At 40.2% G+C, this 60,948-nt stretch overlaps 4 protein-coding genes across 7 annotated transcripts in view; 3 read left to right on the forward strand and 1 right to left on the reverse strand.

The window, feature by feature from the left end:
- Positions 1-4,445, forward strand: part of LOC137603102 (putative monooxygenase p33MONOX) — an 11,636-nt gene extending 7,191 nt beyond the window's left edge. The window contains exons 6-8 of the mRNA XM_068326331.1: positions 2,524-2,675; positions 2,862-3,034; positions 3,348-4,445. Coding sequence (XP_068182432.1) covers positions 2,524-2,675; positions 2,862-3,034; positions 3,348-3,553 — 531 coding nt within the window. The 3' untranslated portion in view covers positions 3,554-4,445. The remainder of the gene's footprint in view (positions 1-2,523; positions 2,676-2,861; positions 3,035-3,347) is intronic.
- A 10,944-nt stretch (positions 4,446-15,389) lies between these two features.
- On the forward strand, positions 15,390-32,854 carry gfpt2 (glutamine-fructose-6-phosphate transaminase 2). 2 transcript variants are annotated; one of them, XM_068326150.1, is made up of 19 exons: positions 15,390-15,527; positions 16,563-16,670; positions 17,269-17,376; positions 17,904-18,029; positions 18,429-18,487; positions 19,985-20,119; positions 21,198-21,259; positions 22,962-23,041; positions 24,768-24,888; positions 25,070-25,233; positions 26,171-26,266; positions 26,614-26,711; positions 27,909-28,029; positions 28,206-28,363; positions 29,040-29,154; positions 29,346-29,473; positions 29,656-29,823; positions 29,965-30,126; positions 30,989-32,854. In XM_068326150.1, the coding sequence occupies exons 1-19, from the start codon at positions 15,521-15,523 to the stop codon at positions 31,031-31,033; spliced, it is 2,061 nt and encodes a 686-aa protein (XP_068182251.1). In that variant the 5' UTR covers positions 15,390-15,520; the 3' UTR covers positions 31,034-32,854. The 2 variants fall into 2 exon arrangements, with proteins under 2 accessions (XP_068182251.1, XP_068182252.1); XM_068326151.1 differs by having other exon boundaries at positions 24,771-24,888.
- A 2,132-nt stretch (positions 32,855-34,986) lies between these two features.
- Positions 34,987-55,404, forward strand: mapk9 (mitogen-activated protein kinase 9). Of its 2 annotated transcripts, none has more exons than XM_068325134.1 (12): positions 34,987-35,192; positions 46,778-46,924; positions 47,622-47,751; positions 48,504-48,562; positions 48,799-48,937; positions 49,699-49,864; positions 51,226-51,297; positions 51,579-51,761; positions 51,946-52,070; positions 52,163-52,226; positions 53,294-53,365; positions 53,516-55,404. In XM_068325134.1, the coding sequence occupies exons 2-12, from the start codon at positions 46,809-46,811 to the stop codon at positions 53,650-53,652; spliced, it is 1,263 nt and encodes a 420-aa protein (XP_068181235.1). In that variant the 5' UTR covers positions 34,987-35,192; positions 46,778-46,808; the 3' UTR covers positions 53,653-55,404. The 2 variants fall into 2 exon arrangements, with proteins under 2 accessions (XP_068181235.1, XP_068181234.1); XM_068325133.1 differs by having other exon boundaries at positions 34,987-35,182.
- A 117-nt stretch (positions 55,405-55,521) lies between these two features.
- On the reverse strand, positions 55,522-57,909 carry si:ch211-247j9.1 (rho GTPase-activating protein 24). Of its 2 annotated transcripts, XM_068325136.1 has the most exons (3): positions 56,887-57,909; positions 56,529-56,724; positions 55,522-55,759 (listed from the first exon to the last, which is right to left on the reverse strand). In XM_068325136.1, the coding sequence occupies exons 1-3, from the start codon at positions 57,482-57,484 to the stop codon at positions 55,522-55,524; spliced, it is 1,032 nt and encodes a 343-aa protein (XP_068181237.1). In that variant the 5' UTR covers positions 57,485-57,909. The 2 variants fall into 2 exon arrangements, with proteins under 2 accessions (XP_068181237.1, XP_068181236.1); XM_068325135.1 differs by having other exon boundaries at positions 56,529-57,905.
- Positions 57,910-60,948: the final 3,039 nt, after the last annotated feature.

The following is a 60,948-nucleotide window of genomic DNA, read 5'->3' on the forward strand; positions in this document are numbered from 1 at the left end:
TTATAAATATAAATATGTATGTTTTGTAATAGGTAGATCATTTTGACTTATATAAGTAGCTCGTGTGCTGAAAAAGTATGAACACCTCTGGACTATACCACGTCGTTGTGTTCATTGGAGTTTAAACATAAGAGTAAGGTTAGTGTTGCTAAGCAACACCTATTCTCTGAACCTGACCAATGGCCGGGCTCCAGTGTGTGTGCGTGTGTATGTGTGTGCGTGTGTGTGTACATACGGGCTTGTTGCGTCGACTGTTTTCGAGAAATAACATTCCCTTGTTATAACCATCGATGATGGACAAAAATAGTGTCTCCATCGGACTGGACAGTCAAAGGAACCCAATTATAAAAAGGTATGATTAAGAATTATGGTATTTAACGATCATCTATTTGTAGATTCCAGGTGGAATGAAGGCTGTTAGCAAAACAACGCTGTAGCATAGTTAGCATAGCTAGTGAAGCAGGAATCGGAGTAAACAAACCGTATGTTCCCTTTGCTTAGGTTGCGTCCTGGCCTATCAACTAGCGACGTGCTTAAACCACTGTGGAAATCAAAAGCAGTTCTGAACAAAGAAGTGGCCGGATATTTAAGTTGGATAAGTGGTGTTTAGCTTGAAACTTGTACGATTGTTTACAACCAGTGTGGCAGCGTTAGCTTAGCGCTAGCATACTTAAGATAACTGTGACAAGTTTCGTTTAACGGCAGTGTAGCTTAACCTGAATAAAATACACGGACTGACATGTATCAGAGTCAGAATGACCTAATAAATTTTTTTATCTTAAAATCTGTTCTTTATTTTGTATCGTGTTGTCTAATGTTTAGTTCACCGGGCCTCAGAAGATTTGTCTCAGTTAGATGAACAATAATGCTACAGGCTAGTAGCTAAAATAACCCAAACTAGACAGTATGAGTTCACTTTAATGTTCGTTTCATTTTTAAAAGTTAGTGAGCTAGATCCTGAAGAGGATGTGGACTCAATTATGACTAAATTATAGGGGCAACGTTTTCACTGACACACACACACATAGGGCTGTAACAATGATTTAATCTAACAGTAAAGTAAATAATTTTACACAGGCGTGAACGCTATATGGACATGTCCTTAGGTTTGTCCTATAAAGCAGAATCTGTTTTGCTAGGGTATGTAGAAAAATAAGACTTATCAGTGTCTTTATAAACCTGTTTATATGGATAATGAAGCAGAAAATATTTTTTCTAGTTTACCTCACATAGTAAATCTTTAGATTATAGACAGTACTTTGTCAACATCTAAAAGAAGCCAAAGTCCTGGTTTATCAAAGAAAGCTGATAACCAACTTAGACATAGCCTGAGATTTCATTCAGAACAAATCCATGGTTAATATGATTTGCAAAGGGTGGTGCTTCAGCGTAGGGAGACACAAAGGTAAAGCATCATTGTTTAGTCCCTGTCCATGCCAAATCCACTCACCTCACTTCACTGTAGTGTATAAAATGCTATGTACAAATGTAATTGGGGAAGGGGGGATTAGTTTGCTTGTTTGGCAGTAGAGAGAGAAACAATACAAACTCAATGTTTGTTCAGAAGCAGTGAGGCAGTTGGACAGGACAGGGGTGTGTTTTTTTTGCCCAATGTGTTCAGTGTGTTTTAGGTTTACATGCTCTCGTTTTTGCACATTATACACATCATGTTTATCTTAAAGTATACTGGTATCAGCCTGCTGTCGCGCAGGTTCTCTTTCTCTTGACTACAAACTGAGCACCAAATGTCAACTAACTACTAATATAACTTAATAAGTGAACACAGTGACACACTTAAACAGAAAAACATCCAGCAAGTATCCAGTGTGTGTGTGTGTGTAAATAAATCTTGGCTCAATGTTGCATCAGATATAACACAAGCCAGAACAAGGGAATTGCAGCGCATGGTTGTAACCGTATTTGTTGGTAACTGAGATATTCATTTCTATATCTTCGCAACTAGAACCAAGAAAGTGACATGACTACTTCAAAGTTTGGCTTTTATGTGTGATAAGCTGTGATTGGTGAAACTCGTACTCTAATAGGACAAAAGTTCCCTTGGGCTGTGATGATTAAGCTAAGTTGTGATTAACTTTGCAAAGTCCTGGAGGGACTGCTCATTGTCAAAGCACCAGGACTTATCAGAGCCTCTGTGTGGTTGTCCTTTGTTGTGTTTCTTTAATCTTTTTTTTTTCTTTCAAGTTCAAGCTCAGCAGTTCTTTGATGTGTTGTTATTGTTGTTATTTTTGACCTACAGCTCCATGAAAACGCTGTTGAACTTGCTGCCTGTTTGCTATGAATAATCCTGTGATTGACAAGAGTCACAAACGTGCTGTTGTACGTACTAACGTGGGCTCAAGCTAAAAGACTCACATATCCACATACTTAAACAGACTTCTTTAATCTAAAAGCAGAGGACTTGATAATTTAATCACGCTAGAGGACAGAGAGTCAATTAGGTTGAGGATATTGTTTTGTTGTCGGCTCCTTTCATTACATCTGCTTTATTTCACCCGGGCACAGAAGCTGAGGATGCCAAGTGGGGACTTCAAGGAGGACAGGCTTACAACATCAGCACAATCCACCCCAAGTGGAACCCCATCCGTTACCCCCTCCGTCACTCCCAGTGTCACCCCCTGTGTTACACCCCAGTCATCACCAGCTCTTGGTCGCAGGTGGGCATCATAATGCTGAATGTTAAGCTTGTTCTTGTAATTGGTTTTTAAGACATATCCAAAATATTACTTTCAACTGGGTGCAACTAGAACAAGTAAGCATTGCATTCCTTGTGTGGCCCAGATTACTTGGTCTATCCTTCTATGTTTATGTTCATGATTTGTTCTTGTCTGGGGGGTGTACAGGGCCTGGTACCCGCTGAGTCCTTCACCTTTTCTTGCTGTACCAGAGCTCAACAATCCCAACTCCAGCACAGGTATGGGAGGAAATGAGGGAGGAGGGGAGAAATGGAACTTTTTTGGAACTCGATCTGTTGTACAGAAGTCCCCCACTGACCCAGGCTCTGACACCAGCACAGGTACTGCATCTGCATCTTAACTCTGCTGCATTATCAACAGGACACAGTAGATTATAAAGATTTTCAAATGCGTAAAATGAACTTTGTTCCATAATAATTGTGATACTTTCGAACACTAGTTGACACTACAGTCGAGTGGAGTTACCTTAAACAAGGCAGGTAAAAAAAAAAAAAGAACGATTGTGATACCACATGAGGATTGAAAGTCATCCATCCATAGGAGCAAGAGACTAAACATATGAAACTTCCTTTGACCATCTGTCTGTTTAGATTTGAATTTATGACATTTACCATTTCCTCCTGTCACCTGCAGGCTTCTCACTGCAGTCCTACTTTGGTATACAGAAGTCTTCCACCATGGATGGCAGCAACACCCAAGTCAACTTTAAAACCGAGGACCCCGCCAACTTCAACGTCCCCAGGATTGAATCCCTTGGCACTGAGGCTAAGAGGGCACCCCCAAAGCCACACAAACTGAAACCACGGGATATGAACATTTTAACACCTTCCAGCTTCTGAAGCACAATATTTAGGTTTTTTTATTTATTGCTCTGGTCCGTCAAATTTCTCAATTGTTTTCTGGCCTTCTTGTGTGCTCTTCATCTCCATGGAAATCACTGAAGTTGGAAATATTGACCACCACCTTGGTATGAGCTCACTCTGACCCGACCTAGTGGATATACATAGACATCTGCCAGTTTCTGTTAATGTTCATCATTCTCTGCATATATATTCAGTCATTGTTGCAAATAAAAAAATATATTAAATAATTTAAGTTGCTATTCCTGAATAGTGCACTGTTAGGTTAATAATATTCTGCCATGTAAGGGGTACATTTGGTACGAGACGGAACTTGTTAGAATATAGTGCCAGTCCCTTCCTTTCTTTATTTTCTTCAGGGTTGGTTTATTCTCGATAGAGTTTATCCAGCCATTCCAATTCCTCATGTTCCTTTGTCACATTTCTATTACAAATTTCTTTTTATTCCTAACAATCTCACAGATCTATAGTTGTGTCCTGTTTTTACTGATGGCATGCTATGTACTATGGCTGATATTATGACTGAACTTATTATATTTGCTTTCTTCCCATCCAAGCTCAGCTTTTTATTATCTTGTGTTCAAGATCACCGTTTTTGACCAGGAGTGCTGCTTGTTTTGTAAGTAATATTTCTATTCAGGTTTTACAAGTTTGTTCATTTAAATAGTTTGTTGACTTAAGATCTTAGGGTTGATCACAATTTTTAGTATGTAAAAAAAAAAAATCAAGGTATTGGTGTACATCATTTAAAATTTTTCATGGAACATGATTTCTGCTGTTTCTTTGGAAAAGTTGATGAATTATACTAATCAAGTACTTGCACAAGGGAGCTCATTTCCCTCATATCTGTAAATAAATATACTAACAAGCAGTATTCTTTTATGGGTCACTTCTTCATGTAAGCATCTAAAAACGTAAGGCTGTAGACTCTGAACAAAGTTTTTATTAACTTAAACTCTGCATTTACCTGGGAAATAAGACCAGAAGTGCTGAGGAAATATCTGCATGTCCCCCAGATGATCTTAGCTTCTATGCAACTCATTCTGAACATCAGCAAAATCAAGGACCTAATGTTGGATTACGGAAAGACTCTTAGAAGACCCTCCCACAAACTACCCACACACACACTTACACCCCTCAGTGGAACCACAGTGGAGAGAGTCAGCAGCTTCACGTTCCTTGAGGACCTGACTTGGACTCACCACCAAGCCTCCATCAGAGCAAAATCCAAATAATATTTCTTCCTCTGCCACATTCAGATGCTCAGGGATCCACGTCAACTTCTACAGGTGAACCATAAAATATATTGACTGGTTGTGTCACCTTATGCATTATTTAGAGATAAATTCAGTTTTGAATTTTCTTTAGAATGTCACAGACATTTCATTATGTATTTGCATTCAGTTTTGATGATTAGACTTAACTCCGTGGTGCACTGGTGTCGTGCCTGGAGTTCCCCCCGCCTCACGCCCTTAGTCAACTGAGGTAGACTCCAGGTCCTTTACAGTGAATGAAGCGCTAAGAAGATGATTAGGCTTAACTGCTTTTGAAGACATGAAATCCTAAATCGAAAGCATTTTTTTCATTCTTTATGTTGTCTTTGTACATTTTGTGCCATGCATCACAATAACGTATTTTTATATATAGTTTTAATTGCATCAAAAAATTTCTTATATTACCAAACTGAATTTTCCATGTCATCAAGTTAAATGTGACGTTAAGGTAATTTTATGTTATTTATCCCTCAGTTGCAGTCTTTGGCCAGAAGGGAGAGCAATAGAGTCAATATGAAGTTGAGTTATGCTCAAAAGCTTGAATTTTTACAGTTTTCAGTTTGTGTTATGTAACTTGAATCCTTATCAAAGATTAGAATAAAATACAGGTTTGACTGTATTGAAAACAACTGATGTGTGAAATGTGTATGCTGTAAATTTTCCAAAATTAAAACTGAAAGGTCATCGAACAAACGTTAATTCTTCTCCACAGACATGAAGGATAAAGTTTGATTTACTGTTGAAGTAAATAGTCTATCATACTATTTACTTACCGTTAGTCTGTCCTGTCTCGTCCTGACGTCAAAGTGATTGTAGTCATTGTAGCATCAATTACATTGTTAATAAGAACACATGATAACAATATTGTTAAATACACAGGTAACTCTATGTATAAGCAAACATCCAGGTCATTAAAACTTGAAGCAACAGGTAGACACAGTACAGGGCAGAGTCCCTCCCACATAGACTCGGCCTTGAACTGGATTGATTTACAGCTCTAAGCATTTATTGTCCGGCGCTCAATTAACTGTGTGTGAGAGTCAGCAGCAGTGTGTGTGCGCGTGCTGGATTTACTGCAGGGCTTGCCTGTTTATTTTACCGCTTCCAGAACTATTCCAGGATGCACATACAGATGATTCATATTGGACACTGAGCTTTTGTTTTCATGCTGTTGACAGAAATCCATGAATGTTTCCAAAGATTTGGGTTTCAAACAAAAGAAGATTTCAGCTTGAGGCTAAAAGCATCGCTTTCTGTCTGATCAACATCGAACTTTGACATTGATTTCTCAGAAATGAGCTGGAGTTCCTCAAGAGAGCACTTTATTTAATTACAGGCCACTGAGTGTCCGCATCTGGTTTTCAGGTAGTGCCACAGGAGCAAAGTTAAAAACAAATGAAAAAATTCAAGTGCAGACAAGAGCTTTCAGTCAAACGCTGGAGGTGGAGGTGAAAGGGAGAAAATAAAGTTTGTGAATGAAATGAAGAAATTTGGTGAAAAGAATTTCATAAAAGTGTAAACACAGATGGACAATATTACCTAACCATATTTCTGTTTGATCAAAAACAAATAAATAAATACAGAAGTCATGGCATAGAAACAACAAGGCACTCAAACAAAAACTCATCCGTGGTTGTAAAGCAAAGCCAAAAAAATGGGTGGAGGTGCCTGAAGGAAAGAAATGGAGAAATAGAAAAGGGTGGAGTGCCCCAGCAGCCGTGACATAATACAGATGTCCTTCCTCCCTCTCTCTCTCTGTCTCTTTAGCCCCCGCCTTTAAGGGTCCCCACCCCCACATCTGCTCTGATCCTTTGCAAATCATTTAGCTCATTCACCGAGGTGTGGCAGCAAGTTTCATCCTGCCAAAGTGACCACGCACCATAACAAACACCAGAAACTCATCTATAATGAGGCACAGCAACCTCGTTTGTCCGTTGCGAAAGATTCGTCTGGCCAAAATTCTTCCCTAACAACCACAAAGTAGTAACTTTCCATCCTTCTTTTATATTTTTTTTCCTCACATCCCTATGACTTATCTCAGACTTCCCAGTCTGGTTTGCGCTATCATGGTCTCGACACTGAAATACAACACAATGCTAGCGCCAGTTTAAAGTGCTGCATTTTTATAAAGATCAGCCTGTTCCACCAAGGATTGTGCGTTTTAGTGATACCGTCTAATTGTGCTCCATAGTAAGGTCATCCTTGAGGAACATGGTGTGACCTTTCATCTACTCATACTGGTGGGAGAGCACTCAATGTCAGAATGACCCCAGCAATATAATGACAAATACTCTCAGCACTTAATGAGGGCAAAAATCTGAGTGCAAAATCAACACAGTGGGGGTGATGAATTCTTTTAAAAGTGCTAGTGATGCAAACTATGCATTTCTTTTGTGTTTGCTACCTCATCTGTGTACGATGTATTACTCTGAAGAAAACTAATTTGTTTGGTTGCTCTCAAGGAAGCTGCTTTGCTCAGATAATAATCTGCCAGAGAGAAAAGACTTAAATGCTGGAGTTGAACTTCATTCATAGCTCTATATGCAACATTTTCTGGTTTCTCCATGACCAATGTGGAGATACTCTGGTTATTTCCACAATTACACAAACAACCGGAGATAAAACTTGAAAAGGGATTTTAAGGGGGTCCTTTTGGATATTTGCTGCTGGGTGGGACTCCCAGTGTCATAAGCAACGTCATCCGACTCCAGAACCACATCTGGGTCTGATTCATTGTGAGCTGGCCTAGAGGTGAACCCACTGATCTGAGAGGAACCTGAGCGGAGTTGATGGCTGTCTTCAGGTACTGTATCCTGTGAAAGCGTGCATCAACGCGCTCACTGCCAGCGCAGGGTATAGGGTTACAGTACTGCAGCTATTATCGCAGATGTAGGTCACACACACACAAATTGAATCAGTGTGTTATGTTATGCAATAACAACGTCATGTACATCATAAATTGTGAAGACATGGTCTTCATTATGAGTAAGTCCATGTTCTTGAGCAGATAGGGAGATAATCCCTGTAAAAGAATCAAAATAGGAGTAAATATCTCGTCACTTCACTGACAGCCGTCCCTCTTCTTACCTGTTTTCAATTTCATGCTTGAAGACTAAGAAAATAGAGGTGATAAAGAAGGAGCAGAAGTGTTCTGCTAACAGTTGGCTATGCCTCCATCATCTCTTGGCCACACATTCCTTGAGCCTCAAAGCTTGAGGAATAATGATAGAGATTTATGATGTAACATCCCCTCCACTTTAACCAGGACAGTGAGCAGCACAGATTCTGGTAAAACCTGTGTGAAAGTTTAAAAAAATAGACTTCACTAACTTCACGGCCCTCACTGACATGTGAACGTGGGGTGGCCCTGACTGATTCATATCGCATGTTGTTCAAGTGAACACCTTCGGCAATTTTTTTGATGCCACATACAGTACACTGACTCTTAACATGTTTTTATTGTAACATTCTTGTTGCTGTTCAATATTCTAGTCGGACCATTTTCTCATCCTGACTTCCAATTTAAAGAGCAAATGGTCTAAAATTTCCTATTCTTGTCTAGTAGAATAGCAGCTTCTGCATAGCGTAATGGGCCATTTGTCGACTAACAGAGGAAAGACCTTTTGCCCCTTTTGTGCCTGGGTGAGCTCCTCAAGGGCCAGCCCACTGGTGATGTCATCCACTGGAATCCTGTTTGACTCCACATATCCCCAGCTGTGCGCATCAGTCAAGGTTTGGATCTCTGTAATCCGAGCTCCCACAAAGACCTCGATTCTGCAAGATACTGAGTAAAGCCTACATCCAACTGTGTTGTCAGCAAGCTTTTGGGGGAAGGTGACAGGCTGTTGTCACATCAGGGTACTCCCACCCTGCCATGTTGTGAAACCATTTACAGCCATACTAAATGGTAAATAAAGCACTCGTCTCTGAGGTGCAGAACAATTGCAGGGTCTGGGGTGAAGGGCTCTCTCTTTTCAGGAAACTGCTGTAGCTTTTTAAAACTGTGGTTTCACATAAGAAACTTTCAGAAACCACGACTTTCTTTGCAAACATGTTCCCATTATTCCCCTCGATGTTTATGCTGCTTGCTTTACGCTGCTGTCAGCCCATAGAACAAATCCTTCCCTGATGCTCCAAGCTCCCAGTCCATGCAGACTTGAGTCACCCAATAGAGTCACCAGTTCTGAGGGTAACTGGGATAGCTAGCTACCTGCAACAAACAGCTAAAGTCATAGATCGCTATGAGTGAGCACCAAATCCAGATGTGGATTTTGTCAGGGATGATCTGCATGTGCTATACTGTTTACATTATGCTTTTTACACACACACGCACACACACACACACACACACACACACACACACACACACACACACACACACACACACACACACATATATTTTTTTTGGTGGCTTGAGTTTTCAGCCTCCAGCCATCAATCAGTTTGTCACTGTACAGTACTGTTCCTCTGGCGTTCTCCTGCCATCCCCCGCCTAGAAGGGAAGAGAGAAGTAGAGTATAGTGTTGGACTCTCCTTTTCAGGCTGCCAGGGCCTAATGCGAAGCAGATGTGAAAGGGGAGATCCCATTACAACAAGGTCTGTACAGTCAGCTGGAGGTGCTCAGCTCACTAGAGCCACATCTGGTTAATGCACTCATACATTCAGTAAGAAGCTTCATACACCCAGAGAGCTGCCAATGTCTCACACTTCTGGAGAAAACAAAACTGATTTTATGTTGTAATACCAAATGTGAGGTGGGTGACTTACGTCTTTTATATTACGCTATAATGTAGGTAATCGTTACTCAGGTACGGTACAAGTATGTGTTGTGTCACATCATTAAGGCTAAAATGTTTCTTGATCGAATATAGCCAAATATGATGATGGCTTCATCTCACATTATCCACAACTTGGCAACAGATTAGTTCTTGCCATCATATTCAAGGTTTGTCTATCCCTCCTTGTTTGTAATATTCTGCATACAACTTTATTCTTTTCTATTAGGTAAACATGGGAATGGAGTACCCACACAAATAGTACCAGTTTTGTCAATGCCTAAAATCATAACCTGGCTTTCCATTAAAATACTGTATCTGTTACATTAAACTGAATGAATGAAAGGACTAATTCCCAGTGTCAAGGAACCATTTAATGTTCTAACCTAACACAGTACATAGAGGAAAGGAAAGAATCTCGGAAACTCAAAAGGAAGATGAATCAAAATATTGAAACTCCCTGACATTCCTTAATTAGCTGCGACAACATCCTCCTTCTTACCCATCATTTTATATCACTGTAGAAGTTAAGGAACCTTTGATCTTTGGGGTGGATCCGGTTATTCTCTAAGAATGACTTAATACTAATTAATCCCTTAAGCCTGAACAGGAATGTGCTTCTTTGGCTTGTGTCACTCTTTCTATCTCACAAGTGTCTTCAGCTCACCTACACACTGGTGAATATGTGTACAAGTTCCTCACAAGTAAAATTTGAATACTTATTATTGTACCCCTCTGGATTCTTTAGTTTTTATGACCCTAATCTGCATTTTCAATTAGAGAATCAACATAAAATAAAAGTGACTTGGATAAACATGAGCTAACTCATAAAGATTTTATTAAATAAAGCTAAAAGGTTATCCAATACCTAAATCACCTGTGTGTAAAGGTATTCACCCCTCAACTTAGTAGCTAGCCTTGCCAAAGCAGGCAGCATGAATCAAATACTAGAGATCAGTCTCTGATGCTGTGGAGGAATTTGGCTCCGGTCTTCTTTTGAAAAATGCTTGATTGTAGCCACGCTGGAGATATTGTTTGGGTGTGTCTCATCCAGCTACAGCCAGTTATTAATGCACTTTGATATTTTTTTTCTGTTTAGTTTCTAAGGTGGAAAATATGTTTTCAGTTTGATCAGTTAGGTACCGGTCAGGTTTGCTTTACTCAGGCTGCCCTTGTTTATCTTATTTTATCCAATGCAGATCAATATGAGATGTATGCAAAAATAAATCAAACCCTTAATGGGTCCAAAACATTTTCTCAGCAATACACACAGTGTTGGACAAGAAAATTAAATCAACATCAAGAAAATGTTCTTAATAGAGTGTACATTATCAAATACAGTTAAATACCGGGGGGGGGGGGGGGGCAGCCCATTCAGAAACACATAGTGGTATTACAATAATTAATTGCTTTGTTTAGTTTTTGTGAATATTTCCTCCTTGTAGGCTAGGGAAAATAAAGCAAATTATTATTTTCCATTAACTTTAAAGTAAAACAGTCCATCCCTGTTGTACCTCATCATGTTAACATATGTCCTGTTGTGTTTCAGACAAAACAAAGCCCTGTCGAGGCTTTAATATCCTCTTCATGCAGAGCTGCGGACAGTAAGTGTTCAAAGAGAACAAGTTTTCATAGTTTCACTTCCAGCATCCTTCTGTTCACTCATGGCCTGTTGGCAGGTTTCCAACTGAGATACAATGAGAGAGAAGATAGATTATTGAAGCATGGTTTATACAACCATTTAATGTCAGTCAATTTCCGTGTTCTACCACTGTGCATCATGTGTGTGCAAATAAATCCATAAAAACCTGCTAGTCATTTAGCTCTATTATTGATTATTGCTCTACCTGTTTTCAAGTAATAAATCTGTGCTTTGCAAAGACCTTCATACAGCAATGACCTGAAGCAGTAGCAGTAATCTATATGATAAGATGTAAAAGTAGCACTGAATGTATGGTGTATGTGTTTCAGCTTTGCGTCGATGCAATCGATGTGTTGAAACAATTTTAAGACTGATTTAGACTTTAGAAATACAAGTAAAACTTTAATTCCATCGGGTTATTCCAATGTTCTATAATATGTGAAAAATGTTACAAAGAAGGAACCTGTGTCCGATAGATTGGAAACAAAGGAGAGAAGACTCATCACTCCCCTCAGTTTATGAGCTTAAAAGACTCATATTGAGAATAAAATCACTGAATAATCACAATTTAGTCAAGAAACAGGAATACATCATTATAATTTATGTTTATTTTATTCAAAGTTGATAACCTGGTCCAATTCCAAGTAATCATTAATGTGATCCAGTAAGTGGGTGTGACTCTTCAAATGGATCAAGCAGCTCCTCCTGATGAAGACTGTTGTAGATATTAGGTGCACATTTTGAGTTCTACAAATGAGTAGCAGATTAATTAGGACTTATGGTGTCCTGGAAGAGATAAACTAAACCAATGTATATCAGTTAGTCCATCATGTCACTGCACATAAAAGCAACAGTCCCATTATGATTTGACCCTCACAATGAATATAAGTGACTTTGAAAATCTACCCCTCAAGTTTAGAATCACATTGCTATTATCAACATTATTTTGAGAACTTTTTATTCAAGGTAGTTTTTAATGGCATATGTCTAACCCTTAATAGCTATTGTAAGCTGTCACATTTCTGATGTGAAACTGAAAAAAGAATTGTCCTAAGAAAACTAACTTTTTTTGAAGATGTAGGAAAAGATTCCTGACTTCACCTCTTTATTCAGAGCCCTTCCAAAATTAAATGTGATCTTTCCTGTCATATGCCCAAACCGCCTACCAAGTGTCAGAAAAAATGTCAATTAGTTTTTATTTTATCCTCCTCTAAAAGCACACAGACAGAAAAACCAGTGAAAACATGACCTCCTTGGAGGAAAGTCAACAAGAATGTCTGTGTAGGATTTCCTGTTGAGGTCCTGAGTGTGGGTAGGTTTCTTCACATGGATCAGTATGGGGTTAGAGATCAGTCCGGTGTGAATATATGTACCAACTGGGCTGTAGTGATCTCAGTGTGTCAATTTCCTGCTCACAGTTAATCAGGCAGATAAAAACATTGACACATTATGACCACAAACAGATTTGATTTAAACTTAAAATTGAGGTGCTTTAAATTAATGGTCACAGTCTTCTCATCTAAACAGAATGTCTTCAAAATTATATATATATATATATATATATATATATATATATATATATATATATATATATATATATATATATATATATATATATATATATGACATTTCTTCAGTAATGTTATTTGATTATTGTGAACATGTGCTATTTATTCCAGTAAGAAAATACATTTTTCGACATTTGCTCTTATTACACAAAAGCTAATGATGAAATGCTGAATTACATTATTTGGAACAACACTCACAACAATAACAGCATGAGAGGGTCAAGCAGGTTAACGGGAAACAGATGATACGACGATGATTGAGGGGCATCCTCAAAAGGATTCGTCTTTCGTAACCACGGGTGAGGGGAGGTTCAACTTTGTGAAAAACTGCATGTGTAAATACTCCAGCAGAGTAAGAGCAATATTTCTTAAAGCACAATTCCAATGAATTTAAAGATTTCACCATCTACAATTTATAATAGCTACAAAAAAATACAAAGAATTAGAAGAAATCTGCACTTAAGGGGGCGGGCCGAGAACCAACCCGTGGTGACCTTTGATCCCTCGGGTGGCACTGCAGTAGAAATAAACATTTTTACATGAATATTACACATACACTCAGGAACAGCTCAGAATCATTCACAGTAAATACATTGTTGTTTGATGCTTAAGCGTCTGATGCTCCCATCTGTGAAGACACCATTAATGATGGAAGGTCACTTGATTACACTTCACTGTTTTGAATGAATGTTACAAAAGTTTTTCTTTTTAAATTATGAAAAGGAAGACAATGGAGACCACTGAACAATTAATCTGAACAGTTCCCAAACACTAACTGAAGTATGTTTCAAAATGCTGCGATAACAGAGTCATCAGTACTCTCCTCTAGATTTATTATGCGGAATCAAAATCCGAGTGAGTGCAAAAAAAAAAATCACCTTGAACATTATAAATATCTTTATATGGTATCTAGCAAATTCCTAATTTTACTCTGAATTTTACTAATGAATCAAAAGGATAACATTTTATGGGGCCTTGCTATGATTTCTGTTCTTGTGTTTCCTTAAATTATTGATACAGTGACAGAAGAAGTCATTCAGTTAGAACTCATTCCTTATTTTTTCCAGACTACTCAATCACGCTTTGGTTTGGACACCTTCCTGCATCTTTAATAATACGCGACATGAACTGAGATTGAACTTTCTGGTGACGCCGACTAACATCACCATCATCATCACCATCAATTTCAACATCATAATCGTCATCATTCTACTCATTTATTATTATTATTATTATTATTATTATTATTATTATTATTATTATTATTATTATTATTATTATTATTATTATTATTATTAGTGTTGTAATTGTAATTAAAACAAACTTTTGTATTTTAAAATCTGTTCTTGTGTTTGTGGCTCTGGACATCTACGCTGCTGCTCCTTAGTCAAATCTAAGTATATACATGAATAGACATGTTGATGCTGTTTGTCATGAACAACTGAAAATTTTGTCAGAAAAATTGAGCTTTCTAATAACGTGAATCTGCCTAACATAGTGAAGATCAGGGTGGTCTTGCATGAAGAGGTCCCCAACTTATGGAGGTGGAGGTGAAGATAGCCTCGATTTCCATGTACTACCCATTTATTTGGACCAAATAGGAACCACTGAGGCCGGTTCCAGGGTAGGACAGGGTAGGAAGACGTTCAGATCATTCAGTCTATAGGCTGCTGCAGATGTTCCACCAGTCAGTGTTAGTCAGTGTGCTGTGATTTCTGTGCCAGGGAGGAAACAAAGTCATCGGGGATGCTACCAGGTCAACAACTTGTTAATCTGGACAATCTAGGGGGAGTTGCTGACAGGAAGAGGATAACATTATTTTTAAGGGATGCGTCCCTCCTCTGCACATGACTACCAAAAAATAAAAAAAAACAAAAGTTTTTATTACAGGTCACGGGAGGAACCTGCTCTCAATGTAAAAACTCTCAGTCGAGACTCAAACCCAGAATCTTCTTGTTGCTAGGAGATAATAGGCTTCCCACCAATCAATTGGCTGTGCTGTCCAGCATCCATTCCAAATGACAAGAAAACTCTACACGAATAGACCAGACAGTGCGAGGAAGTTAAATTCTGCATGATTATTCTGCATGACTATTGCTTTCAAATTAACTTTTAATCAAAGGTAGTTCATTGGGAGATTAGTGATCAACCAAAACAAGGTTAGAATATAATAGTAAATCTGTTTCATTTAAAGTTCAGTTACTTCCTTCACAAGCCATGAGATCGATGTACACAGTTCAAGATCACTCATTGACGTTAGAGGCAGACCTTTATCAAATAAACGAACAATGAAAAATGAATGACAAATGAAAGGCTGTTTAAAGGCTGTTTTAAGTCTCTCATACTTCACATACCGGGATGTCAAGCTCCACGGGTGGACGAGAGGAACCATCCCCTATCGTTCTGTCCACTAAAGGTAAACACTCAGTGAATACCGACGAGTTAAAACGTTGTTTTGATGCTAACAGACGTCCATTAATTCAAAATTAGGAGTTGTTTTCTGCGAGTCACCAACACGGTGTTGACAGGAGGCGGGTCGCCTCCTCCTCTCCAAACGCTATTTAAATGGCCAGTGGGAGTGCGCAGTCGCTTTGAAACACGGCAGAGGGAGAAGCATCACGTCAACCGGGAAACTACAAGTCATTTTCTCAGAGAAAGGTGTCAAACAAAGTGGATAAACTCTAACCATGTGTGGTAAGTTTCCTTTTTGTCGTGTTCTTATCTTGGAAAACCTGCTGGAAGAAACTGCGCGCATTTTACGCACGGGCTTCCACGGTACCCATTGCCGTGACGCCGTTTTCACCGAACCCGAGGAATCACAACGAGGCATTCTGGTTATCAGATCATAGTGTAGTTATTACGTAGTTATTGCAACCTTGTTATGGTTTTTATCATATCCAAACACGACGTTTTGACACACGTTTGTCTGTGGGTGTCTGTATGGATACTCAGAGAGCTTTAACTGCTACGTGTCAGTGTGTTCACTCAGTGGTGCAGATTCAACAGGCAACTTAGCTGTCACAAAATCAAGCAAATTATTACATTTCTTCACGAAATGACCCCGATCCACCCATTAAAACCACTAAAACTGGAATAACAACCAATATCCCAGCTTTCGGCAGTCTGACTAATCCCACTACGCAACAGTGACGTTTACAGCCGAGAGTAAATCTTTAATAGTTCTTCGACTTCTCATGTCTACAAGGAAGAGGCCAAAGCTGCGGGGAAAGTTCTTGGCTGATCCAACACTGCGTTCAATGTGCGTCCGTCAATGGCCAGCTGTGTGCCCACAGGAGGAGAGCTGTCGGGACATTCCTATGCACACACACACACGCACACGCACACGCACGCACACACGCACGCACACACACACACACACACACACGTATACAGGTATATAAGGACAAGCATTAACTACAGGCTCCAATATAATCGCTAACATAAAATGCAGTTTATGGTAGAGATGTTACTTCTGGAGTCTTATCAGGTCTGTTGTGTGTCTTTTCAAAGCTTGTGTTAAATAATAAATGCAATGAAAATATTGTATGGTTGGCAGACAGTGTTATCAACCATGCTCCTCCTTGTATTAATGAACCAGATCCATTGACCATGATAAAACACAGCTGTACTCCTGGTCGCTGCTTTGCTTCTTTGTTTTTGTCCGTGTGTATATTTTATTATATTTGACCACGTCATAGGATTCAAGTTCTTATTATCCTCCTCTCAAAGGGATCTTTGCCTACCTGAATTACCAAGTGCCTCGCACCAGAAAGGAGATATTTGAGACGCTGATAAAGGGACTGCAGAGACTGGAGTACAGAGGGTATGATTCAGCAGGTAAGACACCCAGCTTCAGTTTTACCACACAGACAATACACAAAAGCTTCTAGTGCTCCTTGGCAGCACCTGCATCCCATATCCTTATGTATGGGATCTATGAAATGTTTGACAGCCAACCAACTATGTCTATTTAATTAATGGAGTGATCTTGCGTTGAATCACTGTACACGTGTAGTATATTTTTGACTCTCATTGAACTGGGACTCAGTAGCTCCTGGTGTCTCAGGCACACCTGGGCCTTTAGAACTGGCTCCTACATTCATTCAGTTATTGCAATGAAATGAAGACAAAACCTGTAAAGCAACTAATGCTAACAGCTGAACGACAGTGAGATGGCAGTTTACACAGTCAAACAATATATTGTGTTGACACCCTGTTTTCGTGATTTGTTTATTTTGCTACTGCTTTACATTTTCTGCTGAATGCTAACAAATAGTAACCACTACTCACGGAATAACGAACCTATCAGGCTTTTATGGAACAGTTGATCACTTAAAATACCCATCAGCTTTTCATGACAAAGTCCATGGAAGATTTTAGTTTCTTCTTACCATATTATGAAATAATTCACATTATTTCCAACTATTTTTATCAGGTATCGCAGTGGATGGAACCAAGAAGGCAACCACTGACATCAATGGCAACACAATCTGCCTGATCAAGAAGATGGGGAAAGTCAAGGCTCTGGATGAGGAGCTATACAGTGAGTTATGCTGATTTGGAGCACATATATCACAGCAGGTTTTATGTAAACTTAATTTCTCAGGATTATTGCTCAAAAACACAATTTTAATATGTTTTTCAATCATCCATTTAGCCTTTCAGGCGTTTTTTATGCACTCAGTCATGTTTTAATCCTTAATTTGAAGACCTGCTTAGAAATAGTCAGAGACACTATGAACCCACTCTTTTGATGAATTGAGATGCATTTTCTTAACTTTTAAAGCTCCCTACATTCACTTTTAAATATTATGCTTGTATGCCTTCATGTAGCTAAATCAAACTAACTTCACTGAATATCAGTTCATTTATAAGATAAATGTGACATAACATATATAGCTGATCATACTATATATGAAACATGAACTGGTGATATGACCTCAAACTGACTTTGAACAGCAGGAATTTAAGCTTCACAAATTCACACTTTGACAGTGATTGTAAGGCATGCAGTCGTTATATATCGTTTGTTCCCTGTAAAGTCCTACTCTTGTTTTTCTTTGTGTTCAGAAAAAGACTCACTGAACTTGGAGGAGGAGCTGTTCACACACTTTGGCCTTGCTCACACTCGGTGGGCCACACACGGAGAGCCCAGCGCTCTCAACAGCCACCCCCATCGCTCCGACAAAGATAATGGTAATACGTACAGATGTGCTGTCATGTATGCTCCTGTATGCAGTTCAGTATATGTTTAGGTATTGTGACGTTAGGCTGCTGTTGACCTCCTGCTCTACTACATTACTTTGAAAATATGCGTCACCTGAATGCCTGCGATGCGACATGCATTACTTTGCTGACTAACACTTACTCTGAGGAAGCTTACACTAGCATGACAACATACTTAGGATGTAAAGATTAGTTCTATTGTTGGGTTGTTCAGTTCTAAGATAAGATTTTCACACCACAAGGTTTAAATCAAGATGAGCAAAATCAGGAGAGAACAGGCAAGCTGATTTATTCAAGAGTCACGAAAATGAAATTTATGACCTTTAGCCTGTTTTGTCTAATCAGTTCCCTCTCGGCTCCTATTCACAGAGTTTGTCGTCATTCACAATGGCATCATTACCAACTACAAAGAGCTGAGGGAGTACCTGGTGAGTCTTGTTATCTTCAGGAATCCTTCTTGTACAAACAAATGACTTTGAATTGTGTTCCTTTCAATACCCACCTGTTGGGGAAAAAAAGCATAATACCATGACAACCCTTGGTTGCATTCTGGTCAGCATCTACTGTAGCTGCCCTGTCACCATCCCTCACACCTGTCAGAAAAGATTAAGTGTAGTGCTGCTCCTCTTTTCTTGCCTAAAGGTTATACGAATGTAAAGATATAGGTGTGTCATAGGGTATGTACCCATTGAATTCCACTCTGAGCAGAAGAGCTGCAAAACCACAGCATTGCAGTCATGATCCGGCAGCAGGAATAAAGGAAGAAGATTATTTATCATATTTTGGCCACACAATCCAGCTGCCAGCTGTAGATCTACTGTACACATTCAGACATCATCCAGCATTACTAGTTACATCAAAGGTGAATTGTGGAGTTTCTAAATAACAGTTTGTTGAGACTAATAAAATGTGTTCAAAGTTGATTATGCACATTGAACATTAAGTATGGAATTATACTGATAGCCCCTTCTTTAATGTTTGTCTGTCTAATGTCTCTCTGACGACTGTCTGTCTGTCTGATGACAGTCTGTCTAATGACTCTCTGTCCATCTGACAGCTGTCTGTCCATCTAATGACTGTCTGTTAGTCTAACTTCAGTCTATATAGCATCTGTCTGTCTGTCTGTCTGTCTGTCTGTCTGTCTGTCTGTCTGTCTGTCTGTCTAATGCCTGATAATAAACAGTAACAGTTACTGTCCCTGATCAATTGAGGACATCCTCATTTAATTAGTAGAAGAAGAAGAAGTATACTTTATTGATCCCGCAAGGGGAAATTACAGAGTCCCTCAGGTTAGTTTTTTCAACAGTATACAGGCCCCCTGAACACAGCACACAAGGTGGCCTATAAGCATGCAGTTAATACACGCACATCAAACTACACGCATTAGGATGCAGAGTGATGTGCAGCGGCTTCTGGAACGCACCCCAAATTGAGCAGCTTGTAGGGGGGACGGCGCCTTGCTCAAGGGCGCCTCGGCAGTGGCTGGGAGGTGAGCTGACACCTCCCGCCGTCAGCTCACACTCCTGGTGGCATCGTGGCGGGAGCGGGACTCAATCCACCGATGGCTGGGGCGATCTGTCTACGAGACATGTGCTCTACCGAGCCACTGCCGCCCCATGAGATGTTTGATTCTGGATATGAGATGTTTGACCAAAATTATTGTTGTATGAGCGTAATTTAAATTTCCTTTAATTTGCAACTAAAAGTGGACACCTTTTACCTTTACTGCCAAGGTGGAAGGTGTCATTTCTATATTTGCACAGACCTGTTTGTTTTGCAGTGTTTAATAAACCTTTTTTCCATATGAGGGCTGCAGTCAAACTTGAGCACTGAAATCAAGAATGAAAAGTGAGAATTAATGTAATGGTGCTTATACTCAGTGTATTTCTATTGATGTTAATGGAAGCTGAATCTCATATCTTCAGATCACCAAAGGATACGAGTTTGAATCGGAAACGGACACAGAAGTTATTCCAAAATTAATCAAATACATTTATGACAACCGAGAGAGTGACAGCATCACCTTCTCCACCCTGGTAGAGAGGGTCATTCAGCAGCTGGTGAGTGCCTCATACAAACAACTCATAATATGACTTACAAACAGTGACTGCGAACACGCCACGAACCACATTAACCCACTTTACAGCAGCACAGATGGTGTCAGTACACTACTCTTTCTTTTACAATGATACTGCAGGATGTCAGGGTGTCACTTCTGGTTCATTCTTCCACCAAAAAGTCACCTCACAGTTAACTTTTTCATCTGGCTTTATGTCAGGAGGTGGAAAGTTTTGTTTCCAGCCTCCTGGTAGCTATGAAGAGCAGCATCATGTTTCATAGAATGTGTGTGTTATGACCAGTCATACACACATACACCCCCCCACACACGTACACACACACACACACATTTGTTCATTCAGGAATGGGGGGAAACTGCATGAATTTCCTATCCGGTAAAACTTTACACACAGTCACTGTAGAGCAACCGCCCGAGAAGCATCATAGGTGATGTCATCACTTGTAAAAAGTTTTTGGGTGAGACTGAGCACGATTCTCTTTTCCATTGAACAACTGTCGTTCCCCAGAGCCTCACGCATGTGGTCGGAGTGGGTACTCACACAAGCACCGAAGAGGCAAAAAGCAGCTCCATTGGATTTAAAATAATGGGAACCAGATAGACGAGCCTCATGACCATGACACCCTCCCCTCGCCTCCTGCTCCATGCTTACCCCCCTACTCTCAACGGCACACACAAACACACTCAACGCCAGCTCTGCTTCTAAAAACCACAGGCAACATTGCTGTCAGTGCTTTAGAAACACAGTTGATGTTGTACAATGGAAGTCTTATTTCTCGTAGCACCCCCCCACCCCACTGCCTCCCAACCCTCACCCACACCCCCTTGGCCAAAACCAAAACCTACAGAGCCAGACGACTCAAAGAAATGTTGGTTTGTACTCTCAAAAACTGCTCAGGTCACATACCTTTTGCAGTAATGAAGGTCCAAACTCACACAGTCATCTTTATACGTTGTATAGCTTGTCCTCATCTGGCCTCACAATCTACTTTAGGATTGATTTCACTCTTTCATCCCCCAAAATGTAAACTCAGTGTTTCCTCTGCTTCTTTCTGTCTCAGGAGGGGGCCTTCGCTTTGGTGTTTAAAAGCCGTCATTTCCCTGGGGAGGCTGTGTCCACCAGGTTAGTGCACGTGTGCCCACGCACACACACACACACACACACACACACACACACAAACACTGTAAAAGAATCACCCCTGCTATGAGCAGCAAACAGATATGATTGGAGGAGGCATCTTTTACCCAGGCATCGCGTCTTAACATCTATTAAATGAGACATGTTGTGAACATGCTTATGATAATGAGCAATCAGACTGTTTATCAAGCAACGCATGAATAAGAGAAGGTTCCTGCCTACAAGCATGCGTCAGTCTTATCTGTGTCTGAGGAACCAGGCTGAGAGGGGAGCAGGGCTAAGTCTGAATCCAGATTCCCCCTCTCATTCCTGGGCCTCTGGGCTGCTGGCTCTACACTGGCTTCTCTGTGAGTCATTAACGGACAGACTAGAGAGTTTCCTGTTGCGTCTCCAGGAAATAGCCTGTCCAGAAAGACTCCTGGTTGGTCATTTCTGATCACTTTATTTGTCCCTATTACTTGCCTGGTTCAGTAAGCTGTCATAGATGGGGGGATGGGAGATTGTTGGTGCTTTGGAGTAAGAGGAGGAGGGCAGAAGGACAATAAAAAGAAAGGAGATAAGAGGGTAGTTAGTGGTAGTTAAAGAAAACGGTGGTCGTGACAGTACAAGGCTTTTCCTTGGAATAAATACCATAAACCTAATTTATTTGCATATGCTATATGTAGTGTAGTGTGTTTTGTGTGAGAAAAGATTGTGAGAGCTGATGGTTGTATTGCGTATCGTCCGGCTTTGGTTAAAGTGGGTTTACTTTTGTGATTAATATGTTGAATAGTCAGAATTGCCTCACGGGATGTCTGTATGGAGGAATGTTTGTAATTATGTAGTAATGTTCGTCACCACCCACCCTTTCTTTCCAAGGTTCAATTTCCCAGCTGGACTTTTACTGTTTTTCATGTTTCATTTTCTCTCTTTTTCTAAAATCTTTTGTTCTTCTTCCTTTTTATCATCCTCTCTTTGACGTCAGTTGTCCTCGCTTTTCTTACATCCCTTTACTTCACATCTCTCCCTCCTGCATGGTAAATATTGTATTGGGTAGAGACCATATGTTTTTTGTTTGCAAGCCTCCCTCTTCCAGCCCCACACCCCTTAAAACAACCAGTTGCCTTACGTCAGCACAGCCAAGTCCCTGAGAAACACTAAGCAGAGAAGAAAAAAAAAGAGTGATCCAGACGGTAAGAGGAGAAATAAGGAGAGGTGTGTGGATGCAGATTCTCAAGAGTTGATTTCATAATTCCTCACTGCGAAGAGATTTGTTTTGCATTGAATAACAAGACGAGCTTATAAAGAGATCCTGTACTTTAAGGTTACTCTTTTCACACCCTCCTCACTCACTTATGGGATCTGGTTGCACCTTCTCTGCCTTCACGACCAAAAAGAGACAACACAAAACCAGCAGCCAATGTGGCAGCAGTGGCCTGGTCCAGAAACTATGAGGAAATTCAAGAGGGATATAAGCAAATGGAGGATAGGCTTACTTGGGAAATTTTGAAGATTAGACATTTCACAAGAGATTTAGCGTGAGAAGATTTCCGGGCCGCTCTCAGCACAGAGACAAAGTATTCTTCAGAAATGTGCACATAATAATTTAAAAACATTGGATTAATGCACTTTTCATGTCATCTCACTCTTACTTTCTCTCCACTCTCCCATGTTCCGTCCCTTCCTCCCTCCATTCCTGTCCTGGTAGGAGAGGAAGCCCACTGCTCATTGGTGTGCGAAGTGAGCATGAGCTGTTGACCGATAACATCCCCATCCAGTACAACAGTGGTGAGCTCTGTTCCTCTCTCACCGCAACTTAAAATGTACCCTCCATCCGTATAAATTCACACAGGCACACCAACACACACACACACACACATACACACACACACATGCACAGAAATACATTAGGTAGAAACATTCTTCCTGTCAGGTCAGATTCATACACCTAAAGGCGTTCAAGATCTTGTTCCAGCCAAGAATCATCTGTCACTATCTGTCTATCTGGGGATCATAAAGATATTCCAACAATCACAGTTTTATTGCTCAAGAAGGTTTTCAAATTAAGACATTCTGCCCCATGAAATTTTTTGCTTGGTCACAACGTAGTAAAAAAATAAAAACAAATCCAGTACGGACTTCTTGGACTTCCAGACCGACCCCCCATTGTTAAATTGTGAAATCCTTCACCATATTTTATTACTCATCCAAGCCACCAACCATCAATTTATTAATCCATCCCTCAGCACTTTCTTAAGGGAGGTATTCATACTTAGGTTGTAAATCTTGAAAATGGGTCGTGATTGAATATATACAGTACTTGGTGTTTTTTTAAAGGTTAAATCGTTCCTTTTTCAGTAAACTCAGTCATTTTGAGTAAACTGAAACATGAGCAAATATTTGTTTGAGAAGGCTTTCAGCCACTGATATGGTGAGCTACAGAGTATTTTCAGCATCAGATTTGCATTGGTGGGATGGAGTCTAAATAACCTACTATGCCTGTCTTCGTCATAGTGAAGGAGCATGTCACCAAGTTAAACCCTGTGCCTTCTGATAAAAGTTTTGAGCATTTTGGGTGACAGTGGCACTCTGTAGCTCAGAGGAATAAAGTATCTGTTTAAACACATTTGGTTCAGCAAGATAAGCAGAAAGTAGCCTCAGTCAGTAGCCTCAAAACATGTTTCTCGTCAGAGCAAGTTCTCTCCTTGATATCTCCCTGAAATACAGCGTAATGTTTTTGGACTATTGATTTTCTCTGATGTGCTGCAGCTAATCCACACTAACTCAGTCAAAGTGATGCTCTTGGGACACTGCAGAAGTAATACAACATGTTTTGTGTTTCTGGTAATCATTGTGCAATCATTCATTTTAAAACAATCCTTACCGGCCATTTGTGTTGCTGCAGAGTTCTTTGTGTAGTTTTAGAGAATAGCGGTCCATTTGTTTCCAAATACAAGACTGGAAAGGTACCAAAGAGGCAGTTTCTCTTGTTGGTTTACAGACACTCATGCTGTAGTTATTTATCATGAGCATTTCCATTCATTTCCTGTTGTTACTTATTGTCTCTAATGTGAGAAGAATTGTCTTCACTGTCTTATCTGTTTACTTAAATTTATGGTTCTTAATGGCTCAAGTCGTATCAGTCCAAAGTTTAAAGCAGATGTAGGCAGCTTGGAGCCATAAGGAAACCAATGATGAGCAGTGTTAAAGGTCTTTATGACATGTAGTAACTACTATCCCTATTAGATACCATCTTTAAAAGTGGTTAGTTGTTTTAACTAAAGTCCTGCTAACATCCCCAAGTGTGTATGGCCTTTCTTTTCCTGTTCTGCCATCACTTCATTAGCCTTTTGTAGCCTTTGTTACATTTTCCATTACATTACAAAATGAAGAGGTCACTTGACTACATCTGAAAGTTTAGAGGAAGACTTCAAGTCATGAACACATCTTGATTGTTTTAGTCACTTAAGTCACTATGTGACCTCTGACCCATGACCTCTGACTTTTGACCCAGTAGCTCACTTTAAGGAAGGAATTCAGGAGAAGAACAGCCATAACCGTCCCGACTGCTCTAAAGCCATCAACTCTGTGGGGGATGCCTGTGCTGTGGAGTATTACTTTGCGTCTGATGCCAGGTGAGACGCCAGTAGTCAGTGGGTTTTCTGGTGAAGACTACATGGGACCACGTCAGCGGATTTTTACTTGTAACTGATATTTACAAGTAAAATTAATCGGAAAAAACCAAAGTACTTTGCAAAAGTAAAACTGATAGTCATCATCTTTGTGTCATTTGATCTATCTTGTCTGTGCCCATAGCGCCATCATCGAGCACACCAACAAGGTTTTATACATGGAAGACGATGACATCGCGTTGGTGACCCATGGCAAACTGTCCATCCACAGGGTAAACCGACAGGCCGGCGAGAACCCAGTGAGGGCAATCCAGACCCTGCAGATGGAGCTGCAACAGATCATGAAAGGTTTGGCACTGCAGCATTTTGTTATACAGTGGATATGAGAAGAATACAGTGGTATGTCTACTTACGAATGTCTCTACCTACGAAGTTTTCTACTTACGAAATTTCTTAGCAGGAAAATATTGTCTCTAGTTACGAAAGAAATTTCGACTTACGTAAGGTAAAAATACAGTATCGGCTGATACTCGCAGCTCCCACAGGTACCTGAACGCACCATTCTCATAGCTGCTCTGCCAATGACTATTACCTAGTATCCTTCTGGCATCCCATTGGCTAAGAGGGACCTCTGTGTGGAGCTAGATCAGTGTTTATGCAGGGTCTTCGTCATTTGGCTCTTGACCCGTGAGGTGTTCTGATAGTTTTGCGCAAATATACTGTATTAACTTTTCGAGCATTCGCTATTCTTTACTCTAATCTTTATTTTTTACATCATGCACAACTCTCATTTATTGTGTAATAATCTAATTGTAACATGTATTTGTTACATGTTTTGATGCATTTTTATGCTTTATAAAACATTTATTTTGTTCATTCATTCATTCATTCATTCATTCATTCATTCGTTCATTCGTTCATTCATTCATTTTTGTCCACCGTAGCGGGTCACGGGGAGCTGGAGCCATATAAAGCATAAAAATGGGGGCTTGGAACAGATTAGGGCATTTGCATGGAAAATGCGTCTCCACTTACGAAATTTTCTACTTACGCAATTTCTTCCGGAACCGATTAATTTCGTAAGTAGAGGTACCACTGTACTTTGTTTTTGCTTTCTCATGCTACAGACAGGCAGTACTGTGAAGACTAGTGTGTAGGCTGAGACCTGTTTGCCCTCTGCTGGCTTCAAGTGGAAGCAAACACCTCTCAGCCACTTTAACTGCAGACCAGCCTTTCTGTCTTACCTCTTGAATCTGATCTATAAATAAGCTCCTCGTTTTTACAGGCAACTTTGATGCCTTCATGCAGAAGGAGATTTTTGAGCAGCCAGAGTCAGTCGTAAACACCATGAGAGGCCGGATTTGTTTTGACACCAGCACAGGTGACCATTTTTATTATAACCTGTAAAGCCCGTCAAGGCTCAAGGCTTATATTGCATCTGTGCATGTTGAGTTATTATTTACAGGAACTAATTCAGGACTCAGGATCTGTTCTTTGTATTTGAACAAAGGGTTTGATTGATGATCTACTTCAGGCTTCTTGTTTAAATGCCCATCCTTACTTTATTGTATCATAACTGAGTAAACATCCTTGGTACTGTTGTATTTGTACACATAAAAAGATCGCAAAGATTTGATGCTTCATGTATGTTGTAAATACACGTTAGTTGGTTTAGTCAATTATACGTATATTAAATATCACTAGAGTAACTGTCATTTACTTTCTCAGTTGTTCTTGGGGGAATTAAGGATCACCTGAAAGAAATCAAACGCTGCAAACGGCTGATCTTGATTGGGTGTGGAACAAGCTTCCATGCTGCAGTGGCTGTGAGTAGAGATATTCAAAATCTGAATAAACAGAGTGACACAAATTTTGAAATATTGTTATTACCCTACTGTAATTGTACAACCAAGATTCCAAATAAGTTTGCATTCTGTGCAAAATGTGAATCCATTCAAATGTGATGATTTACATGTGTCTGTCAATTTACAGTATATTTAAGTTAATGTGGTACAAAGATAAGCTATTTAATGTCCAAAGTTAATTGTGCTTTATTTTATATTTCTGGAAAACTAGAGAGATTTTGACCACTGTACACCACCTTTTTTTTTTTTTTTTTTGTCTTCATCTTCAGTGAGAAGTAGATGAGTGCAGGCCTATTGTTTGCATATTTTTCTCTATGAAGCCCCACTCTTGTAACAGACACTTTGTTTGGTGGGCTGTGGCGTGTTTGTGTCGCTGCGATTTCCCTGCAAAAAACATCTGGATGGCAGCATCAAAATCTGCATTTATGGTTTGTTCACAGATGTGAACAACTTATGCTGACTTATGCCAGCGGCACAAATGTAGCCCAATGCCATCACAGATGGCAATCTGGGTGGTCCTTTTCATCTTAGATATGAAGGACACGGCATCCACATATTCCAATTACAAAAATATGGACCCTGTCAGACCGCAGTATAATGTTCCACTTTGTGTTAGTTGATCTCAGATGAGCTCGGGCCCAGGGAATTCAGCTCTATTACTGGATGCTGCTTATACAGTATATGGCAATGTTTACCAGAAATGGGCGTCAGTAGCTCAATTTGTTAGGTTTTGGTTTTTGGACTGGTCAGCAAGGACCAAAAATATGGAGTGTAGACTGGCAGTTGGAGAGGTGCTGGTTCACCTCCTGAACACTACTGTTGTTCCATTGAGCAGGACGCTCAGTGCGCTCAGGCCTGTGTGTGATATTTGAGAATTGAAAAATAATTTCTCTATAAGAATCATTAAAATTGTGTAAAAATGTTTTTTTTAAGTGTTTCTAAGCCCTTCAGTAATTTCCTTGATAGAATCATGTCAGTCAGTTTTAAAAACAGTGCCATCTAAAGGAATGGTGGTGAAGAACATGCAATGTTGGTTTTTGATTTAGTTGTAGATGGCTGGAGTACTGTCAAATCAACTGAATTTGTGAATTTTGTTGTCAAAATTTGATTTAGTGGTGCTGGTAGTAAAACAAAAACACTTGTATTCCTAATTTTCAGACCAGACAGCTCCTGGAGGAGTTGACGGAACTTCCTGTCATGGTGGAGCTAGCGAGTGACTTCCTGGACCGCAACACGCCTGTTTTCAGAGATGATGTTTGCTTTTTCATCAGTCAGTCAGGTGAATACACCAGACAAAAGCCTTAGGTGCTAATGTAACAGTCATAAATATGTTTTACACTATAATATCAGCTGGGAACCCACGTGAAAGTGTTTTTAATCTGTCTTGTTCTTGGACCTTATGAATGCTAATTTTCCTTGTAATCATAGAATTATTTTTCCTCTTTATCCCTTAAGGAGAGACAGCAGACACATTGATGGCATTACGCTACTGCAAGAAACACGGTGCTCTTACAGTTGGTATTACCAACACTGTAGGCAGTTCCATTTGCAGAGAAACAGACTGTGGAGTCCACGTCAATGCTGGGCCTGAGATCGGAGTGGCCAGTACTAAGGTATTGTTTAATGTGCTGGAAGTTCCTCTGATTGAGTCTTTCTGCCACACTGAGTTTTGCCAGGATCTTCATTGCACTTGCTACTAATGTCCCCACCCATGCAAAATTCTAGAATATGGTTAAAGCAATATGCAAAGTACACAACTTCTTCATACTTCAACTAGCTCATTCTCTCGTGTTGCTCAGTGTATTCTATACTAACCAAAACTGGATAGCTGGAGATCTTTACTCTGTAGCTCAGTGCCAACATGTACCAACATGTACCGGGATCCATTGTGTGCCCACACCCACTGAGTTTGCTAGATGCTTGTTACTTCTCACAGTTACACAGCTTTGCCAAGTAAATTCATTTCTAGATTTTATTTTTCACGCAATTACATTTTTATATGTAAGGTCCAAACTGTGTTTCCTTAAATAAGGATATTCAAAACTATTTCTTTCCAAGAATAAGTCAAGTCCAGATTATTAACTTAAATCCAGACAAAGGCTTTAGTTTTTTGGAGTTAACATTATACACGCACACATGCACGCACAAACACGCACACACCCAAGAGAGGGAATCCTGCTCTGAATCCTAGTTGTCATTTTCTCTGCATGATAGCACATATCTATCTGCTATAAACACAGTTCAGAACAGCTTAAGGTTATATGGGTATTTCTTGTGTGTGTGATCCAGGCCTACACCAGTCAGTTTGTGGCCCTCATCATGTTTGCTCTGATGATGAGTGAGGACAGGCTCTCCCTACAAGCGAGAAGACTCGACATCATTAATGGCCTCAGGATGCTACCAGGTCAGGCCAGCAAAGAACAATAAATCACAAGCACAATGCTCTCTGTTCTCTACATGATTATATAGCATTTTTAAATGTTGATAAATGCTGATATTCATCCACTAGCAAATAAGGAAATAAAAATATATTTGTTTAGTCATAATGTCACTGTACCTAAACTCTGGCCACAATTCTCATTCTTCTGCACCCAGAGCTGATTAAGAAGGTATTGGCTCTGAATGATAAGATCAAGGCTATCGCCAATGAACTGTATCAGCAAAGGTCCCTACTGGTCATGGGCAGAGGTTTCCACTATGCCACCTGCCTCGAGGGGGCGCTGGTGAGTTTAGAATGTGCAGCGTCTATCCAAAATCTCAAAATCATCTCTCTAAAGATAATATAAAATATAAGAACCAAGTGGAGGGTTTTAATGAAATAACAGTTCTAATGTTTGTTGTAGTATATGTGTTATTTTGCATGATAATTTATCAAAAATGTTTAATTTTCATTATTCTAATACAGAAAATCAAAGAGATTACATACATGCACTCAGAGGGTATCTTGGCTGGGGAACTGAAGCATGGTCCTCTGGCACTCATTGACAAAGACATGCCAGTCATTATGATAATTATGAGAGACGGCTGCTACTCCAAGTGTCACAATGCTCTGCAACAAGTCATTGCCAGATCGGTAGGTTGCTGAAAACTGTATTTCATGTAGAATAAAACTTGCTGTCACTAAAGCAGATGCTTTAAGACATGCGACAAATCCAACAAGATGAATTTAGTAAATAGCTATGGATAATATTGCTTGTGACTTTGCCTCCATCAGGGTCGGCCCATCATCCTATGTAGCCAGGATGATCCTGAGATGACAAAGAATGTCTACCAGACCATTGAGTTACCACATACTGTGGACTGTCTGCAAGGCATCCTCAGTGTCATCCCCCTGCAGCTTCTCTCCTTCCACTTGGCCGTTCTGCGAGGATTTGATGTAAGCAACTGACACATTTTTGGCTTAGGTTATCACTACAAATTCTCACTTGAATTATGCTTTTTTATTACCAAAACCTTGTACATTTTTGAGAGCTTTGTTCTGGTAATTTAGTAAATGATCTTAACTCAAGAGAAAGAGAGATCAAACATGACTATAACTAAGTCGTTTTGTGTGATTTTATCTAACAGCATTTTCATAATAACATGTTGTGGTCATAATTGTCATTCTTACATATTATAAACTCATGTTTCATTAAAACACAGCATCATGACTCAAATTACAATGACGATCTTAGGCTAATTATGACTTCTGCCTAGAAGGTTCTTTTTTCTCCCACGTTTGTTTGCATATTTTCTGATTGTTAGCTGAATTATACAAAACTTCTGGAGTAATTTGGTGGGAGAATTGTCCATTTGACAGGGAGGAGTCCGTGCATTTTGACAAGGACCTTCATAAAAGGCAAAATACAAATACAAAAACTGGAGTAAAATAATAAATTATCTGCTTAGACTAAAGCAACTATCTGCATGTGACCAGTATGTTTTTTAAATGAAATGTTTTCACCTTTGCCTTAAAATATCTCAGTTTTCATAGTTTACATATATTATTTACAGGAAATAATCAATGATTTGTGTATCATTGTTTAAATTATTTTGAAATGTTATCTTTTTGTAAATTCCTATATCTGTTTCAGCTTGAAGAGGGAAATGAATGCAGTCTTTGTGTAACATAATTTTAGACAAAATTACATGCAGCACATCTCTAGCGGTGTGTAAAATTAAGTGTAAAAAACAGAAAGTGCAGCCATAGTCTGAATTAGAAGATATTATCCCAAACAATCTACTTCTTCTTTTTGCAGGTTGACTTTCCCAGAAATTTGGCCAAGTCTGTGACAGTGGAGTGATAACAAAGGACAGCAGAGGAATATGTTGAGATTTTCAGTGCAATTGAGCAGTTAATCTACAGTGTGTGTGTGTGTGTGTGTGTGTGTGTGTGTGTGTGTGTGTGTGTGTGTGTGTGTGTGTGTGTGTGTGTGTGTGTGTGTGTGTGTGTGTGTGTGTGTGTGTGTGTGTGTGTGTGTGTGTGTGTGTGTGTGTGAGTGTGTGTTTCACCCATTGTGGATCTTTTCCTGTATGAATATAAAACTCGTTAGGACCAGTAGTCCTTGTGGGGACAAAAGACTTGTACACATTCACACTAGCCAAATCGGATTGGTGTGCTGCTCATTTAAACTAATGTGAATGCTTCTACCTGAACATTGGTGCATACCAAAAAGGATCAATGCACCTGAACAGATCTCAGGTCTCTGTCCATTTCCAAATTAACTCTGGTGCAGTTAAGAAATCACAAATCAGACATTAAAATATGGCTTCTATTTCTTATATATTTTTTCTATGTTATAAATACCATCATGCACTAAGAATAGAACTAAAAATGTCAGAGAAATTCTGCTTTGGTCCAAAGATGTGAATGCACTCTTAATGAGATTACAGTTAGGTATGTATTGGTTACAGTTGAGGTTAGGGTTTCATTAGGCCATAATTAATACCAAGGATATCTTCGCAAACTGGTGTGTGTGTGTGTGTGTGTGTGTGTGTGTGTGTGTGTGTGTGTGTGTGTGTGTGTGTGTGTGTGTGTGTGTGTGTGTGTGTGTGTGTGTGTGTGTGTGTGTGTGTGTGTGTGTGTGTGTGTGTGTGTGTCTGTTTGTTTGTTCGTCTGTTCATGTGCTGATTTTTATGTGAGTATGTACAAATGTTTATGATGAAGGTGTGAGTGAGAGAACGGTATATGATAAACTGATGTATTTTTAAAAAAAAGAGAAATGTGAAGTTCGACCAATACACTGCTGAGGAAGTACCAGTGCCATTCAGGCCTTTGCAGAACAATCTATGACAACAACACTAACCAATCCAAAGCAAAACACCATGCCTTTTGTCTTATCTCAAGTTGAGCCAAAAACATATACAAGAGGCATAGTGAAAAAGCATTATTATGAAGTGTTTACAGTAGTGCAATATAACGACCATATGTGCATTATGAATGTACACAATCATGACTGAGGTGATTCTTTGCCTGTTTTGTTCTTTTCTTATTCTGTTTTTATCTCTCTTACTTCTTACTCATTGCATAATTGAAATTTTAGCAACAGTTTTATTCCAGAGAGTTTATTGAATTATGAAAAGTCATCATCCCATAAAAAATGTTTTTTAGCAAAAGCTACCACAACAAAGTTCTGTAATCTAACTTTAATTAGATTTGTTTGTTGTTGCACGTCTGCTCAATTTTATTGTGATATCATTTTAATTTAAACTACGTTGTGTGGTTATTCTGTTAAACAGAATTCCAGTTGGTGGAGCACAAGACATTTGTCAAGCATTTCTATATACCATACTTTAATTACAGTGTAGAACATTCCCATTGATAAACATGCAAAAATGTTAAAAGAGCACTCATGCAACAAATAAATAATACATTGTGGCTTTCGGTAAGTTTTGTTTTCTCAGCCATTGATGATGATGATGATGATGATGATGATGATGATGATGATGATGATGACGATGATGATGATGATGATGATGATGATGATGATATTCTATATTTATCTGATTTTTATTTGAGGGGCTTCAGAGAAGGCTTGATTTTGTATCTTTATGATTATATTTTATACTGTATGTTTTATAGACATGAACAGGAACTATCAATCAATAAACAAAGAAAACATTCTACCAAAGTGTGACCTTGCTTTTGGCAGTTAATTCCTTCCTAAAATATAGTGTACACAGTATATTATAGAAAGAAACGCCACATTATGTTATATTTATTTATTTATTTATTTATTCAGTTTATTTTCTTCTTTCCAGACATGTTATTACAACAGATTTTACTTTCATCAGTGTTGGAACATCAACAACAACATCCGAAAAGAAAAAAAAGGGTTGACGGTAGAAGCCATTGGCTTGTAAGGTTCCCATCCCCTAAATCAACAACATCTCTCTCATTGCAGCACATTGTCAACCAATTCATACTTTGCATGTCACAAATCAATTTAAATTATTTTATTCTGGTACATTGTTGTTTTAATCCGTCAACTTGGTCCAATAGGCATGCATCTTTGCACACCTCTTTGTCAGTTCTTGAGAACAGTCCAAATTTTGTTAATGTTCATTTTGTTATTCCTTTCAAGGGTTGTTTCTGGTCAATTTTATGATTTAAGCGCCGCTGGAGCAGTCATAACATCTTGCATATGCTCAGTTACTGCACAAAGGTTACAGTGACATTTTTTTCGCATATTACTATATGTGTGTGTATAAATAATATGCATAGCAATACTAGCTTTAAAACAAATACAGTATAAGAGGCTGATGAGATGGCACTTACTGTATAGTGAAATGCAATTTGTTGGAGCGATTACCTCCAGTAAGGTTGTTGTGTTTTTATCACCCTTCATCGGTTAGTCTGTTTGTTTTTTAACATATTTTAAAATGTTCAAAATGCTTTTCAATGAAAATGTGTAGACAGGTAGTCCTTGAAGCAGACAAAGAGTAATTACATTTTGAGCTGGCTCTGGACCAAAGTATAGATCAAGGAAGAATTTTGATTTATCACATTATTGTATATTCAGAATAGATGAAAGGTACCCTGACATAGAATAATTACACACACAGGTCCAGAGAGTGAATTTTAGACACTCTGGGCACCCATCTAGAGTTCTTATTTTTCCCACTTAATGAAAATATTTTGAAGCACTCTAGTTCAGTAGCAGTTGTCCATAAATATACTAAAATAATCCTACATCAACAACAGGACAGGTTTTAGTACCTGTCTAAACATTGTCATGACTTTAATTAGCAACATATAGGTCCATTCAGAGTGCATACTTCATAGTTTTAACTGAACTATGTGCACGTATATCCCTGTAATCTTTCTATTTCCATGTACCTACCTAAACTGACTCTATAACAAAACCCCCACTGCAGCAGCTGGATCTAACCTTTAGACAGCAACTCTATCTGGTCTATCTGCCACTCGTTCTCTGTCTCTCTCTTTCCCTTGCCCTGTCTCTATCTCCATTATATTTCTTTTCCACCCAACTGGTCAAGGCAGATGGCTGCCCTCCAGAGTCTGGGTCCTGCCCAGAGTTTCTTCCTGAATGAGAGAGTTTTTCCCTGCTGCTGTTGCTTATGCTTGCTTTCGAGGGTTAAAGGCCTCCAACGTCACTATTTCTTGTCCCTGTGGCCTCGCTCTTCCTTCTCCACTCCTTTCATTTATGCAGATATTCTGTTTTACTTTGGCTAATCTTCATGCCTCTCCTCTCCAACACATTCAAAATGTTCCTCCATTGCAGATCACAGTGTCACTAGTGAACATCATGGTCCATGAGGATTCCAGTCTAACTTCATCTGTCAGCCTATCCATCACCACTGCAACCCTGATCAGTCCAATCTCTACCTTGAACTACTCTGTCACACCTGCAGCACACCTCACCTCTGTTCTGTTGCCCTCCTGTATAACCTATACTAGTCTAACGTGATCCAATTGAAGAAAGTTAGTCTTAGTCACCCAACATGTAGCCTTAAAAATTTACACCCAATAAATTTATGAATCTCCTTCTAGGATCCACCTACAACCTACCTCTAAAGAAATAGTCATCAAAAGACGTCAAGGTATTTTATTTCAATTTTTAAAAAAAGAGGGAAACACATACAAAAAAAAAATTAAGAAGCATCCAATCCATAGAGGAAGCGAAAACATTTTTTTCTGCATCCGTATTTTAGTTCTTGGTTAGAAAGAATAGTTTGCGCCCACGTAATTTATGCGTGATGACGTCATCCGCATGCTCGCTGCTCTCCCCTTGTTGTGGCGTTCCCTTCCTCAGCACCCGTAGCTCCGAGCTGCCGCTAGAGTTAGCAGGGAACGTCGGGGAGGACTTCATGTCGTGACAACCTGCTTGCCAGAACTTTTCCTCGTCTGGGTTGTGCCTGGAAGACGGAGAAAGGATTTAATCTGTGTTTTTCGATGCATGGGAGTGCCCTACGAACGGCGAAGGGAGAAGGTAGGACCGGGTCAGTGCCCGCCGCTGCCGCGTCCTCTGCCGTCCGTTAGTCCGTCGGTGCTTTCAGTTCAGCCCCGGCCCGACTACCGCAGTGCTACCAGCAGAAGTGAAAAAGATGGGTAGTGTCGGCCCAAATTGGGTTATAAGATACCAAACATTATGTGGATTTAATCGGCGGTGATGTTAGTGTGACTGTGTTACACTTGGGCTGTGTGAACCGATTATTTATGGCTCCATGAGCCGCCGAGTGCCAGCGGTGCTTCGGCCGCGGTGTGTCATCCATGGGTGACTTCATACCTCCGTGTGTGTGTGTGTGTGTGTGTGTGTGTGTGTGTGTGTGTGTGTGTGTGTGTGTGTGTGTGTGTGTGTGTGTAGGAGTAACATTAGGTACGCTCCGTGCAGAAATAGAGATAATACACTGTAATAAATAAATTACACATGGTCTCATGCTGATGTAAGTACAGTCAAATTAATAGCACTTTTGTTGCAGTGTGCTCATGTTTAATCCCAGGTGAAAATAGCGACTGCTATGAATAAATCTCACTTTAGTGCTACACGTCATCTTCAATTAGTTTACTGGGTGTGATACTCCGTGGAGAAAAACGATATTGCTTATCAGCTGTGTGTAAACACCAGATCACACACAGTTTGAAAAGCATAAAACGTATATCAGGTTTTCCGCATCAACACAAAAGGCTAGTCTTAGTGACATTGCCTTTAAATGTCATTCATCCAGCTGTACAGTGGATAAATGACAGTGGCTGCACATTTGTAAGTCAGATGATGGAAAAAACTTCAACATTCATGAACTTGTTAATGTTTTAAGACCTAATGATGAACAGCACTGCTGATCCAGAGAATGAAAGAAAACCTGTCTTCAGTGTTTCTAAAAGGTCACTAGAAAACAAACTTTGGTGCCTGTAAATCAGTGAATCAGGATTATCTCAATTCAGTTTCTGTAAGTCAAGTTAGATCCTAAGAGGGTAATTGCAATATGTGAACCAAGAATACAGTATTACATAAATTGAAGTCCCTCGCAATGGAGGAATGGGCTACAATTCTGGCTATGAATGTTGTCTGGCAAACCTACAGAAGGTCACAGCAGCAAAAGGGTCTCTAAAAGGTAATAGACATGCTGTTATTGGGCTATTTTGAGACTGAAACAATCGGTAAAGTAGCGGGGTTTTTTGTTGATTGATTTAGTCATTGCAACTTGTTTATTTAACATATTTTGTTGATCACTTTTTGTCATTAAAACTCTTACTCTGTGGGTTTGCTTCCTGCAGTGTCTCTGAGGCATGTTTCAACACATCAGGCACATGTACATGAGATTTCTCTGTTCTGTCAAGTCAAGTAAGGAACATTGTGGCATTGAGGGTTTTTAGTCAGGACTACAGCAGAACTGCCCAATAGTCACATATACATACATACATACATACATACACAAACAGATACATACATGCATACATATACGTACATACATACTTACTGTACAGACATATATATATATACATACATACATAATTACATAAATATGTACATGCACACACACGCGCACACACACACACATAATACATGCACTGGGTTGCAAAGGTATCACTAATGTTTTTGGCATAATTTGTAGAAAAACTAAAAACAAAACATTTTTAGAAGAGATTGCCAATGTCTGAGACATATTTAATTGTTTATTTTTTCTCTGTCAGCCGTTGTAAGTCTGATTATTTTTTAGAGGACTAGCCACAATTTTTTTGTTCAGCTAATTCCAAATTATCACATTCTTATTAAAATAAACCGCTGCAAAAACACATTGGAGTAAATGAGATTCAAGAATAGTACAGCAGGTACAAGATGACCATTGGCTTTAATGGACACGGGGCAGTTCTTCAGGCAATTCAACACATTCTCACCATCCCACAATGAGAATTTCCATTGCCCTGTCATGTATTCAGAGGAAAAACACCACTCTGCCTGCACCGCGAGTGACTTACTCAAATATAAAACAACATACAGTTGTTAAAATTAGATTATTACACAATAAATGAGAGTTGTGCATAATGTAAAAAACAAAGAATAAAGAGTAAAAATGATGGTCATTTACCTTTTAACTGCTGTCCTCGTTGTTTTTTGCCCTCTTTGGTTCATGCGCTCTTGCCACACCATGCCGAACAACAGAGTGAATTCTAGCCCTCCTTTGGGACTTCTCCAACCACCCACACAATGCCTTAAACTCCTTAAACTTCCTTTTGTTTTAATAACATGGCGATTGTAGATGCATTACAGCCATATTCTTTGGCGAGATCAACCAAACGCAACCTTTTTCATGCTTTTCTATTATGTCTTTCTTTGTTTGTATGCACAAAAAAATTATTTTCTTCGTCATTTCTTTTCTTCTTTTCTCTGTCACTTTCTTGGGGTCCATAGCGATTGAGAATACTCTAAAAGTTTATATATTTGCGTAAAACTATCAGAACACCTCATGGGTTGAGGGCCGAATGACGAGGACGCTGCATAGACACCTATCTAGCTCCACAGAGGTCCCTCTTAGCCAATGGGATTCCAGGATGCTAGGTAATAGCCAATGGCAGAGCAGCTATAAGAATGTTGCGTTCAGGAACCTTTGGAAGCTGCGAGTAGCAGCCCACTGTATTTTTACCTTTTGTAACTCGAAACTTCTTTCATAAATAGAGGCAATATTTTCCTGTTGAGTTGTTTTGTAAGTAGAAAATTTTATATGTAGAGTCATTCGTAAGTAGAGGTACCAATGTACTTGCTGTACGTTAGAAAGAGGTTCTTACATGCTAACTCTACAGCAGCAGAAAAGTTTTTCCTTTTTAATATATCCTTTCATTCATCATCTGAAAATCATGGTTTTTGAGTTTTCCCAGAAAATTAAATTTTATGGTGACTGAAAGTTAACTTCTCCATACCGTTAAGCTCAGCAGCAATAGAGGACATATTTAATTATGCATTTGTTGTCAGTCTGTTTGCGTGACACTCTTCTGTGTTGGACGTGCAATGCCTTTTTACTTTTGTTTCTGATGAAAAGTTAATCAGAAACAAAATAAGCATTGCTTTCAATCTACACAAATTACCCAAGTGAATTTCCAGGTAAACACAGTGGTGTTATTTTAAGACCCTGGTGTGTATAAAGCTGTCGTTAGCATCTTTCCTTTTTCAGTTTCTCTAGTGCAGCAGCATGCTTGATGAAACTTTGTAACTCCGCTACATCAGGATGAGATGAAGAGTCTTCAGGTCGTATCAATCTGGTATCAGCCTGCTAATTAAGCCGATGTTACGTCTAAGTTAAGCTAAGTGTAGCTTTTAATGCATAAGGAAAACAGATTATTGCATCTTGTTTCACATTAAAATAACTCAGTAACATTAATAAGTGGCCCAGAGTTAAGGTACAGTCCAACACTGCCGTTGTTCGTGTTGTGAAGTGGTGCAAGATGTAATCCAGCTAACTCCAAATGACCACTGTTTTATTTAATCTATAAAACCCTATAAAAAATCCTTGAAGATTGGGTAGAAAATTACATCTATAAAAATGTCACTGCTGGGACAACATGGCGAGGATTGGGAGATGGAGCGATGAATTCTCGCCATTCCAAAATGGTGTGTCTATCCTGTGTACCCACAGGAACGACATGCTGCCCACTCTCTTGTTGGATACATGTAACGACTCTGAGTCGTGACATATCTGCCAGCTGCCAGTGGCACCATAGTAGGCCTTCACATTGGAAAGCAATCCAAAATTATGTGAGGCATGATGGACTTAAGGCTCAGTGACCTTGCCCTGGTGTTGTTCTCACTGACTTTGTGTGTGGGGTGAGGTATTTGTATGTGACTGTATTTTCATGTGTGTGCATGCCCAGTTTCTGGAGGCTACTGATGTCACAGTTGTGAAATGAATAGTGATGATTCCCAACCTAAAGACAGTTTAAAGCGTGGGGCTGGTTGAGTGTGCATAATCGTCCTCCATAGAGTAGCAGCTCTCACTGGACCGTGGTCTGTAGGTTGCTCCTATCGGCTCTGGTGCTGGGTGGTATCCGACCGATCACACCTAGATTTAATGTCGGTACACGTAAAAGAAGAACAGTATTTTCCGCACTATAAGGCGCACCTAAAAGCCTATAATTTTGTCATAATCCTCTAGTGCACCTTACAATCCGATGGGCCTTGTATATGGATTAATATTAATATTAGTATTGGTTACAAACAAGATCGCTGAAAAAAAGGCGGCAGTCATGCTGCACTATGTCACCAGGGGCACCCTCAGACAGTATTCAGGTCGTACTACACCCCCTAACAACGGTAGTCAAGGGGCGTCGCCGAAGTGCCGACTCTCACTCCTGCTGTTTGACGGCAGAGCAGCCTGCTGAGAAGAACACCGGATTATCGGCTACGACAACGTAGCAAAACATTGGGAATTTTCGACAATTCTATTAATAAAGTTTGATCGACTGACTGATCTCAGTATTTCCCAACTACTGTGGCGCCGGAAATAACCCACTTTAAAGTTAATTGGTCTAAAAAATGTGAGTGTCAGTACTGGATTCTAGTGATGGTCAATTCTAGTAGTTTGCGGAAACACGGAGAAACTGGCATAAAGGCGATTGAAAGGCCCTCAAAGCTGAACTTCCAGCCTTTTCTGAAATTTCAAGAGCAGAGTCACTGCTAGACAACGGTACCTGGTGTGCTGCACTGATTTGCAAATGTAGTTGATAGTTCTGGCGGAGGGGCGCATTCAGGCTTGTGTATTATGTCTGCAGCGACGTGCTGTGAGATTCACAGTGAGACACCGACGTTAAAGTCAGTTCTAGGAGTAAAACAGCGTCACATTTGCCAGTAAATTAGCAGCCTGACATTAAAAACTGGTTAAAATTGTTTAGACAGCAAATAGCAACACCTCACCTCCAACTGGACTACCGATCGATTGAAACAATATTTAATAAACGAAGACGAACGTCGCTGCTTCAAAGTTCAGATCAGGAAATAATCCACCCTGTTCGAACTGAGTGGACTCGTAATGAATTCCACCAGTTTTAATGTCAGGTTTTTTAATATGCGTGTTGACTTCTTTCTAAGATGGCAACGTGATCAAGTGATCAGGTTTCCTTGATGAGGCTCAGAATCGCTTCATTGAACTAACAATAGCCTTTCACAGCTGACTAAAGGTACTCATAGTCATGAATGCTGTAGTGGACGGATAGCGCAACTACAGCCACTAGTTTTTTAAATCTATTTTAATATTTTTTATTATATGCGCCTTATAATCCGGTGCACCTTATAGTGCAGATAATACTGTAATACAACTTTAATTTTGTAAAATCATTTAAGCTCTGTATTGTTATAATCTGCAAAGCTGTTCTTAGGCCCCTGTCCACACGATGCCGGAACTTTTTGAAAATGCAACTTTTTTGTTGCGTTTACGCCTTCTGTCCACACGACAACGCAGATATCCGGAACGAAAACGCAACTTTTTGAAAACGCTGGCCTAGTTGGATTTTTTTTTTTAAACGCTGGGTCTGCGTTGTCGTGTGGACGGTGTATCCAATACTGCCCCACATGGTTTGGCATGCTTATAGCTGTCTTCGAAAACGCACTGCTGCGTTTACATGTGGACGGAGATTTTTTTGAAAACGCTGTCTGTGTGGATGCGAATCGTTTTCGATGCGTTTTTAAAAAGCTGCGTTTTCAAAAAACTCTGTCATCATGTGGACGGGGCAAAGATAGAGACAAAGATATGTTAATTACAGGTTCAAATGGCTTTCTTTGAACAAATTTGAAGTTTGTTGTTCTTTATGGAGCCATGATATTCTTTTTTTTTTTTTGTATGGATAGTTAATGTAATGGCACAGGTTTAAAAGAGAACTAAATTGAAACATTAGCTAATTTAAACTGCTTAAATGTCTGACAAGATCTGCAAGTGACAGGGTTTCATCTGAACTGACATGAAGGAAAGAAGATGGGCTCATACTGAAGTCTTATCAAAAGAGATTGTCACAATGGACTTGACCTGCTGTAAGGACTGCAATCTTTGAACACAGAATACAAAATGTCTTTTAATTGACAATTTGCATGAACAGAATTGACATAATGGTTACATCATGAATGTCAAATCTAGAGTTTTGGGTGTTTTATTGTGCTTTCAAAATTTTGTCTTTAGTTTTAATAGTAACATTTCTTCGCATTATTTTTACAGGTCAGAGTGTTTATGTCTGGATAGACCAGCAGAGCTAACCCAACATCTCTCATCAGTGGGAGATTCGTGTTCCATGCAAAGCAGCTTCATGTTTCAGATACCAGTCATGCAGACACTGTGTGCTTTGGATGACATACTTTATACTTAAGGCTTTCCTAGAAGTTCCGTTCATATTTTCGGTGGCACAATAAATGGTGAAGGTCATGAGTGATGCTGGTCTGTTGTTTGTTACTCACCCCCCCCCCCCCCAGCTGGCTGCAAACAAAGGCTTTAGGCCCATAGAAGCGTCACTGAGGAAGTTCGATATCGTGGTACTTCCATACTTGTTTGGAAAAGCTTACATTTTAAAATGCACTATAACATGATAGATTGTTGTTTTGAACAATTTTGTTGCAGAAAGTCATGTTACTGAAATAAAATGATTTTATGATAAATGTTCTTACTATACACTCCTATTGGCACTCAGATGTAAGCAGTGGTACTTGTTTTGTTTTCTAACAAAAAAGTGCTGTGTGCATAGTAAGTAGTAAGAGTTACTTCCCTCAAAGTCGTAAGAGTTACTTCCCTCAAAGTCTGTAGTTCGAGTTTCAAACCTGTTGGGTGGAATTTGTACAACCATTGGTCACATTCTCTGCGGTGCATTGTCTATCTATTGTAATGTGTTGTGTATTCATTAGTCTTTATATCCTGTAAACCAGTGATGTGTCTCACTTTTAGCCTCCCTGCAATGGCCTAGATTTGTGCTGGGGTCATTATTATTCATTTTCATGACTCATGTTCTTTCAGTTTTAGAGAGTTCTCCAGTGCCTGCTGGCCAGACCCATAAGTGATGCCTTTCAGAGCTTCATTGTAGTAAAGGGTGTACCTGTGCCTGGCTTTGCAGCAGGTAAAGGTTTGTCCGTATTCAGTGTTTTGCAGTAAAAGTTGTCACATTTTGTGATTAATGGATCCTTCGTGATATATATCAGCTTAATGAATGTGCAAAATAATGTTGGAAGACAATCAATCAATCAAGTTTTATTTATATAGCACTTAATCATGGCAGCAGACATTTCAAAGCGCTTTAACAGACAGAGAAACCCAACTGAGCCCTCCAGAGCAAGCATTAGCGACAGTGGCGGGGAAAAACTCCCTCGATGAGGAAGAAACTCCGGGCAGGACCCAGACTCTTTTGGGCGGCCATCCGCCTCGACCAGTTGGGTGGAAAAGAAATCAAAGGAAGATAAGAACAGCATCAGAGAGAGAGAGACAGAGAGAGAGAGTGACAGATAGGCCAGATAGAGACAGTATCAATATGGTTAAGGTTGCTAAAGTCAAGGCACAATTACAGCTGCGTGGATGACTGTATGGCGGCACGGAGGAAGAAAGGAAGCAGGACCCCAGCCGATGGATAGATGAGGGGTGGTACTGGTGGGCTTGGAGAAGAAGGTCCACACTACATGGAGAGATGGGGGTGATACTGGTGGGCTCGGAGGTGCAGGTCCACAGAGGAAGGTCCACGGCGGCTGGGCGGATGAGGGGTGGAACAGTAAGATGACACCAAGGAAGAGAGGCAGCAGGACCCCAGTCGATGGTTAGGTGAGGGGTGATACTGGTGGATGGGAGGTGCAGGTCCACAGCAGATGGTCCACAGCGGATGGGTGGATGAGGGGTGGAACAGTATGGTGGCGCCGAGGAAAAAGGAAGCCGGGCCCCAGCCGATAATTAGGTTAGGGGTGGTACTGGTGGGATGGGAAGAGCAGGTCCATAGCAGATGGGCGGATGAGGGGTGAACCTGAGAAAAACCTGGGAGAAAAGTTTTAAGTCTAGTCTTAAATAGTGAGAGGGTGTCTGCCCCCCAATGTTTGCATTGACTCAGTGTCAGGCAACAATCTAAAATATCAGTGTTTTCCTGTGAGGGTAAAGTGCTGTGTACTTCTTCTATGCCCTGTTGAATTCATGGCCTAGAATCCATCCTGCCTTAATGTCAAGAAGTACTTGAATTTTATCTTAATTAAGCACAGCCAAAGTCCTAGTATGTTCTTATTTTCCTGCACTTGCATTTTAGAAAAGTGATGTAATAAAGTGTTTAATCAGATGGGGAAGTTGTGCTTGTGAGTCAAGATCAAAATATTCATTAAAACCCTTCTGTCTCTACCTTTTATTGTGTATATATTTGAGGAGGCCACATAGAGATTAAACTAGAAACAAGAACAAAGCCGAGGAAAAGTGAGAGAAGCAGAAGGAAAATCAAGGTCTTTGCTGCTTTTTGCCTTTGGGTGTAGTGGCAAAGCCAGCTGTATTTACACGTGACGAGGAGGAGGACGAGTAGAAAAAGCCAAAGAGGCAAAGGAAATAGAGATGAGAAGGATAAATATCTCATCTGAGTAATCGTGTGCTTACATACTGCATGCATGGCTACTAACAGGAGCGATTTGCTCAGAAGAGTCTCCTAAGCAGCCAGTTAGACGTGGTGGGAGCATCACATTTGTTTAGAAGAACGTGTGGGGTTTTCATTCCTCCACCTAATTCGTCAATTTGAAGGTGTATTTTAGTATTTTATAAAGCAATTCATAAAAGAGGGGGAAATATAATGCTCAGGAGTATTTTAAACCCCAGGTTTATAATTTTAGCAAACAATTCAATACAAACCAACAAAAGAAACAGGGCAGAAATACAAGATAAGAAGCAGAGACCCTGCAGGAGTGGATTCAGTACCACAGGAGGAAACACCTCTAGAGGATTCATGAGAAAACGAGATGTTACTGCCAGGTTTTGAAGCTCCAGGTTTAATATTTTGGCCATTTCCATTTGGATGTTTGGGCTATAAGTGACTGTTTGGATGTGAGGCTGAAGCTGGGGAGGATTGAAAGGTGGATCTGATGAAAACTATGCACAGGTTATCATGGTAATAATAATGACAAATCAGCCCAAAAGCATATAATTTATATTATTCTAAATAAGACTAGTTTCTTCTTTGTCTGTTTTGGACTGGGGAGCTTGCTCAACCATATTTGATTTGCCCATTGGGAACAAAGTGGGGGGGCCCGCTTGAGAGGGTTCCATGCCTTGCATACACTTATCCTTGTCACCATCATGTTTCATTTGTGTTGGATTGCTTCATTTCCAGAACTGAACTCAAATACAGTACCATTCACTATGGAATATATTCTTCTTTTCTTTTCGGCTTTTCCCTTCAGGGGTCGCCACAGCAAATCAGTTGCCTCCATCTAACCCTGTCTTCAGCATCCTCTTCTCTCACACCAACTACCTTCATGTCGTCTTTCACTACATTCATAAACCTCTTTCTCTTCCTCTAGGCCTCCTGTGTGGCAATTAAAACTTAGCATCCTTCTACCAATATATTCACTATCTCTCCTCTGGACATGTCCAAACACTCTCAGTCTGGCCTCTCTGACTTTATCTCCAAAACCTCTAACATGTGCTCTGATGTACTCATTCCTAATCCTATCCATCCTGGTCACTCCCAAAGAGAACCTCAGCATCTTCATCTCTGCTACCTCCAGCTCTGCCTGCTGTCTTTTCCTCATTGCGCTGTCTCTAGACCAAACAACATCACTGGCCTCACCAGTTTTGTACACCTTTCCTTTCATTTTAGCTGAAACTCTTCTATCACACATCACACCTGACATTTTTCTCCACCCGTTCCATCCTGCCTCTACACGCTTCTTCACCTCTTTTCCACACTCTCCATTGCTCTGGACTGTTGACCCTAAGTACTCAAAATCCTCCACCTTCTTGATCTCTTCTCCCTGTAGCCTCACTCTTCCACTTGGGTACCTCTCATTCACACATGTACTCTGTCTTACTGCGGCTAACCTCCTCTCCTTTCCAGGACAAACTGCCACCTCTCTAGTTTCTCCTCCACCTCTTCCCTGCTCTCACTACAGATCACAATGTCATCTGCAAACATCATAGTCCATGGAGATTCCTGTCTAACCTCGTCTGTCAGCCTGTCCATCACCATTGCGAACAAGAAGGGGCTTAGAGCTGATCCCTGATGCAGTCCCACCTCCACCTTGAACTCCTCTGTCACACCTACAGCACACCTTACCACTGTCTCACAGTCCTCACACATGTCCTGCACCCCTCTAACACACTTCCCTGCTTCCCTGCTTACAATACCACAGTTCCTCTCTCAGCACCCTGTCATAAGCTTCCTCCAGATCTACAAAAACACAATGCAGCTCTCTCTGCCCTTCTCTGTACTTCTCTATCAACATCCTCGAAGCAAATACTTCATCTGTAGTACTCTTTTTTTGGCACAAATGCTCACTTCTGCCCTTAGTCTAGGTTCAGCTACTCTTTCACATAACTTCATTGTATGGCTCATCAGCTTTATTCCTCTGTCATTGGCAAAAATCTGCACATCTCCCTTGTTCTTAAAAATTGGCACCAGCACACTTCTCCTCCATTCCTCAGGCATCTTATCACTATCTAACATTGCATCAGCTGTGTTGTTGTGAATAAAACAAGTCCAGGTGTTATTATAGCATCTTGTTATTCTGCACACATCCACCCAACTGCACAACAGATCGATGAATGTCAGTTCGTACTCATAAAGGTATGGGTGCATCTACAACAACTTAATCTACACACCCTGCAAGTACTGAAGAGTGTCATGTATGACTTTACAGTGTCAATACAAGTTAATAGATAGTCATGAGATCTCAGGAACTCCACGCTGTGATCTGCCTTTCCACAAACATTTACTCCACTGATGGAGTGGAGTAAATGTGGATTTGCAGAAAGTGTCTTTCAGAAAGACTTTCTGCAAGTCTTTCTGAAAGGTACATGCAGAAAGAAGACTCTTTCACATGGAGATCTGATGACAACACTTGAACAAAGTCCCTTTTGCACAGTGCCTTTGTTTGTTCACACTGAACAATACAGGGCAGGAACAGCATCGCTCCAGTGTATGATTTGAACAGGCATGCTGGCATTTTGTCAGCAAAGGAAGCATGATGTTTAACAAAGTGGTATCTTGGTCCTGTGTTAAACATGCTTTATGAAGAATGTAAATAATTAAAGTGACAAAAAAAACTATTTACTTTCATTCCATTCTCTAATCAGGTGATAAGGAAGTCCAAAACCTTTGTCGGTCACCACATTTGGAAGGAATTTTCTTTTCATTTAGTTTTTGTTTTAGTTTCTTTTACCTTTTAACCTTGCAGTCACACAGTTGTGCAATTTGTTATTACTATTTACACAGAGGTGGAAGAAATAGATTCTCCATTCTGTTAAGGAAGAGTAAAACACACCCTTAAAACCCTTTGAGTCATGCTATCAGTCACTTTCTGATTTGTCTAAAAATGAAGTGATGCCAGGGACTGAGCGATGGAAACATGCTGAGCCCTTCTATTGACTGGATTTTATTTTACTTCTTGCAGACAGTGCTGGTGGTCCTGACTGTGTGGCAGGATGAGTGAAGCAGAGGGCCAGTTCTACAGCGTTCAGGTGGGAGACTCCACCTTCACTGTGCTCAAGCGCTACCAGCAGCTTCGCGCCATCGGCTCTGGGGCCCAGGGCATTGTCTGGTGAGAAGCTGGACTTTATGTAGCCTGTTACTGATTATGTCACCATCTAGAGTGTTGTTGAGGTTCTAGTGACCATGTGGACTACATACCATAATAAAATCACAGGTTTACATCCGTCCATCCAACAATCTAAACAGGGTTTTCTCAATTTGCATCAACATTCCTGACCCTGTCGCCATCCCAGGTTAGATGAGATATATGACCCCTCTAGCAAGCTGTGGGTCCACCCTAAAGACTCCTGTGAGTTGGACATGCCCAAATAACCCCAACCTCCACTGGCTTGAGGGGTGAAATTAGGTTAATAGCTGTAGTGTGGTGCTGGCCGATGTTATCAGTAACACCTGTGCTATTTCTGCTATAACCAATTGTATTATATAGTATTGTATAGTAACAGGATCGGTTGTGCACAAGACCCATCACAGCAGTATTAGACAGAATTGGTAAGTGTGTGTAGTGAGCACTTAAAGTAGAGCTAGATAAATTTATATTTACCACTATATCTGCCATCATTACCTGCCCCGATGGTCTTCTGAAGGGTAGACAGGAAAACAATCTCTTCTTGTGCCCATTTTAAAAGATGACTGAAAAAGGAAGGTCATTTTTCTTATTTGACAAAGTGCTTTGCAAGATGCATTCCTTTTTTTTCGTAGTAACCTTTCTCCCTTTCTGTTCCTTTCTTCATAAACTGTATGAACAGCTCTGCTCTAGATACAGTCCTTGGCATACCGGTGGCAGTGAAAAAGTTGTGTCGGCCCTTCCAGAATCAGACCCATGCTAAGCGGGCCTACAGGGAGCTGGTGCTGCTCAAATGTGTCAACCACAAAAATGTAAGTGTTAGGAAACAACATGAAAAGTTACGATTTGAAAACTCTGTCTAAATAGTAAATGTATTTTATGTGCCTTTTGGTCTTCTGACCAAATCTTCGTCATTTGAAGTTTGCTTTCTCTTCTGTGACCCCTTCATTTAAAATACGTGCTTTGTTTTGTCATTTCATAATGCTTGCTTTCGGCTGTAGAAGTTAAGTTACTGCTAGTGAAAATGAAAAAACAAAAGTAAGAAAGTAACAAAATAGTCAAGTGTAAAGGAATTAAAAATTACTTGTATTTGTAAGAATTTATAGACAACAGTTTGTTAGCATCTTTTTCTAGACTGCAGGCAGGAAAACTATAAGCAGAAACTGCCTGAGTGAGATCATTATCTGCAGACAACAAGTCTTTACTGCATTACAAATGGCTCACATGCAGCATTAAACAACTTGTAGTGTCAACCATGTGATGTGAGGGGAAAACAACTAACAACAAAAGTAACACAGAAAATAAAATGTCGTTATAAATCATTTCACAGCTGTGCTTGTTATGCGCCCAAAAGACACACCTTCCAGTTGTTATTGTGGTCATGATGGAGATGAAATCCCTCCTGCTCTGGGCTAATGCACTGATTCCAGCCAAGCCAAGTCGGAACATGTGTATGGAAAGGCATCATTAGTGCTCGGCTTCCAGTTGGCCAGCTTTCCACAGTGAAGTGGATGTAGATAGGGGAGTAACAGAGTGCACTAATGGCCAGTCTCTCTTCTTTCAGATTATACGTCTGATCAATGTGTTCACACCACAGAAGTCCCTGGAGGAATTTCAGGACCTGTGAGTATTAGTGGAGTAAAATGTGATTCCTGTAGGACTACATCTTTTTAGAACACTTATCATCCCTGATTTTGCTGTCAACCTCTACGACGTTACTAATGTACTCAGATACCTTTACAAATTCTCTCTTCTTTAACTGCCTCTTTTCCATTGGTGTTCTTTTGTGACATTTATTTTTCTTCTTCTCTGACCATTTGCACTATTTAGCTGATTTTCCTTCCTTCCTCACCTTTTAGGTATCTGGTGATGGAGTTGATGGATGCCAGCCTATGCCAAGTGATTCACATGGATCTGGATCATGAGAGGATGTCCTATCTACTCTACCAAATTCTCTGTGGCATCAGGCATCTGCACTCTGCTGGCATCATCCATAGGGTAACAGCACTGTGTTAAATCAGGAATAAAGAGCTGTCCACAACACACTGAAAAAAGATCTCAGAGTAACTTACTTAAAACGCAACACAGATAACAGATTTCAACTGGTTTTAACTTAGTTTACCACTTTATCATATATCAAAAATTTACTTCATGAGGCCAACGTGAAAGCAATGTTGGTTTACTTAACTGGAAGAGTGTTAGGTCCATCTTTTTGACTTTAATTTGATTTTCCCCAAATGGCACAGCAGTTTTTTTTGTGTACGTTTCTGTGATGTAATGTAAAAATTGTAATCAACTTTATTAAGCCCATAGGAAATTGTAAGTCCACTCTAGTATACACTGGTGGTTAGTCACATGCGCATAGTGGGTACATCCCATAACACACAAAGACAGGGGGCCTGTAGGCATGCAAGCGATGGGGAGGTAGAGCAGCGGGCAGCTCCTTTGTGGTGCGCCCCAAATGAGAAGCTTATAATTGGGGTGGCAGCTTGCTCAGGGGTGCCTCGGCAGTACTCAGTACTCCCACTGCCAGCTCACACTCTGAAATTTTTGTCACAGGTCTGAAGACACAGGTCTTCAACCGGCGACCCTTCCAGTCCCCAGCCCAATCCTTAGTGGACTGAACTAAGAGAAAAATAAAAACAGAGACTTTCCCCATCAAGGAATCAAACCCCAGTCTCCTGAGTGACAGGCAGGAATACTTACCACTGAACTAACACGGAGTGATGAGTAGAGTGATAAATTTTCCCTCTCCTCAGGACCTGAAGCCAAGTAACATTGTGGTCAAGTCAGATTGCACTCTCAAGATCTTGGATTTTGGCTTGGCAAGGACAGCCTGCACTAACTTCATGATGACCCCCTATGTGGTGACGAGATACTACCGGGCACCAGAGGTCATACTGGGAATGAAGTACAAAGAGAATGGTAAAAAAAGAGTGCTTTACACATGTCATGTTTATAAAGTGTTGGAATGAAGTGAAAGAAATGAATGAAGCTCCACTGCACAAACAGCTTCACACTGTTTGACATCAACTATTGTTATTGCTTGATTTAGGGAATATTACAGTATATTAGTACATCTATCTTTTGTTATAATGGTCTATACAGCACGATCAGTTTTGAGAAGAGTACCTGTTTGATACATTATATATTCATGTCTTCACAACTGAACAGGTGGTTTAGTCTGTTAATAAAAGTGTTTTAACAGCCATGTTTTAAGTCACTGGTCGCTGATCTGGTATCAGTTTGGCTGCAGCTGCTAGAAAAATCTTTAAATGCTTTGTTTGTATTCTTTGTTTCTTATTGGTCTCATTCTTTCCTGTCTGCTTACAAACCTGCTTCAATGGATCTGTCGTCTTTGATCCTCAAAAATACCAAATCCTGTATTGCTATTGCTATGTTCCATTTTATAATGGAACATACAACAATGCGGGGAAAGGGATAAGAAGCCATAGTTTGACAGTCTACAGTCTTGATTGAAATAAAATCTCTGCTAAAGAGAAAGCTGTATGTTTGTAACACTAGTCATCACATTTTATCTTTTATTTTAGCTAACATTCATCTGCCTTTTCAAATGAGTAGCTATTATGTTGACTATTAAGGACATGAAAGCTACAGATTGTTTTCGGTTAAAAGTGGAAGTAAAGGTTTTCTGTGGAAATTATCAAGACATGGCTACAGGATAATTTTGGAATTTGATACGTTTTCTTTATCCCAGTTTGAAATCTTAAGAAAACATGCTGTGAAATATTGCAGTAGATTGTAACTTAGGAAATAAGATTTTTGTTTTATTTTTCACAGTTGGCAATAATGGGCCTACATAAAACTGAGGCAGAACTACAAACAATGTCCTAATAATGTCAGGTCCCCTCAGCTAAAAGCTGGGGCCTTGGCCCAGTCAAGAGTGAAACTACCATGTTTGACCCATCTAGTCAGACCAGTCTGTAGACCAGATTGGAGAACAGAGAGCTTCTAGCTTCAGTGAAAATGAAAGAGAGGGAAAAGAAGAATGTAAGAATGCTTGTCACATACACACATTCTGAAGCAAACATTTCAGCTCGACACACAGGAGCTGATGAAGAGAACAACAGCTGTGTAAACTGATAAGTATAGCTGCAGAGGGGAGGAAAGAGGCCTGGAAGGCTGCGTCAGGATCCACAGGCAGAGAGAATGGGAATGATGAAATCACAGCTAGATGGGGGAGCCAAATGATGAGAGTTTATGCTCTATATTTCAACATGTGTTCATCTACTCTGTTTGTTTATCGGTGTTTTCTGTCTTCCCAGTGGACATCTGGTCAGTGGGCTGTATCATGGGTGAGATGGTAAAGGGTAGCGTCATCTTCCAGGGCACCGACCGTATCCTTTGCTGCTCGTTTTGTCTGGTTAAACATTCTGTTGAATCATATTGTTCAAGATTTTAATCACACCCTGATTGAAACCATTCAGGTATGACTAAAGTCATGTTTCACTATTTTCTGGTCTGAACGAACTGGATATTTATACATATCTTTCAAAATACGTTAATAAAATTTTTCTCTTTATTTTGTGCCTCATAAAATGTGTTTTTTTTTTCTGAATTGGTAACATGTACATGCCCATAATCCAGTTGAGTTTTCTTTAATCATCGTATTGTCCAGATATCGATCAGTGGAATAAGGTGATTGAGGTTCTGGGCACGCCCAGTCTGGAGTTTATGAACCGACTGATGGAGACCGTTAGAAACTATGTCATGAACAAACCACAATATCCTGGTGTCAGCTTTGCAGAGCTTTTTCCAGACTGGGCTTTTCCTTCTGATTCTGAACACGACAAACTGAAGAGTAAGAGTTTTGGTCACTAACATGAACTGAGAGATTTAAAAAAAGACTCAAAAAAGTCAACACATTTGACTCATTGTTGTTATTTATTACTGCAGGGGGATCTTGTCAGTTTTTTGAGGTTCTTTTGAAATAAAATGACATCATGAACGTTTTTAACACTTAGCTTTCTCTGTTGCCATAACAGCGGGTCAAGCACGGGACCTGCTGTCCAAAATGTTGGTCATTGATCCAGAATGTCGCATCTCAGTAGAAGAAGCCCTGAATCATCCGTACATTCACGTGTGGTACGATCCTGCAGAAGCTGACGCAGTAAGGAGTCCGTAGCAGCGGTGGCAATGCTTTTATCAGTTCCACAGCTGTGGGTCACCCTGATGACGGATGTATTTCCCTCTGTCTAACAGCCTCCTCCCCAGATTTCGGATAAGCAGCTGGAAGAGAGAGAGCACACCATCGAGCAGTGGAAAGGTAGGATGCACTGCCACCTTTGGACATCATCTGCATTGCAGCTTCATCTCCACAATGTTTTTAGTTAAAGAAACAAGAAGCTAAACATACTGTAAGTATGCTTTACATGCGTCACATCAGTCCAACAACACCATGAACACAACAATACCTGGATTACAGGTTATGTCTACGGCTGTGGAAGCTTTACTACAATTTACATTGTTGGTGAAAGACTATGTGCTTGAGTCTTTATTCTGATGTTTAATCAGGAAAAATACTTTAACTGTCCAGTGATGTGTCAATAATCCACTAGGCTGTTCCTGGTGTTTTTAAGTAAACTATGGAACAAAGACAGAAGAACAAGACACAGGTCCTAAATATCAAGAGTATGCCCCAGGACAGACAAAGTCCCTTGGTCCACCTCTTTTTATCCAATAAGGTCTCCAACATTTTCATATATCATATTTTAATCGTGTCATGCCATATATGAGGTTTTTGGGGTTTTTTTTCAAACAACCAGCTGTGGGCTGATACAGAAGCTAGTGGAGGGCCTTGAACCAATGAGTTCGGGATTTTCTACAATGTATTGGGCATTTTTGAAGGTTTTCTCTTGCCACGCATGGACTGGTGTAGTGTAAGGCCTTTAGTTCAGGGGGTTTCCTGCAACAACACTGAACATAAACAAATCTTCCAAGGAAATAATTATTTGTTCATTTGTCAACACTCATCAGGGTACGAGGCAATCTGTCGCTCCTCTGGCTATATGACATCTGTATAGACAGACTATTGTCAAATGGTTAGCATTCACCTTTCTACTAACCTGTATGATTGCCAGAGTTGTGATTCCAGTCATTTGTCCCACCTGAGGATTGGGTTGGGTGGGTGCAACAAGGAAATGGTCGTTTGTGACTTGTTGGATGAAAGAATTGTTTCCATTTTTCTAAAAAAAATATAGAAGATCCAGTCAGGTGTATTCAAGTCTATGCGTACTAAAAATACCTCCCTACACCTTGATGTGTAACCAATTTTAAAATGTTTAGGTTAACATGTGCATCTAAGATGACATTCTCAGAATGTGTTTTCTACAGAACTCATTTATGAGGAGGTGATCGATTGGGAAGAAAGGAACAAGAATGGACTGATGAAGGAAGACTGCTCAGGTATCTACAGGCACTGGTTTCATCCGTTTGCTTTAAAGACAAAAGTCCTGTATGGAGGCAGGTCATGCCTACCTGAGCCTACGCCAGCTATCATTACATATTATTTATATCTATATAACATTTACTGATTGTTGATGTGTTTTTCATTAGATGTGGTGTCCGGTTCAGCCTCCCAGTCCTCGTCAGCTAATGACATCTCGTCCATGTCCACGGAGCAAACGTTGGCCTCGGACACAGACAGCAGCAGCATCGACACGCTGACGGGCCCGCTGGATGAGAGTCAGTGAAGACGGTCCACAGTCACGAGTCCGCCTGTCTGCTCGCCTCTGTTTCCTTTCTTCGCCATCCCCATATCCTGTTTTTCTGTATCCATTTTGTCTTTTTTTTTTTTTTTTTACCTGGTGTTCCTCTGGTTCGTTTTCACCTCAATGTCTTTACGTTTGTTTGCGTGTGTGTGTGCGTGCGTGCGTGCATTGGATCATGTTGATCCTGCTCAACTTGATTGTTTTAGACTGCTACTTAGTGGTCAAGTTAAAGCTTAATCTTCCTCTTGCTCTTGGATGTTGCTCAACATGATCTAGTTTCTACGATGTACACATGCCTGTGGATCGTCTGCTTGTCAGAACTAATTGGAAGATTGTTGTTTTTCTGTATGTTTTATTTTTGTAGCAAATGTCAAGTTTAGACAGTCATCAAATTTTAAGCAGATCTGCACGGAATATCGACCACAGCTGCCAGCTGCTCTTGTGCATGTTACACCAGTATAAATAAAAGCTTATCATAAGTCGATTGCACGGACCGTATGACATCCACCTGATGATCAAACACTCATCCCAAGTTTGATCCATCGTTTAGCTAGCTCAAAGTACTGCATATTTCCTTGTGCTTTCTGCATAGTGTATTTATTTTTCTTTATCTTTTTTTTTTTTCGTAATTGGCTTGAGTGATGTGGATTTTGAGCATTTCCTCCTGACAAATAGGGGAATCTGTGGTAGCAATGTTACAGTTTTATTATGTCATGATTTCATAGTGGCTGTACATTCTTTCACTATTAATACATTGTGCTGATTTTTCTTTTTCCGTACAAAACAACATATCTGTAGAAGCGTATTTGTTGACCACCCCAGTTCGATGTAAGGTACTGACTAACAACGAGTATATCAAGATGATTTATCGTAATCCTGTAAATTTGGAAGAAGCAGACATACATTTTATTTTTGTGTTCTTGCAAAATGGTGCACACAATCAAATTGGGGTTGAAGTACTTCAAGCCTCTTGTTCAGCATTTCAACGACAAATCACTGTTTTGTCTGTTCCTTTTCTAAACCATTCCATTAGTACAGGAACACAGTGACATGTAAAGGCAGTAAAACACAAATAATTGTGTTTAACATGCATGAAGGCATAAAAGATGCCAATAAGATACTGTAGTTATTGTTATAAGGAATTCTCTTACTTACAATAGCTTGAATGGTTCTGAAAGCCTGTTTAATGCGTTTGTTCACCCGTGTGTGAGAGAGAAAGTGAGTTTATGTTATCAGAATGTAGTGTGCAGCATTCTCCATTATCTTTTTGTGTTGTCCTTTAAGACAGGTTTGCCTGACTAGAAAGGCATCGGTGGACGGAGTCCGTCAATACAAAGCAGACATGTTTTTGCAGAAATGATTGCACAGTTTAATGGACGTTCATAAAAGTGACACTACGGAGTCACAGAAGACATGAAGCCCCATGTTGTACATTATATTTTTCTTTTATAAATCATGACCCTGTTCTTTCAGTCATGTCTAAAATGGCCTCAGAAGTTCCCATAATTTTAACAGATGAGGACCGAGCTTAAGAGTTCAGTTTTTTTGTTTAAAAAAAAAACAAAAACGGAACAGCTCTTTTGTGTACGGTGTCCATCCCATGTTTTTGCTCAGTTTGTTCTTTTTATTCTCAGAGATGTTCTGTGTGATTGCAATGACAACAGTATTATCACTTGGCCAACATCTGATGCCCTTACAGTATGCTACTAAATAAATTGGACATCAGGGAACCTTCTTTTTTGACTGGTGCTATTTGGTGTATTTCTCAAATTTTAAATGATCTCAGTTTTTCCCCAAATTAAAGAAATAGCTAGTTACAAATTATAGGGCTGCATTAGATCTTAATTTCTTTCAAAAGCTCTTGACAATACATTCTGTCTTCTTGGCCTCATTGTTGAGCTCTCCGAAAGTGTCAAAGAATTGCTCCATCTCCTTCTGCAGAGTTGCATTGCGAAGTTCTGCAGCAGTCCGCTCTTTTTCAGACTCGACAATCTTAGCCTGGACAGCTTGGTACCAGTGTTGCTGCTGTGAAAGGTTCATTTTCAACCGAACAACCTCTGCCTGCAACTCTTCATTCCTCTGCTCCAGACTGGTGGAAAAGAAAGAAAGTGAGAACAAAATAGAGAAGGCTTGTCAGTAGTGTAGTTTAGATCAAATGGGTTTACGAGGTTGTCTTAAATTACATAAATTGAATTATTTATTTCCTCCTGGACTCCAGTCATCCCAAAGGATTTGTCATTTCCCTGTTGCCCTTGCCAACCAGCAGCAGTGACCTTATTACTGACTGAGACCTGCTCTATCTATTCCAGTAATAAATGGGGTATGTGTTGTGTCTGGGTCAGCAGCATGACATCTTAAATTAGCTCTCTATCCAATGCCATGAGCTGTTCCTATAGGTCAACCACACGGTCTGTGCTTCATTAACCAATAGGTAACTTTTCTTCAAAATTTTTCAGGGTTAGAGGAGAATAAAACAGGATGAGATAAATGCAGATGTTTCTACAGCTGTAAAGATTTCCACAGCTGAATAACAATGGATGAATAAAGACATTGGTAATAATTGAAACGGAAAGAGAGCGCGTCTTAGTTCTCTTATTCAAAGCCCCACAAATCCCGGGAGAATTTTTGGATGCTTAAAATCCAGTCATGCTGCGCATTGAACAGGAAATACGCTGAACTTTGAGGTTATGTATTTCCCTTCAGCGGTGTAACCATAAGAGCTGGAATTCTTTGAGTTAAGTAAGTAGTGTGAAAATCCTGGCTACTCAACATTATGATTATTTGTCTCCTACCTGCTATGTTTAATCTCTAAGTAACTTCATGATTGAGCTAGAATTAAAGACCACAAACATAATTACCTGGCTACCCGTGCCTCGTACTCGTCTCTCTGTCTGATTATTTGCTGCTGGAGGCCAGTGATGAGGCTTCGCAGGGCACTGGCAGAGGGGTCAGCCAGGGGTACAGGAGGGGGCACCCGGGGGGTCCAAGATCGCTGTTCTGCATGCTGGGCTCCAGCTGAGGGCCACTCAGTTTGGGATAGCTGAGGGACGTTCCCTACAGAAAGTTGAGGAGGAGATACAGGGAGTTTAAGATGCGGGATTGTGTCGGCCTCTCTAAATCCACTGGACCCTGAGTCCAGCTCCTCTTTGTGTGTCTTGTCTTGTTCAGGATTGTGCTCCTGCTTATAGCAACCACCATCAGCAAGAATGATCTCACATGAGGACCAGAGGCTGGTGTCTTCGTTTAGTCCCTCATCATCCATCATTCCTTCGACCTCCTCAAGGGCCCAAACTTTGTACATCTGCTCCTGCAATTGCTCCCGGAAGCTCGTTTCCATGTCGAAAACCTCCTGTCTGTCAGGGGTGACAGTTTCCCGGAGGTTATCATACAGAGATAGAACACTCCTGTGTGATGGATCAGGGCTCTGGTTCAGATGAGCTCTATCCTCGACTCCTCTGCTACCTCCTTCTGGCGCTCCCTCTCCTCCTCTTGTTCTGTTTACATTTGTATCCAACTCTGCCTCCCAGTCCAGTATTCCCAGGCATCCTCTCCAGCTGCAGTAGTTGTGATCTGGCCAGGTGCCAATCCCTCTTTCCCCACTGACCAGTGTGGGAACCTCAGCTGGGGCCAGAGCAGGCAGAGGACTTCGAGGCCCTGGGAGTCTGGTTACATCCGGGCACACAACCCTGCTCTCCATTTCCCTTTCCCTGGCCCTCCCTCGCTGGGCAAAAGGTACGCAGTTGTCGTACAGGGGGTCCGTGGAGCAGGAGCTGGCTGTGGTGGGGGTCTCAGTGGGAAGATAGTGCAGCTCCATGATCCAACCAGGCACATGGGGGGTGCTGAGAGCTTTAGATAACCACCTGCCCACTCTCCTGCCTGCTGCAGGATTTAAGTCTTGGATTTTGGATTTGATGGAGTGGCAGAGAGTCTGTGCCGGTAGCTGATGTGTCAGGGGGGGTGGGTGGCGAACAAGGTGAAGAAGCCCTCCACCCCTGTGACCGGCTCTCTGCTGTGAAGCTGCTGCTTAATGGTAGACAGGTTGCAGCATGCGGGTGTGTGTGTCTTTAAGTACGACTGACATCAGCTGTTACTTTAGCTTCTGAGGGAGGGATCTGGGTGTAATATAGTCCTGCTCATTCCTAAAGTCACACATAACTGCAACCACAGAAATAGACGTGGACATGAGCACAACGTTAGAGCTACACGCTATAAACCCCATAATCTCAGCACAGTTTGTGCATTAAAATCCAACAAGAGACATAAATCAGTAAGATCTAAATATAAAGTAAAAAAATGATTATTAGTAAACTTTTTATGGCTACTTGTTGCATAATGTTACCGACGTTTGACTTCACCTTGGACACTGATTTTCTTTCTCTGTTCAAATTCAGTCTGCCAGAATGTGTTCAGATTTAAACTGTAGACAATACTTTACATGAAGACTACCAAAGTGGACTCATCACTGAAAGCTGCACAGCACCAAACCAGTGAAATGCTGTCATCATATGCTGTAAAATAAAGAGGGTATTTATATCTAGTGTTCAGGCAGTTTGTGTCACATTCCAAGTGTTTGAGTGAAGGACCCACAGAGGGTGGACTAATTACCTGAATGAAATCATGCATACACAGAAAACCTACCTGCTGCTGTTAGTTAGTCAGCGTGACTTGGATCCACAGGGTGGAGCTATAGTCAGCGCTATATTTTAAACATGTCCCTGGCTTCAAATCAGTAAGACATTTGGAAGAACAGAAATGACGCATAAGATTCCTATAAACAGGATTTTAATAGTACTTTTTCCTTGTATGTATGTATGTATGTATGTATGTTTTTTTGTTTTTGTTTTTTTGTAAAGCATGGGACCCAACGGTCCACAGCTGATCCTACAGACAACTTCCATCCATGCAGAGCCGTTATCCTCAAATCACCTCCAGTCTACCAGAGACACAGACAGGAGAGGAAATTACTCACAAACATTTTAAAAACATGTCTGGTGCTGCTCCGAGACATGTGATCTATTTATGTGTGAACTACTAAATCCTTCATACTCCACTACATTTCAAAGGGAAATATAGTCTTTATTTTGTTGTATTTATTAACTATGAAAATGTATTTTACAGATCAAGCTCATTGATAAATTGTTAAAGATCAAACACTCCACATTACCTCACAGACCTTTGAGAATCCAACCAATATTTCTATAAATACTTGAAATACTTTTTTCTGTACATTTTTACCCACGTAGAAGTTTTTCTATGTGGGATCCTAGAAAAGTGTCATTTTTTGCATTGTTTTTATTTTATTTCTTTTTGAGGGTGCTTTGTGTCGGGGTACAAAGTGTTCCACCAGAGCCTCTGAGTTTCACTGCAGTGCTTCATGATTCAAGGGCATACTGCAAGCTTGATGTCTGCTTGGGCACATTAAGCAGCCCATTGTCCATCAAACTGATAAAATTCCACTCTTATCTGTCGTATGTAAATCACACTGCATCCTCCAAGGCTGGGCAGACAGAGAAGTCTTTAGAATGGTCTATCTGTATTTGGATACACATATTGGAATCTGAATTTGGGGAGAATTTCCTCCCTGTGCAGTGATGAAAATGCTGTGTGGCATATGTAAAAAGGTAAGAAAACATGCTGTCTTCTGGGTGACATTAAGGGAGCCTGAAATGGACCAGGCGTCATAGTCCTTAAGGCTTTGCCCTGACCTGCAGCTGTCGCTGAACGAGGATGAACCACCTCACGGCCACACAGAAACCTCTGTAACTTATCACAACCGAATTGCCACTGCACAAAGGTTAATCCATCCAAAAACCTCTCCGCCACCAGCCCTCTCCCCCTCCTTTTGTCCCTCTCCACTTCCTGTACATCTGCGTAGTGTTTGCAGCCATGACTACAGAATCCATGGCAACACAGATCCCCATGATCCTAAATAATAAAGGTGGACGGATGAAGGAGAGGAAGAATGAGGAAGGACTCCGTGGCTATTTCAGCAAACATCTTGATGGAGACTAATTCAGAAGAGTTCGTCCTAATGAGAGATCAACTCCACTAAAGAGATGAAGCCTCTAAGGGCAACACACAGCTAGCGTCTGTTCCACCTAGTGGGCGGTTATTGGCAGGTGAGAAGAATATATATAGTGCCAGATACAAACTCGTCACCAGGTGGAAAACCAAGACAAATCATTCAAAGTGTGGCTGTGGATGTTAAGTGGAGGACTGCTTTAACATCAGAGGATAAGAAGAGAGATATGTCGTCAAAGGAGAGATAAGAAGAAAAGCAGGCAGTGTTTTTGGTAAATCGGACGTATTCCTGCAGGCACTTGTGTTTATGAGAGATAAATATCTTGCCAATGGGTTTGTGTCTTTTTAAAGCTGCAGTGGTACCTGACTAGAACATTATTTATTTTAGTTTTTTGGCTGTTGTACTAGTGGCGTTGCTGACCTCAGCTCTCACTGACTTTTTTTATTCCATTATTCTTACTGTCACAGATAGAGGTAGAAAATAATTAAGAACATTTACCTAAGTGCAATTTTGAGCTACTTTTATGATTGTTTTTCTCTGCTGTACCCCACAGTTTTCATCACTGAAGGAAATGTTTTCATTCCACCTACTTCCAATCCATGTTAAGAAAACGGTTTGGTAAAAGGAATAAATTATCCACAAGAAGAGCACATCATCAACAACAACAACAATAATAACACTTTGTTTGATGAACTGTCTACCTCTACTTATCTAGAGAAGCGTTTTTAAGGATCTGATTATTTTAGAACACGATAGAGTTGTCTGAAGTTTGCACGAGGCACACACTCAATCAGGGGCGTGCAGTGAGCTTCATGGCTAGTGAGGCACTGACTTAATCATAATCAGATTTACAAACATATGAACCTACAGTGTAGCTTATTCACCATTTAATTAGCAACATTAAGTGGGTTGTTTTTAAAGTCTCATATTAGAATTATTTACACATACATACTGTAACACACAAATAACCACATGTGATTAAAAAACATGGTTGTTTATATGTTATGTTTACTTAGAAATAAAGTCCATGTGCGGTTCCTTCTGAACAAAATCATTTAAAAAAAATTTAATATATGTAATCCTCCATTTTTATAGTAAGACAAGGCGAGCAGAAAACAAATGAATGGCTGCACTTGACTCACTGACTATAGTTTGTAGTTTCCTGTCAGTTCTTCTGCGGCTGAGGAGTCCCAACACGAATCCCTGAGATCACCAGCGCCCCCTACCACGACGCTTGAGAACTGCGTGCCTCACTT

The sequence above is a fragment of the Antennarius striatus genome, chromosome 10 (genome assembly GCF_040054535.1).
Source record: "Antennarius striatus isolate MH-2024 chromosome 10, ASM4005453v1, whole genome shotgun sequence".
In the NCBI taxonomy this organism is placed as follows: Eukaryota; Metazoa; Chordata; class Actinopteri; order Lophiiformes; family Antennariidae; genus Antennarius; species Antennarius striatus.

Coding starts and splice junctions, on each gene's coding strand:
- gfpt2 (XM_068326150.1), top strand. Junction 21,260..22,961: donor GGGGAGGCTGTGTCCACCAG/GTTAGTGCACGT, acceptor CTGTCCTGGTAG/GAGAGGAAGCCCACTGCTCA. Junction 26,712..27,908: donor GCTTCCATGCTGCAGTGGCT/GTGAGTAGAGAT, acceptor CCTAATTTTCAG/ACCAGACAGCTCCTGGAGGA.
- mapk9 (XM_068325134.1), top strand. CDS start 46,809: ATGAGTGAAGCAGAGGGCCAGTTCTACAGCGTTCAGGTGGGAGACTCC. Junction 46,925..47,621: donor GGGGCCCAGGGCATTGTCTG/GTGAGAAGCTGG, acceptor CTGTATGAACAG/CTCTGCTCTAGATACAGTCC. Junction 51,762..51,945: donor TGAACACGACAAACTGAAGA/GTAAGAGTTTTG, acceptor TTGCCATAACAG/CGGGTCAAGCACGGGACCTG.
- si:ch211-247j9.1 (XM_068325135.1), bottom strand. CDS start 57,484: ATGGAGCTGCACTATCTTCCCACTGAGACCCCCACCACAGCCAGCTCC. Junction 55,760..56,528: donor TACGAGGCACGGGTAGCCAG/GTAATTATGTTT, acceptor CTTTTCCACCAG/TCTGGAGCAGAGGAATGAAG.